The sequence below is a fragment of the Aquila chrysaetos genome (genome assembly GCF_900496995.4).
Source record: "Aquila chrysaetos chrysaetos chromosome W unlocalized genomic scaffold, bAquChr1.4 W_unloc_2, whole genome shotgun sequence".
Lineage (NCBI taxonomy): Eukaryota > Metazoa > Chordata > Aves > Accipitriformes > Accipitridae > Aquila > Aquila chrysaetos.
The window spans coordinates 144,450-216,538 of record NW_024470322.1 but is presented as its reverse complement, the minus strand read 5'-3'; the positions used below and the strand labels follow the sequence as shown (position 1 = coordinate 216,538).

General features: G+C 45.4%; 2 protein-coding genes across 2 annotated transcripts; both read right to left on the bottom strand.

Annotated features, from left to right (window-relative positions):
* Positions 1 to 3,846: 3,846 nt before the first annotated feature.
* Positions 3,847 to 5,361, bottom strand: LOC121232919. Its single transcript, XM_041121416.1, has one exon. It carries the CDS (start codon positions 5,359 to 5,361, stop codon positions 3,847 to 3,849), a length of 1,515 nt encoding a protein of 504 aa, XP_040977350.1.
* Positions 5,362 to 41,099: 35,738 nt separating this feature from the next.
* LOC121232409 (macrophage immunometabolism regulator-like) lies at positions 41,100 to 65,655 on the bottom strand. Its single transcript, XM_041121444.1, has 2 exons — positions 64,642 to 65,655; positions 41,100 to 44,114 (listed from the first exon to the last, which is right to left on the bottom strand). Exons 1-2 carry the CDS (start codon positions 64,669 to 64,671, stop codon positions 43,476 to 43,478), a joined length of 669 nt encoding a protein of 222 aa, XP_040977378.1. The 5' UTR covers positions 64,672 to 65,655; the 3' UTR covers positions 41,100 to 43,475.
* Positions 65,656 to 72,089: the final 6,434 nt, after the last annotated feature.

Here is a 72,089-nt window from a genome sequence, read left to right as displayed (position 1 = left end):
ATTGAAAAAGAGCCCCTTAGGCTGTATTTTGGATCACTGGAAGGAGATAGGGGGACCGCCAGGTGGAAGTGTGGATAAGAAAACTTTAATAAAATATTGCAATCAGTGGTGGCCTTTATATAAGTTAGACGGTGATGAAAAATGGCCCTTTAATGGGACATTGAATTATAACACTTTGTTACAATTTTTGTTGGTTTTGAGACGAGAAGGAAAATGGGATGAGGTGATGTACGCAGATATGTTTTTCACTTTAAGAAATCATTCAGAATGGCAGAAAGAATGTGGCATTAATTTGGCCCCACAAGATCCTCTTGTGTTAGCAATGGAAAAGGAGCAGAAAAGGACTACAGGGAAGATGAAGAGATGTTGTTCGGCATGTAGTATAGGACAAAGATGTGTAAAATTAAAGGAAACTGAGGAAAGAATATAAGATTTTATTTTTTCACCACCCTTACTACCTCCAACACCCATAGAAGGTAATTTTACTGACGATACGGGTGCGAAAGAACCTGATGAAGGTACGAGCACAAGAGATTTAGGTTTTACTCCTATTACAGCTCACACCCGGAGTAAGGTCGGTCCAATAATCCAGGCTCCCTTAAGACAGGCAGTAGGAGCTACCGGTCCTACGAGGATTAAAGTGCCATTTACGATGAATGATTTAGATTCATGGAGGGAAATGGTAAAAGGATATCGGGATGATCCTGAGGGAGTTGCTAAAAGATTTGAGTTAATCGTTAAAAATCAAGATCCAGATTGGAGAGATATTGATTTGATGTTAGATGCCTTAACCGAAACTGAAAAGCAATTAATAATAAAGACTGCTTGGACTCAGGTCCAAATTCAAATAACTGCTGGGGTTTTACCCGGTAACGGTAGATAATCACGTACCGAGAACAGACCCCAATTGGGACCTTAATGATGACAGTGATTACTGATTGTTGAAAAAATATCAAGAATGGATAAAGATTGGTATTGAAAACGCGATACCGAAAGCTGTCGTGGTCGAGACGGACAAACGACAAGTACGCATTCTTATAGTACAAGCAAAGAAGGGTTTTTTATTACTACAAGCCAGTAAATTTATACCTATTATACTTGTTACCTTGTACATATGTCTGTCTCTTATTGGTCAGAAAGTTGTCAGAAGTTGTTTTTCTCACCCCTCATTGGGTGGCTTTTTTCAGGTTCCTTATCACAACTGCAAACGGTCAACACATTCCTTAAACTTAGTTTCCCAGGCATTCTTCTCCTCCTTTCTTGTTCTCTCACGGGAACACTGCAATCTTGTCAAGGTCAATATCCTCCCCAGGCCCCGAGGTCCAGCCGAGGTCCTCCACAATTCCCCTTTTTTGTTTTTGCGCCAAATATGCCATGTGAATTGTCCATTGCAGGGCCCTTTGCAGCAAGGACAGCACACATGGGAGGATGTTCAATGCAATGATAATAATTGCCAATATTAATAATCCTGTTTTCAATACTCTTTTTAGCCTCCCTCCAATCCCCCATTGAGAGAACAAGGCATCCAACCCCCCAAAAAAACCCCAACATCTTCTGTCAGCTTCTGCACCTCCTTTCACAGTTGTTGGATACTTTGGGACACCGACACCGAATGACCTGATAGGTTCATACAACACATACCATTAAGGTTTTCACAACTGTGGCCATAGGCCAACAATAGAAAATCAATAGCTGCTCTGTTTTATAGCGTAGCATGGCATATAGAATCTATATCTAGCAATAATCCAGAAAGAGCTTGTGATGTAGCATCGCTTTGCGTGCTTAGCCAGCATCCCTCTTGGCCCGTAGCATTTGCAAGCGTTACCCATACGTTCATCTTGGGCTGCGATGGTACCCATATTGCAACCACTACTCTGAGGAGACTGCAGCAGGCAATGACATTTCTAAGTAGGATTTTACCAGTCGTGCCGGCACCCATCGCGGTCCAGTATCTGTGGAGACACAAGCATAACCTCGACCCCAGGTGTCCCGATCCAATGTCGGGGAAGGTTTCGATATGATCCCAAAAGCGAGATTAAGACACAAACGAGGTCAAATGCCGTATAGTCAAAAGAGTTTTTATTATCAAAAGTATCAAAAGTGGAAAAATGGTAGCGATAGGATAGAATGGAAGAAAAGGTAGAAATTAAGCAAGCAGTCGGGATAGAGTTGCAAGGATAGTCACCACCATGGATCCAGCGGCGTCCCGTCGGTCCTCAGGCAAGCAGTCGGTGGTGCGAGTTGCAAGGATGGTCACCAGCACGGATCCAGCGGCGTCCCGTTGGTCCTCAATCTTCAATTCTTTGGTGAGGAAGAAAAGGCCCCCCTTCACCACTTGTTTCTAGGGGTTCTTTATAGGGCATATTTCGATGATGTCATGCGCTGCAGGTTTCATTCATCACACACGACCTTCGCGTGATCGATACCAGAAACCAATATCTTATCAGCTCCAGCCCAGTTTCCTCCCCTGGATGCCTCAATGGCCTGGTAATCGTCCTTATGGACAGAGGAGTGTCCCGCTTAAACCGGCCATCTTGGAGACAAAGGGCTCTGGATGAGCAGTTCACAGTTCCTTGATGACAGCCCAGTCCCTCATACCTCACAATCTTTGAGGCAAATGGTTCGAGATAACAATTCAGCCTCTTACACCACCCCGTGGCTCAAAGATTGTTTCAGGACCCATGGTGGTTTTGAGAAAAGATAGCTATATAGAAAAGCCAGAAAAGAGCATTTTATACAATCTGTATTACCGACAGTGTGGTTCGGTGCACAGCGCGAATTTGTTTAACACCGTCAGGCAAAATAGTAGTTACAAATTGCATATTAGTTACAACACGTTGAATCAATTGTATAAAGCATGGAATGACACATGGTAAAAAGAATAACATGGCAAAACTACACAACAAGTAAAATAGGATTCGTTTAACCCATGGACCTCTAGGGAGCCAGGAAAACATATCTATGTCCCAGCTTTTCCATGTCTGGACAGGAACATGGGCCAGCTTTTGTATTCCCGCAGTAATTTGTTTAACAATTTTCCCGCTGTCATCAATTTTTAAACAACAGTTAGAATCATTTAGTTTACCACAAACACCTCCTTCCTCGGCTAGCAGGTAATCGAGAACCATGCGATGTTGTAATATTGCTGTTCGCATTTGTGTAGCTTGATCCGCCAATAGATCAAGGGCACGGGCTGTCTCGTTAGTAATGATCTCTAGGACAGCTTGTAACCGGATGATGCGATTTAGGTTATAGATAGGTTCTCGAGCACCGCTAACCCACTCATTGGGGTTCCAGGTGGCAGGTCCATAATGTTGTATGATACGTTGAGGCGTCCACTTGTCTTTGCCCCAGGTTTGACCACTCCCACCTGCTATAGAGGTATCAATGGATCGTCGATATCGATTGAGATCATCATATACTTTAACACCCAGTCCATCCCCTTCATCGTCTGGGAGCAGGAAAAACAAAGGGTGAATTACACCCTCCAAACAGCGGCTTTTTGTGGCAGATGCATTCGGCATTGTTCAGCCACAGGCACCAGCAATGGTCAGCCTGCGTTTGCCAGGAGAAGACAGCGCCACCACAGCGACAATGGCCGTGGGGGAGCTTCCACCCAACCCTTTAGGACTCGATGTTTTAAAAGGAAAAACCTGGATTGATAACCAGCAGCATCTTTAGTTTTAATAGCTGAAATCTGAGCTCCGGTATCTACCAAAAAGGTGACTGGGACTTGTCTTGGTCCCACAATGCCTGTAATTAGTAAATCACCCTGGCCGTTTTCAGTGAGCTGTCTAATATACATCCAACCTTCGCCCCCCCGCTCACCACTGGAAGGCGAAGGATCTAGTTTCCCGCCGGCTCTTGGGTGGCATTTGTTTCTGATAAATCAATCAGGGAAGGTGTGCTCAGGGTAGTATTCTCAAAATCCACTTTTCTGTTTACTGGTTTATCAGGCCACGCTGTTACCAATTTTTCCAATTTGTCTGTTGACATCCCGTCCATTAAGCTACGCGGGATCCCCTTCTGGTATCCCCGCGCCCACAGTATATTACGTTTGTTCGGGATATCTCTCCCCCCCGGCGGTTTAGCAAGGGGTGTTCTCTTATCACTCCCAGGGCACGGAACTATTTTTACTTTAGTCCGCCTCAAGCCCCTGGAGTCTGTTTTGGTGGCTGGAGGGTTAACAGGACCATATTTGCGCCCGTAATTAATTAATTCCTGGGCCACTTCTCCCCAAGTCCAAATTTTCTTATCTGGGGGGCGGCGGTGCTGATCAGGCGTGAATCCTCCTGAAGCAGCCCCAACACTCTCGCCCTGGGGCATCGCCTGTATCTTTCCTTGTAATTGTATACCAATTGGTTTCAGGGAATCAGGGAGTCCCCGTATAAGGGGAGTCATTCGCTCAGGATCCACCAACATCATCATTGGGGACTCCTGCCTAGGCTCCAATTTTCGATCATACATCATCTGCAGACAAGCTGCCTTTTGCACACTCTCCACTAATTGATCAACAGTCCCCGTAATCGCGAGGGGATCTCCCCTCTCCAAGGGGTTCAAACCTCCCGCCCAATAGGCTGCCCGTTGGGTTAAAGACCAGGGGGCACGGTGATTCCCAGTAGTTAAAAACACTCCCGGTCCCCAATACCCTTCCGCCTCCTTTTCACTTAACAGAATCTGGTCCCCCCCCGACAATGATACTCTCCACATATACTCCGTTTCTGACTCCTTAGGGGTTCGGCCAAATTCCTTTTTTAGTTTTGCCAACTCAGTGGTAGTATAGGGGACTTCTTTAGTTGTAACTTGGGGGAACTGGTCTTGCTCATCATCATAAGTATATTCAGTTTTGACTAAAGGTCGCAATGAAGGCAGCTCTAACTTCTCCACTCTCTCTTTTGCTGCCTGCAGGTCCTTAAAGGGGTAGCCAATTTCTGATCTTGGAGGAATTTCCTCACGGACAGTACCTGCAAGGAGCTGCTCCTTAAGAGCAATTTGTAAACGTTTCACTTGGTTTTTTTCTGCTTCAAGTTGTGCTTTTAATCCCGCCACTTGTCCCATAAGGGACTGAACAAGATTTTGGAGGGATTCAATAATTTGAGATTCTGCAGTGAGGTGGCAATCCCTTTCCTCCACTGCTGCGGTCAGACTGGCTCCGAGAACGGCACAGACAATTGCTTTTCCTTTCCCTGACCGCACTCTAGCATCTTTCTGTAAAGCGACCATCCGATCAACAACGCTCTGCAGATTATACCAATTTCCCTGAGCCCAGTCTATCCCAAGCACAGAGGGTCGCGCTTTATGTTTTTCTAAAAAATCAAACAAAGCTTCTTTCCCCAAACGGGCAATTTTGCTATCACCCATCTTATACAAAGCGGGGAAGCAGTTGTCTCAGGAAGGTAGCACGTAAAGTTTCAAACACCACAAGCCTGCCCCCCTTACGTTCCTGAGAGGTCTCACGTATTAAAGTGGGGAAGCAGTCGTCTCAGGAAGGTAGCACGTAAAGTTTCAAACACCTTATAAAAAGCGGGGAAGCAGTCGTCTCAGGAAGGCAGCACGTAAAGTTTCAAACACCACAAGCCTGCCCCCCTTACGTTCCTGAGAGGTCTCACGTATTAAAGCAGGGAAACAGTACGGCACTCTCGTCTCAAGGGATCCTGTCCGTGACGCCAATTTAAATGTCCCGATCCAATGTCGGGGAAGGTTTCGATATGATCCCAAAAGCGAGATTAAGACACAAACGAGGTCAAATGCCGTATAGTCAAAAGAGTTTTTATTATCAAAAGTATCAAAAGTGGAAAAATGGTAGCGATAGGATAGAATGGAAGAAAAGGTAGAAATTAAGCAAGCAGTCGGGATAGAGTTGCAAGGATAGTCACCACCATGGATCCAGCGGCGTCCCGTTGGTCCTCAGGCAAGCAGTCGGTGGTGCGAGTTGCAAGGATGGTCACCAGCACGGATCCAGCGGCGTCCCGTTGGTCCTCAATCTTCAATTCTTTGGTGAGGAAGAAAAGGCCCCCCTTCACCACTTGTTTCTAGGGGTTCTTTATAGGGCATATTTCGATGATGTCATGCGCTGCAGGTTTCATTCATCACACACGACCTTCGCGTGATCGATACCAGAAACCAATATCTTATCAGCTCCAGCCCAGTTTCCTCCCCTGGATGCCTCAATGGCCTCGTAATCGTCCTTATGGACAGAGGAGTGTCCCGCTTAAACCGGCCATCTTGGAGACAAAGGGCTCTGGATGAGCAGTTCACAGTTCCTTGATGACAGCCCAGTCCCTCATACCTCACAATCTTTGAGGCAAATGGTTCGAGATAACAATTCAGCCTCTTACACCAGGTTAATAAGTCACAAGGTGCAGACCATTGACCCGTCTGCAGGTCCCGTATCTGAACCTTAACCCCGGGGGTCACACCAGATATACTTGTCAATGACCCAAAATGACGCATAATTGGTGGTTGTTGAACAACATCAGTGACCTGCAAAAAATTTAATACATACGTGGCCTTGTTAAGTCGAGCCTCCGGGCCCTCACCCATCATTCCTCCTTTTTGTTTTTGAAGCATATGCTTTAGAGTTTCATGGGTGCGCTCTACAATGCCTTGTCCTTAGGCTCTGCCAGCTCCGTCGTTCGAAGCAAAGCTTCTACACTAATAGTCTTTACTTGCTCCAATACAAGTGGATGCCATTGAGCCTGATGTTGAGGATTATTAAATTGACCAGTCCCAGTCAGAACATCAGCTCCGTTACCATAACGTGGATCAGTTTGTGAAAGCTGCAAATTGTGTAGTGCTTGCGCCTCGGCTCTCTGAGTCCATATACTACGAAAAACGGCGCATTGCACAGGTTGGAAAATAATTTGAGCAATTTGAGCAATATCATAAGGTGTCATTTCTTCCATAGTTAATAGGTGTATTAATTGCATAACTGCGGGGGAGTTGGGACCATATTGCGCAGTTGCCTTTTGTAAGTCCTGTATAACTTTCCACGAATATGGTCTATGTTCATCCATAATTCCTTGTCCTGGATCACCCCGTACTACAGGGAAAGCCATCGCCTCAGTCCCCCTTAAATTCGTTTCACCAGATTTGTCTGCTGTTACAGGAACGTTAATTTGTTCGGACAGGTCCCAATTTCCTTCTTGCAGAGCTCGAGCTTTCACCTGCTGCCAGAATTTCAGGGGGTTGTGGGGACTGACAGTAATTCGAGCCGGTGGAAGGACCCAGGGCTGTCCTCGGCAACGTGAGCCTCCCTGTAATTCTCCCTCCTTCGGTGTTGTAAGAGACTGAATTGTTATCTTGAACCATTTGCCTCAAAGATTGTTAGGTGTGAGGGACTGGGCTGTCATCAAGGAACTGTGAACTGCTCATCTTGAGCCCTTTGTCTCCAAGATGGCCAGTTTAAGCGGGACACTCCTCTGTCCATAAGGACTATTACCAGGCCATTGAGGCATCCAGGGGAGGAAACTGGGCTGGAGCTGATAAGATACTGGTTTCTGGTGTCGATCACGCGAAGGTCCTGTGATAAATGAAACCTGCAGCGCATGACATCATCGAAATATACCCTATAAAGAACCCCATAGAGACAAGCTGTGGGAGGGCTTTTCTTCCTCACCAAAGAATTGAAGATTGAGGACCGACGGGACGCCGCTGGATCCGTGGTGGTGACTATCCTTGCAACTCTATCCCGACTGCTTGCTTAATTTCTACCTCTTCTTCCATTCTATCCTATCACCACCATTTTCCACTATTGATACTTTTGATAATAAAAACTCTTTTGACTATGTAATGAACGGGTTAACTTTGTTCATGAAATCGCATGTGGGGGTAGGGACATTCTTCGCTTATCTAAAACCTGTGGAGGTAGGAATATTCTTCACTTATCTAAGACCATGAGTATCCCTTGAGTAGACAATTGCATACCGATGATTAGCATATGTAGAGAGACGTTTACAGAGCATGAATGGGACTTGAGTTACCTAAAGAACAGCTGAGGAAGACTTCGGCCTTCATCCCAACAACCACCAGAAGGCAAATTACGACCACCTAACACCTGATGGCACAAGATACCGAAGATACCAGCCAGCCCTCACGTATCAGGGACTAAAAAGACTGTATAAATAAAGAGGCTCTTCCCCTGTTTGGGTGCGAGCTTGTGGCGGAGCACTGTCTCCCCGGCCGCCCAGCGCTGTTTTGCTCTTTTATCGCTTGCTAATAAATTCGATCTTTTATTTAATACAAATTGGCTCCTCCAATTTGTCACGAGCGTCTATAACACCGCGTGACTTAATGGACGGGATGCCAACAGACAAATTGGAAAAATTGGTAACAGCGTGGCCTGATAAATCAGCAAACAGAAAAGTGGATTTTGAGAATACTACCCTTAGCGCGAGCCGGCAGGAAACTAGATCCTTCGCCTTTCAGTGGTGAGCGGGGGGGGGGGGGGGGGGCGAATGTTGGATGTATATTAGGCAGCTCACTGAAAACGGCCAGGGTGATTTACTAATTACAGGCATTGTGGGACCAAGACAAGTCCCAGTCACCTTTTTAATAGATACAGGAGCTCAGATTTCAGCTATTAAAAGCAAAGACGCTGCTAATTGCGGAATTACACCCTCCAAACAGCAGTTTTTTGTGGCAGATGCATTCGGCATTGTTCAGCCACAGGCATTAGCAATGGTCAGCCTGCGTTTGCCAGGAGAAGATAGTGCCACTACAGTGACAATGGTTGTGGGGGAGTTTCCACTTAACCTTTTAGGACTCGATGTTTTAAAAGGAAAGACCTGGATTGATAACAAAAGGAGACAGTGGTCGTTTGGCTCTCCCACAATAGATATTCGGCTGTTAAAAGCCGCGCCGCTGCTTCCCCCTTCAAAGCTTACAAATGTTAAGCCCTACCCGATACCCTTGGGGGCCAGAGAGGGAATAGCGCCTGTGTTAGAGGACTTAAAGGGACAGGGTATTGTGATTCCAACCCATTCTCCTTTTAACTCCCCGGTGTGGCCAGTGCCAAAACCTAATGGCAAGTGGAGATTAACTGTAGATTATCGCAGACTTAATGCAAATACCGGTCCATTGACAGCTGCGGTACCAAATATTGCTGAGCTTATAGCTACAATCCAGGAACGAGCCCACCCGATTATGGCAACAGTGGACGTTAAAGATATGTTTTTTATGGTCCCCCTGCAAACAGAGGATCAAGACCGCTTTGCATTTACTTGGGAGGGTCAGCAATTTACTTTTACCTGACTCCCCCAAGGATACAAGCATTCCCCCACTCTAGCTCATCATGCGTTAGCGCAGGAGCTAGAACTAATTCAGACAGAGGAGGGGGTCAGTGTTTATCAGTACATTGATGACATTCTTGTAGGTGGGGATGAAACAGAAAAGGTTCAGAAAACTCAGGATAATATAATTTCTCACTTGGAAAGCTTGGGGCTGAAAATTCCACCAGAGAAAATACAAACACCCTCAAGCGAAGTAAAGTTTTTAGGAATTTGGTGGAAGGGAGGGATGACATGTATCCCCCCTGACACCCTTTCCTCATTGGATCAGATTAAAATGCCAGAGTCAAAAAAGGATTTACAGCATTATTGGATTACTTGTGTTTTGGAGGAAACATATCCCTGATTTTTCAATTATTGCAAGACCCCTGTATGACTTGTTGCGAAAAGGGGCTCGGTGGGAATGGACCAAGCCCCACGAAGAGGCATTGCAATTGCTAATTTTTGAAGCAACTGCCCATCAAGCCCTTGGTCCTATTCATCCCACAGACCCTGTCCATATTGAATGGGGATTTGCCAAAAATGGGTTATCAATACATTTATGGCAAATGGGCCCCAAAGGACCCACTCGACCTATTGGGTTCTATTCTCGCAGTTTTAAGGATGCAGAAAAAAGATATACTGCTTGGGAGAAAGGTTTGTTTGTAGTCAGTTTAGCCTTGAGAGAGGCTGAACGGACTATTCGACAGCAGTCTATAGTGCTTAGAGGCCCGTTTAAAGTAACCAAGACCGTTTTAGCAGGAACTCCGCCCCCTGACGGGGTGGCTCATTTCCTCTGTACGGAAATGGTATGCCCAGATAGAGCATTATTGTGACATTTTTACTGTGTCTGAGGGGGCAGCAAAGATGTTAACCATTCAAGAGGAAATACGTGAAGCTGTTAATTGTGTAGTTTTGTCAGTGATTGCTTTGTTAATATTTACAGGATGTTTGTTATACCACCGCAGATGTTGTTTTGGTAAACTATTGTTACCGCCTTTAATATCTGGGGAAACTCCTGTGCCCCTCTTTTCGGCTTGGAGTGGCCAAATGAATTTGTGGCTCTAGGCCAGCAAGTGGCCAACACTTTTAATCTGACTAATTGTCGGGTATGTGGTGGGCCCTTAGGTTTGGAAAGCTGGCCATGGACTGCTGTCCCTATTTCCCCAAAATGGTTAGTGAGTAATTACAGTGAGGTCAAAAATGATTCTTACTGGAGTGAAGACATGCAGCCCTGGACAATACAATACCCAGTCCAAGGTGAATATTGTCTGAACCGAACACAGAAAGATGGTATTCCCGTGGGAAATAGCAAGTGCAACTGGACCTATACTTATGACAACCGTTGCCTCACTGACGGTTGTAGACCAATTGATTGTTCAAACCATAGGGCAGCTATATCACTGCCAGAGGGGGGCGACCAGGCATATTGTCGCCTTTTGAGTTCTAGTTCTCCAAATTTTGTGCCTCGCTGGTCCGGATGGGCCTGGGTGAATCAAACAGGACACAGGAAACAGTTTTCCCATTTTTGGTCTTCCACTAATCAGTCTAATAACCTTCTTAATGTTACCTGCTTTTGGCACCGTGGTTCTGGTGCCTGGAAATGCAGACTCACTGATAAAACATATTCTCGTCTCTCTGATGGGACTCAAATTTGGTGGTCAAGTGATAATAAAGACCACTGTAAAGGACATTTGTGTATAGGTCTGGATGGGCTTCCTATCTGTTGGGACACCACAGAGGAGGTGGGAAAAACTGTGGACAGGTTGTTGATGAACGGTCCGTCAGATCATCTTCTGGGAGTAGGTAATTCAACATATTTCCAATCACCACGGACACCTACTGTTTTGTTTGAAAATGGTGCACGAGCCTTAAAGGGTCACTATTGGGTGTGTGGCCAACGGGCCTACAAACTGCTACCAGCAAATTGGACTGGAGTGTGTTATGTGGGGGTAATTCACCCTTTGTTTTTCCTGCTCCCAGACGATGAAGGGGATGGACTGGGTGTTAAAGTATATGATGATCTCAATCGATATCGACGATCCATTGATACCTCTATAGCAGGTGGGAGTGGTCAAACCTGGGGCAAAGACAAGTGGACGCCTCAACGTATCATACAACATTATGGACCTGCCACCTGGAACCCCAATGAGTGGGTTAGCGGTGCTCGAGAACCTATCTATAACTTAAATCACATCATCCGGTTACAAGCTGTCCTAGAGATCATTACTAACGAGACAGCCCGTGCCCTTGATCTATTGGCGGATCAAGCTACACAAATGCGAACAGCAATATTACAACATCGCATGGTTCTCGACTACCTGCTAGCCGAGGAAGGAGGTGTTTGTGGTAAACTAAATGATTCTAACTGTTGTTTAAAAATTGATGACAGCGGGAAAATTGTTAAACAAATTACTGCGGGAATACGAAAGCTGGCCCATGTTCCTGTCCAGACATGGAAAGGCTGGGACATTGATATGTTTTCCTGGCTCCCTGGAGGTCCATGGGTTAAGCGAATCCTATTTTACTTGTTGTGTGGTTTTGCCATGTTATTCTTTTTACCATGTATCATTCCATGCTTTATACAATTGATTCAACGTGTTGTAACTAATATGCAATTTGTAACTACTATTTTGCCTGACGGTGTTAAACAAATTCGCGCTGTGCACCGAACCACACTGTCGGTAATACAGATTGTATAAAATGCTCTTTTCTGGCTTTTCTATATAGCTATCTTTTCTCAAAACCACCATGGGTCCTGAAACAATCTTTGAGCCACGGGGTGGTGTAAGAGACTGAATTGTTATCTTGAACCATTTGCCTCAAAGATTGTTAGGTGTGAGGGACTGGGCTGTCATCAAGGAACTGTGAACTGCTCATCTTGAGCCCTTTGTCTCCAAGATGGCCAGTTTAAGCAGGACACTCCTCTGTCCATAAGGACTATTACCAGGCCATTGAGGCATCCAGCGGAGGAAACTGGGCTGGAGCTGATAAGATACTGGTTTCTGGTGTCGATCACGCGAAGGTCCTGTGATAAATGAAACCTGCAGCGCATGACATCATTGAAATATACCCTATAAAGAACCCCATAGAGACAAGCTGTGGGAGGGCTTTTCTTCCTCACCAAAGAATTGAAGATTGAGGACCAACGGGACGCCGCTGGATCCGTGGTGGTGACCATCCTTGCAACTCCCACCACCGACTGCTTGCCTGAGGACCAACGGGACGCCGCTGGATCCATGGTGGTGACTATCCTTGCAACTCTATCCCGACTGCTTGCTTAATTTCTACCTCTTCTTCCATTCTATCCTATCGCCACCATTTTCCACTATTGATACTTTTGATAATAAAACCTCTTTTGACTATATGGCATTTGACCTCGTTTGTGTCTTAATCTTGCTCTTGGGATCATATCGAAACCTTCCCCGACATTGGATCGGGACAGGTGTTCCCGCAGACCCCCCAGATTTAGGATCCCCCATATCATTGTCCATGGGATCATCCCAATCCTCTGATGTTTCGGCTGGCAGAGTGGGGTATAGGCATGAGGTCCCCTGTTCCCCTCCCCGTGCCCGGGGGGGGGCTATTCACCCCTTCTCGTTCCTCTGAATCAGGCGGCAAGGGGGGGGGCAGACGGGTTAACTAGCGCCTCTGCCGTTTCAGCAGGGCATACGTCACTACCAGGAAGCAAGTCCTGGGGCCGCTTATAAGTTCTATCTTTAATAGTCTGAGGATGTCCTGAGGGCTGCTCATCATCAGAGTCATCAACGAAAGGGTTCTTTTGTCGGCCCCGTGGCTTTGGCTGCCCTGCACGCTTGCCAGAGGACTGGGCAACAGACCCCACGTCCTCTGTGGGAGAGGACTGTCCTCCCCCCGCGATGGGGACGTCTGGCTCCTTCATCCTATCCCTTTGTTCTTTAATGTCTTTGATGGTTTCAAGGAGCAGGTACCACGTCATCAGGAGGCTGGCTGCCTCCTTAGACCCTCGGGACGCACTGTCAAACAGCTTGTCCCCGAGTCCTTGCCACACAGGCACACTAAATGTAGTCACTGTGTCTGCTTTATATCCGTGTTGCTTGCCCCATAAGAGCATTTTCCGCAACATCAACTCTTCTACTTTAAGTCCTCTCTTTTGCAAAATTACTTTCCACATATTTACAATTCCAGCGTCCTCTTTACTGAGGGTCTCGCCCATGTTCCCGGCAGCTCACCTGTTTATCTGCAGGTGTCAAGTATCGGTCCGGACTAGCAGCTCTTCCCGCTGCTCTCAAGCTATGCTGGGCTCCGTCTCCACTGCTCTCCTCGCAGTCACAAGCATAATTTACAGCATCACGTCGGGGTCACCAATTGTCGTGGTCGAGACGGACAAACGACAAGTACGCATTCTTATAGTACAAGCAAAGAAGGGGTTTTTTTTATTACCACAAGCCAGTAAATTTATACCTATTATACTTGTTACCTTGTACATATATCTGTCCCTTATTGGTCAGAAAGTTGTCAGAAGTTGTTTTTCTCACCCCTCATTAGGTGGCTTTTTTCAGGTTCCTTATCACAACTGCAAACAGTCAACACATTCCTTAAACTTAGTTTCCCAGGCATTCTTCTCCTCCTTTCTTGTTCTCTCACGGGAACACTGCAATCTTGTTAAGGTCAATATCCTCCCCAGGCCCCTCGGTCCAGCCAAGGTCCTCCACAGAAAGCAGTTAATTGGTCAAGTCTGTATGCAGTAAAACAAGGTCAGACTGAAACTCCCACAGAGTTTCTTGATCGGTTAAGAGCAGCTATGCAGAAATTTACTACCTTAGATCCCTTATCTGAAGTAGGAAAACAACAGTTAGTCTCTTTGTTTCTAGGACAATCTTCAGAAGATATAAGGCGAAAGCTTCAGAAACTGAAAGAGCCTGATATAAGGGACTTAGAGAAGTTGATAGAGGAAGCTTGGAGAACATATCGGAACAGAGAGGGGGATGAGAGATGAAAATTGGGAAAAGCTATTGCTGCAGCTACTGTAGCTGCGCTGGGAAAGCAGGACAACTCCCTTTGTGGGAGGGGTCGGGGAATTGGAAGGAGGGGAGGCTCACGCCAGCCCCTAAGATCGGATCAATGTGCTTATTGTAAAGAAATAGGCCACTGGAAAGGACAATGTCCTAAGATAAGTGGAGCACGAGCTGTTGCAGCCGATGTTACCTCTGGTCAATGAGGGGGACCGGGGGAATCCACCCTAGTGGATCCACTGGTTAAAGTTAAGCTAGGGAAAACAGAACAAGAGGTGGATTTTCTTGTAGATACGGGGGCGTCTTATTCAGTGTTAAATCAAAGGTTGATACCGGAGGATGACGAGTTTGTGACTGTAGTGGGAGCTACTGGCCAGCAGAAAAAGGCTTATTTCCTAAAACCGCTTAAATATAAATTGGGTAAACAAATAGGAATACATAAATTTCTGTATTTGCCTGGATCTCCAAAATCCCTGTTAGGCCGTGATTTGCTAGAACAATTGGAAGCAGAAATTGTTTTTGAAAAAGGAGAAATGGAATTAAAAGTCAAGGAAGACCAGCTAATTAATATTTTAAGCTTGGCATTAATACAAGCTGAACCAAAATTTGAAGTACCTCCAGAAATTGTTGATCAAGTATATCCTGGAGTCTGGGCCTCTGAGGTTCCAGGAAAAGCTAAAAATGCAGCCCCTATAGTAATTAAGCTGAGACCAGGAGAAGAACCTGTCAAAGTTAAGCAATATCCCCTGAAACTAGATGATAGGAAGGGGATCAAGGAAATAATTGACAAGTTTCTACAATATGGAGTATTGATTGAGTGTGAATCAGAATATAATACACCTATACTACCAATTAAAAAGGCAGACGGGAAAAGCTATAGGTTGGTCCAAGATCTGAGAGCCATAAATAAGATTACTGAAGATATACATCCAGTAGTCGCAAATCCATATACTTTGTTAACAAAACTAAAAGATAACCAAGTTTGGTTTACCGTGCTGGATTTGAAGGATGCCTTCTTCTGCCTGACCTTAGCCGCAGAAAGTCAGAATTTGTTTGCTTTTGAATGGGAAAATCCTGAGTCCGGAAGAAGAACTCAGCTAACATGGACAGTATTACCTCAAGGCTTTAAGAATAGCCCCACTATCTTTGGAAATCAATTGGCGAAAGAGCTTGAAACTTGGGTACCTCCAGACAATGAAGGAATCTTGTTACAATATGTGGACAATCTCTTAATAGCTACTGAAACCAGTAAAAGTTGTATTCGATGGACTGTGAATCTTCTTAATTTTTTGGGTTTAAGTGGATATCGAGTCTCTCAACAGAAAGCCCAGCTGGTTCGACAGCGTGTGACCTACCTGGGACTTGAAATCTCGGGAGGACAATGGGAGCTTGGGACTGAGCAAAAAGAAGCCATTTGCCGAACCCCGGAGCCCCAAACGGTAAAAGAGCTGCGGACCTTTCTGGGAATGACAGGTTGGTGTCGCCTTTGGATATATAATTATGGATTATTGGTAAAGCCATTATATGAATTGATAAAGAAAGACCAGTCAAAAGTAACTTGGACTGGAGAAGCACGAAACGCATTTAAGCAACTCAAATGAGAACTAATGAGAGCTCCTGCTCTGGGACTGCCGGATGTTTCAAAACCATTTTGGCTGTTTTCTCATGAGAGACAAGGAATAGCTTTAGGAGTACTAGCACAAAGACTTGGTCCCTATAAACGAGCAGTAGCTTATTTCTCCAAACAACTGGACGGGGTGAGCAAAGGATGGCCTGGCTGCCTTCGAGCTGTTGCAGCAGTTGTTATCAATATTCAAGAGGACCGAAAGTTTACCATGGGACAGAAAATAACGGTGTTAGTCTCCCATACAGTTTCAGTGGTTTTGGAACAAAAAGGAAGCCATTGGCTCTCGCCCCAGAGATTCTTAAAGTACCAAGCAGTATTAGTAGAACAAGATGATGTAGAAATTGTAGTTACTAACATTGTCAATCCAGCCTCTTTTCTTAGTGGAACTTTGGATGAACCAGTGACACATCACTGCATAGAAACAGTAGAAGCTATATATTCCAGTCGACCAACCTCAAAGAAGAACCTCTGGAGGATGCTGAAAACTCCTGGTATACCGACGGGAGTAGTTTTATAAAACAGGGACAACGTAAAGCAGGATACGCAATCACAACCACCCAACAGGTAATCGAATCTAAGTCATTGCCTTCCGGAACTTCAGCCCAAAAGGCGGAGATAATTGCCCTTACCCGAGCATTGGAATTGGCAAAAGGGAAAAAGATAAACATTTGGACAGATTCTAAATATGCATTTGGAGTAGTTCACGCTCACGGTGCAATTTGGAAGGAACGAGGATTGCTAACTGCTCAAGGAAAGCAAATAAAACATGCAGAAGAAATCTTAAAACTATTAGAAGCCGTGAAGCAACCAGAAAAGGTAGCTATCATGCATTGTCGAGGACACCAGAAAGGAAACACAGATTCAGAAATTGGAAATCGACCAGCAGATTATGAGGCTAGGTGGGTGGCGGAAGAAGTGGAAGCAGAGACATTATCCTTAATACCAGATGGTAAAATCCAAACTGTAAGTACAAATCAGAAACCAAATTATTCAAAGGAAGACCTAAAATTAATTGAAGATCTGGATGGTGAAGTAGAGTCAGATGGATGGGTTCATTTAGCAGATAATCGTATAGTAATACCATCCAATTTAATATGGACAACAGTTTTAACTGAACATAATAAGATGCATTGGGGAGCGGATGCCCTATACAAAAACTTAAAACAGAAATTAATAGGACGCAATCTGTATACAATGGTGAAACAAATATCTCAACAGTGTGAAATTTGTTTACGTAATAACCCTAATGTGGTGAAAAAAGTAAAGTTGGGGATAATTGGCAAAGGAAATTATCCAGGACAACAGTGGCAAATTGATTTTTCGGAACTCCCAAGAAAAGGGGGGTACCGATACTTATTAGTCATGACTGACACATTTTCAGGCTGGCCAGAGGCTTTCCCCTGCCGAACAAACAAAGCAAGAGAAGTAACTAAGATATTGTTGAATGAAATCATTCCTCGTTTCGGAATTCCAGCAACAATATCTTCCGATCGAGGTTCTCATTTTTGTGCCAAAGTAGTACAGCAGGTGAGCCAAACTTTAAGGATAGACTGGCAGTTACATACCCCATATAGACCTCAAGCAAGTGGGCAAGTTGAAAAGATGAATCATTTAATTAAGCAACAGATAGCAAAAATTGGTCAAGAGACTAATCTAACTTGGCCCCAATCTCTTCCCCTGGCATTGCTCAGAATGAGAGTGAAACAAAAAACAAAGGAAAATTTAAGTCCCTTCAAAATATTGTATGGGAGACCATATCAATTTCAATTTACAGGAGAAGATTTAACCCAACTGGGTGCAGGGTATTTGTGTGACTACATGGTATCCCTCCAGAAACAGTTGGAAAATATAAATAAACAAGTTTTAGGAACCAGGGCTAGAGGGTTAGATCAACCAATCCATCCCTTTAAACCGGGTGATTATGTATATGTAAAGATTTTTTCAGGACAACCTCTGGAGGAGAAATGGGACGGACCCTATCAACTGTTGCTGACGACCTTCACTGCCATTAAGATCAAGGAACAGCCGGCCTGGATTCACTATTCAAGAGTAAAGAGAGCACCTGAGAGGCCATGGACAGTCATCCCTACAGGACCCACGGGTCTGCGATTCTCCAGATCATGATGGTAACAGAGTTATTACTCGGTTCAAATGAAGCTCGATGGAACTTGAACTCACATTTTTCCTTGACCCAAAATGTTTCCCAAATCCTGAACAGAACTGACTGTTGGATATGTACTCACATGCCAGAACATGGGGGAAAAGGAATCTCGCTAATTGGTATTCCGATACCAAGAAATCACTCCTGGACTGATCTTTGGGAAAACACCACATGGTATACTGACAATGACGAAGTCCAGAAGTTAGAAATAACTAGTCCTGAGGCCCAGGAGCCTTATTGTACGTGTGTACAGAGATGTAATCCACCTAGAGGACTTGGAAAAATTGACTGTGTTAATGGGACGTATGTAGGAAATCATACAGTTTGTAACAAAACTATAGATATTGGAACTTCAACTTCTGTTAATACTACAGCATGGCCAGTGCCGGAAGGAAAAGGATGGTACTGGCTATGCAATGACACTGCCCGGAAAGTTTTACCAAAGAATTGGATGGGAACATGTACTTTGGGAGCAGTGGTTCCGAATATGACTATACACAGTTCTCCACCAAAAGGATGGGTGCGAACACACTTTCGAAAGATTAGACGAGATGTTGAGAATCCTTTAGTAAGGAGGCCTACTGCCTTTCATAGATTTGTCTGATGGTTTCTTCCATGGTTGGGAGTGAGTGAGTTAGAAAAAGCCATAGTTAACATTTTGGCAGTAATAGAAGACCTTGAGAATAGAACAATTGATGCAATAAGAGCCCAACAATTAGAAATATCCAGTTTATCTCAAATTGTACAACAAAATAGAATGGCATTAGATCTATTATTGACCTCTCAGGGTGGAGTATGCACAGTTATAAATACGAGTTGTTGCATGTATATAGATCAAAGTGGAAGAATCTCCACCGACTTAGAAGAAATTTGGAAACAGACCAAAATACTACATGAGATAACAAAGGATGACCTCTCATGGGGATTTAAAGAATTGTGTGACAAACTAACATCCTGGCTGCCAAATTTCAGGTGGCTAAAGCAAATTTTTATTATGGTTATAATTTTAATGACTTTAGGAATGATGGTCTGCATTATGCTTAAGTGTTTTGTGTGGTGTTGTCAGAGCACGGTAGGAAATTATGAAAGTTGGAAACGAAATAAAATCAGACATCAAGTAGAAACCGGAAAATACTTTACACGGTCTCTCGGAAGTAGTGGAATCCTATAGTTGCAAAAGAATTTGCAAAGGTTTAAAGAAAAGGGGGGGGATTGATATAGAGAACGAACTGCTTATTGCTTAATGATTGTCTCTCTGTAACTTTACATACCAAGGACTGGTGTTTGTCAAGGATTAAGCCTGTCAGAGACTGGTACTTGGGAATGATGAGCAAGAAGGAACCATGAGTGATCACAAAACTTAATTAAATGTTTGATGAATTTACGATTGTAGGGAACACCGTTCGGAAGATCTCGCGATGTCACGGAAAGGTAGAAGGCTAGTCGTCGCCTCCCTATGACATATCAGTAATCCCACCTACTGTTGTTAGTATAAAAGGAATTAACTGCGCAATAAAGGACGGAGTTGGCACTCACACCATGTGTGTTATCTGTCTCTTCCCTGGTCCAGGCCGACCAGTGATCTAATCGCGGCACCTTGATATGTAGCACTGCTACATAGTGGTGACCCCGACGTGATCGGCCGCACAGGCGACGATGAGGCTTGCGCAAGCGATTAAGGTATTAAAGGTGTTAGCTTATGAGGTGGGTGCCCGCGGTTCGATTAGGAGGGGCCCCACGGGCGAATGCATCCAATGGATGCTGCGCCGGGGGGACAATGAGTTTCCTAGATAAGTTTTGAGCCCCCCAAATTGGGGAGAGATTCGGGAGTCCTTGCTCCGATCCGAGCGCGGAGCTGCTGAGCGATCGCAGAGTTGGGGGAAGGTGGAGCAGGTGGTCGCGGCGGGACGCAGAGTTGGGGGAAGGTGGAGCAGGTGGTCGCGGCGGGACGGGAGGCTGAGGCGTGCTGGTTGGCGGTGCGAGCTGCTGCGTCTGCGGGTGCAGCGCCGCCTCGGGAGCAGCGGGTCGGACTCAGACGGAGCGGGCGGCCGTGGAGCGGGGCTCGCAGAGTGGTCCGTCTTTGATTGCGGACATGGGCACGAAGGGTGCGGCGGAGACGGAGGTTTTTCCTGCAGAGGCGGCACCAGCGGGACCTGATGCGCCCCCCCCCCCCCCCCAGTATCCACGAGAGGAGTTGCGGCGGGTGCTTCGGCAGCTCATGGGGAGGGACGGTTTGCAACGCTTCAGGCACAGGCACAGGGCATACGCGGGCGTGACTTTACGGCAGTTGCAACAACTGCCTTGGCCGCACTTGGGCCACGGATAGAGCGGACCCCCCTTGCGTGAAAGTTCCGCAGGGGATTGCCGAGAGGTTTACTGCCTTTTTAGATCGGCTTCAGCTTGCTGTGTAGGCGGCAAACCTCCCAGAGGCGGCTAAAGAGGCGATTGTGCTTGAATGTGCTAGGGCTCAAGCTAACCCACAGAGCGCAGCGCTTGTCTCTCATTTGCCAGCGGGTTCGTCCCTAGGCAACATGATACGCCAGGTACTGGAGAGAGAGCAACACCGGGAAGCGCGTCCGGTAGTGGCGGCCTTGCAACAAGTTTTGCAGGCGGGTACAGCCTGATACTGCTTTTGAGGAGGCAGTCTGTAAGCAGGCCGCTAATGAGCAGGATTCTGATTCTGATAATAATTCTTTTGTATCAGGCAGGGTGGACTCTGAAAAAGAGCCAGATTTATATCCCTCATTACCTCCACCGCCACCTGCCACGGCCGTGCCGCCGCCGGCCCCCGCCCCCCCACCCCAATCGCCTGGTACTCCCTCTCCAGGGTCTGCAGAACTTACAACGGAACCTGGCTTTGCTGCACTGCCTATATCGCCTTCTCCTGCTAATCACTCTAACTCTGTGCCTCTGTCTAATCCATGACGATTCACTTAATAATTTGGGAAAAAATACACATAGTTTGATGCAACGCTGTCGAGAAAAAGCTCTACAGCAAGGAGATACCATGTTTACTTTTCCTGTTGTATGCACACCTGCCTCAAGAAATGCAAGAACCTCAAGAGTTAGAGTTCTTAGGATCAGTCATCATGAATCCCTGTGTGATGTTTAATTACATCCATAACACCACTCAAAAGGGTCAGAATGTAAATGCTATTTTGCCTGTATATAGAAATGCTACAGCTTGGTGTAACTATATCTATTCCAGAATATCACACTCTTTTTTCTATTCCAGCTGCTTTACCTACGCGGATGTTTTTAATTTGTGGGAATAGAGCGTGGGAGAGGAATTCCATCGAAACTTAACAGGAGGCCATGTAGCCTCGGACAACTTAAGTTACTAACACCCGATATTAATATGATTCACAGTAAAAGGCTCACGATAACTGACACAGGTTTAACTGGATGGCTAACAAGTTTGGGAATTACAGGATGATTAAAAGATTTGCTTATGCATGGCTTAGTTATTTTAATTGTAATATTAGCAGTTGTAATGATTGTACCACGTATCATAAAATAGTTGAACGTATGATTGCAAAAGCATTTCATGTAACTTGGCTTGCATAAAAATAATTTAAAAAAAAAAAAAGAGAGAGAGAGGAAGAGACAGGAAAAAAAAATTAAATTAATGAAAACAAACGGCTGGAGAGGGGGAAGAGAGATGCGGTTGCGGAACACACAGACATGGCAGCTGACGAGTGAGAACATCTAAGAGAAATAACCCTGCAGACACCAAGGTCAGTGCAGAAGGAGGGGGAGGAGATGCTCCAGGCGCCGGAGCAGAGATTCCCCTGCAGCCCGTGGTGAAGACCATGGTGAGACGGGTCGTTCCCCTGCGGTCTATGGAGGTCCACACTGGAGCAGTGTGCTCCTGAAGGACTGCACGCTGGGGAGGGGACCCATGCTGAAGATCTTCGTGGAGGACTGTCTCCCGTGGGAGAGATCCCACGCTGGAACAGGGGAAGAGTGCGATGAGTGCTGCCACTGAGGAGGATGAAGTGACAGAGATAATGTGTGAAGAACTAACAGCAAAACCTCATTTCCCGTTCCCCTGTCCAGCTGTGGAGGAGAGAGTGATAGGATAGCTATGGTAGGTGACTGGTGTCCAGCCAGGATCAACCCATCACATAGACAGAATGCATTATAACATAGAATGAAATTACATTGCAATTGGGAATTTCAAAATTAAAAAAAAAGGGCTCTGTGTAACTGCTTTACAAGGGAATGAAAGTGTATATATGAAATTAGCAGAATAAGGTGTTTTTCAAAGAATTGTCTAATACTGTTGAATGCTTAAATCCAAAAACATGATTTGAAGGTTTAAATTTGTGTATCTGAATTTATATTGCTATTGGAGAATTATTAATCATTTGTGTGTTTGCAGCAATCAGAATCACCTGAGGAGAAGTACGAGGATTGCATCAGTTCGAAGCTAGAGTCCTCGCTGCCTTCCTCGTGAATCTGATGTTCCTAAACAAAAAAGGGGGCAATGTGGGAGCAGCTCGGAACACCTGGCATTTGTTTTCAAGAGTGACCGTTAGAATTTGTTGTGCTGCATGTTTGCCAAGCCTTGAAGAACTAGTTTTACAAGGTCAGGTTGGAGGATGGCCTTGTGTAGGCCTGGGAAGATGTGGCTGAAGACAGTCACGAGTATGTCTATGGAATGTGTTTATCTTTAACTGTTCTGAGGACTGGCAAACATCCCAGCTGGGTCAGATATGCCCTCCTGTGTTAGTAGTATTGGCTGTGAGTCGTTAGTACTTTCTGGATCTTTGTTGAAACATATATAAGTTGGATTCTTTTGTGAAATAAAGGGAATCTTGCACGGGGGGAAAAAAAAAAAAAAAAAGGGAAATTGTGGGAGATTTCATGGAAAATGGGGGAACATTTCTTTGAGCCTGATTATTTAGAGTTAGCATAAGTAGCCCGCAGTCAACATGAGTGGACCGGAGTACGCTCCCTTTAAGCCACTACAGTATTTGCATGTTACCGTAGACACCTATAGTAAATATATTCTCACTACAGCGCACAGGAAGCAGAATAGCTTGGCGGTTGTACAACACTGGCGTGCTTGCATAGCCCAACTGGGGATTCCACGACAGATCAAGACGGATAATGGTACAGCTTATGCTGCGGAAAAGGTGAAACGATTTTGTGCAACCTGGGGTATAGCCCTTGTACATGGCATTCCTTATAACAGCACCGGCCAGGCCATTGTAGAACGAGCACATCGAACCTTAAAGACCCTGCTAGATCGGCTTAGGGAGGGGGACCAGGCGGAGCCCTCCTGCTTACGGGATAATTCACCTGTTCTCCGTGCACAGCGTCTCCTGTTAACTGCGTTAACTTCATTAAATCAGACAATTCAGGGGGACCTGGACCAGACGACGGCGCAACGACATTTTACGAGTACGGAAGAGAAAGGCCCCTACCCGTTGGTCCGTGTGCGTGATCCCCAGACACGCCAATGGGACGGACCGTTTGAGCTGCGTTGCCTCAGGCGGGGGTACGCCTGTGTACAGATACCTGAAGGGCTACTGAAATGGGTCCCTAGTCGCATGGTTCGTCCTGCCCTAACCTTGTAGTGTTTGAGTGTTTTTCTTTACAGATTGCTGTTATCCTTTCCTGGCTTGTGACGTCTTGGGTATCTGCTACGAATTTCTGACGCTGGAGCAATTAATAAACAAGATAACAGAACTGCAGAAGCAAGAAGGTGCTGCAAGACCTTTATAGCAATTAAGAAAAATGTCATTTTGGCTTGGAGCATTTAGCTGCGGGATGGGGACTTAGGAGTTGGTTTGTATCTTTGTTAAAAATCGGGGTTTCTTTTATTCTTGTGTATTTTATTAGGTATAATGTTGCTTTTACTGTGTTTAATTAATTGTGTTCATATATCTTGTAGGTCACCTTAGCCGACATAACAGGTCAAGATTCTCTGTGCACTGCAACCACATCACTAAGCCCGTGAACCAATAGACACGATGGCTATGACTCGTGCGGCACGTCTGGCCAGCGACCGCATGTACCATAGGCTCCCTATGTTTCAACTGAGGCGAATTTTGGCACCCGCTGGCCACGTGTGCTGAAATCTGTTCCTCTGCAAATGTACAAATACCGGGATTTTCCGAAGAGCATCGGGCTGGTGTACGGCAAGGCCATCGTTGCCTCTGTGGGGACGCCCACATAAAGCTGGCACCTACCGATTGCTGGCCTGAGTTCGCGGATGGTGGTGACTAGATCTGCTAATGCTCTTCTAATAGAAAAAGGGAGGGGGAATTGTTGTGGGAACATATTTAGCTAACAGTCACAAGAGCATTCCAGACGCCTTTAGAAGGCCTTGAACAGAATAAACAAGAAGACAAAAATAAGAAAGATACCAATTAGAAAAACACAGGTGCATATTCCACGATAAAGAGAACTTGGCACAAACAACCTCAATTCGGCAGTTTATCTTGACCAATTAGACTGAGATAAGTCTCGTATGTTTAGTTAGTATGACCAATTATATTTTATGTTTATGCGTGTGTGCAGTGTTGATGCAGCCAATCATTGAGTGCAACTGGACGCGTGGACAGTGCATGAATAGTGTGTGTAACCAATGGGAGCTAGTTGGACATGAGGAGGGGGAGATGTAGGGAACACCGTTCGGAAGATCTCGCGATGTCACGGAAAGGTAGAAGGCTAGTCGTCGCCTCCCTGTGACATATCAGTAATCCCACCTACCGTTGTTAGTATAAAAGGAATTAACTGCGCAATAAAGGACGGAGTTGGCACTCACACCATGTGTGTTATCTGTCTCTTCCCTGGTCCAGGCCGACCAGTGATCTAATCGCGGCACCTTGATATGTAGCACTGCTACATACGATCTTACTAAGAAGGCACAAGTAGAGGCCTTGCTTGAATAGATAGGGCCAGAAAAGATAAGAACTCCTGCCTTTGTTCCCGTCCTTGTAGATAATTTAGCTTAGCACTAACAAGCACTGATGTATCAAAACATGTAAAGGACCATACTGCGCAGAATCACCTGAGGAGGGTCAAATAGCGGACAAGTGAGGAAGACTATGGAAGACCACCAGAGGACTCCTGAAGACCACCAGAGACCTTCAATGCGCCTGCGTAAAGGACATTTGCATATGCTAATAGTTTCCCAGAAAACTAATGAATATGTATAACATTTCTCAGAAATCTAGTGAATATGTATGTAGAACCTGTACTTAACCTGCACAATTAGACCCGACGGTATGCACGATAGGTGGAACGATCCCCCGTGCATCCAGCGCTGCCAATAAAGAATACCTACTCAATAGTTAATCAAACTATTGTGTTAGTTTCTTTGAATCAATATCTCAGAAAATCCCCATGATGTGTCATCCATAGTGATAAGATGTAACTCCTTAGAAATTTCCCAAATCTTTCCAATATCTGTCTCTATTTGCTGTCTTTCATTTAAATAAGCACAACGGCTCTGATTTATAAGTACACACACACACCCTTCCTTTGCGGTTAACATATCTAATGCAAGGCGATTTTGTATCGTTATCTTTGCCAAGGAATCAATTTCAGCTTGTAATTTTCCTAGAGCGTCAGCAGTAGTATTGGCTAAAGTCTCGACCACCGCTGATACATTGACTATTGCTTTTTCCAATTCAGATGCTCCAAGCATTGGGAAAAGCCATCGTACCACACTGTGGAATGTGGTACCTCGTTCTATAAGAGGGTTAGAGGTTCTTTTAGTCCTCGTGTGGTGCCATGGGGATCGGAATATTCCCTGTAATTTTCGTAAGATAGGGAGTGTTTGTGGGATTATTATTCCCTCTGTGCATTCTCCCCACCAATCGATAGGTAAACTCTTATGTGCCTTCCCGTTTGCACAAAGGTACCAACGCCCATCAGGGAGATTACAATTGGACGGCTCCCGAGGAGGAGGAAGATAACAACTCCCTGTTAGATTTCCCCATCCTGTATTAGCTATCCCTGTAGAGTGTGATTCATTACATCGAAAGCAAGTTCCATTCAGTGTCCCAAGAAAACTAGAAGTGTTGGCATAATGGGGGCGCATCATTACGGGGTTTCCCCTTCTGCCTCTTTCCATGTCTTTTAATCTCCAAGACCAATTGTATCGATCATTATCATGTGGGTCTCTGCTATCCAGATCAAGTTTATACTTCACTATAGTTCTGGAACCATTTCCATATAAACAAGTATAGTTGCCAGTTCTATTCAATAGTGTTTTAGTGCTGTTTGTTCTGAGGGGGACACCAATAAACGGGAAGGTTTCTCCTTGTCTGGGTATTAAGGTACACATCCAACAGCTTGATACATTAATATCCTTTGCTAGCTCCTGGTTATATCTGACAAACAGGTTTTCATCCCACGCCTTACACAGAGTCCCTACAACTCACCATATTACCACGTAAAAACTAAATGTCCATCGGGTTTTGTGGTGACTTTCCATGGAGTTTTGGGTGTCTTTTTCACTCTGGTGTGATGAATCCAAGCGTCCTGTTCCTTGATTCTGATTGCAGTAAAGGAGGTGAGTAGTACTTGGAATGGTCCTTCCCACTGTGGCTCCAGGGTTTTTTCTGTAAGAGACTTTACATATACATAATCCCCAGGTTGTATATTATGTACAGGTCCATCTAAACCTCTCCCTCGAGTCCCAGCTACATGCTTCCTGATTTTATTGAGCTGCTTACTCAGTGCTACCATGTAAGAGGTCATGATTTCGTCCCCAGCTTGCACAGACACCCCTTTCTGTATTTCATAGGGTTGTCTATACAAAATTTCAAAGGGGCTCAGTCCTTCCCTCGCCCTAGGTCTTGTTCGTATACGCAGAAGGGCTAAAGGGAGAGACTGAGGCCATGTCAGATTTGCTTCTTGTCCCAATTTCACAATTTGCTGTTTGATTAAGTGGTTCATTTTTTCCACTTGACCACTTGACTGGGGGTGATATGGAGTATGAAGCTGCCAATCTATACCCAAATGGCGGCTAATTTGTTGTACTATTTTTGAGACAAAATGTGATCCTCTGTCAGAGGACATGGTTGCTGGAACCCCAAAATGTAGTATTATCTCTTGCACTAATATTTTAGTTACCTCCCGAGCTTTAGCCGTTCTTGTTGGGAATGCTTCTGGCCAACCTGAAAAGGTATCAGTTAATACCAATAAATATCGATACCCCTCTTTTCTTGGAAGTTCTGTAAAATCAATTTGCCATTGTTGTCCAGGCCCATTGCCTTTTCCAATCTGGCCCATTTCTGGCTTGGGGGTATTCTTAGGATTAGTCTGGAGGCAAAGATCACACTGTTGAGTCACCTGTCTCACCGTGGTATATAAATTTCTAGCCACAATTTCTCTTATCAAATGTTTATACAGAGCGTCTGTCCCCCAATGTCTTTTCCTATGCTCCTCCTGTATCAAATGCCACAATAAGCAAGAGGGAATGATTAGTTTTCCCTGTGGGGTATGAGCTCACCCCTCTTCATTATATGACCCTTCTAAATCTGTAATGAGCTTCTGATCTTCCTTGGTGTATTCTGGCTTACCTTCTAGGGAGATCTGCCTATCCGGAATTAAGGCCCCTTCTATTTTTACCTTTGTTTTGGCCACTTGTTTTGCCTCTCTGTCCGCCAGCTCATTCCCTTTTTCCAAATCTGAGCTCACTTTCTGGTGTGCCTTAATATGCAGAATTGCCACTTTCTCAGGGAGCTGGACAGCTTCCAGTAACTTCAGAATTTCTTCTGCGTGTTTGATATTTTTCCCTTGGGAATTCAATAGTCCTCTCTCCTTCCAAATTGCTCCATGTGCGTGTACAACTCCAAAGGCATATCTTGAGTCTGTATAAATGTTCACAACTTTGCCCTGGGCCAATTCCAGGGCGTGGGTTAGAGCAATTATTTCTGCCTTCTGTGCGGAGGTGTTCATGGCAAAGCCCCTGATTCTATTACCTCTTGGCTGGTGGTGATGGCGTATCCCGCATGTCGATTACCATTTAGGACGTAACTGCTTCCGTCTGTGAACCAAGTTTCCCCGTTTTCCATGGGGCTGTCTTTCAGGTCTGGGCAGCTGGCGTAGGTTGCTTCGATGGTTTCCAAACAGTCACGATGTACCAGTTCTCCTGTGTTCTCGCTGAGAAAAGAAGCTGGGTTGACAATGTTAGTGACTACAATCTCCACATCATCCTGCTCTACCAATATAGCTTGATATCTCAGGAATCTTTGTGGAGAGAGCCAATGTCCACCCTTTGTTTCCAGTACTGCTGATACTGTGTGAGACACCAAAACAGTCATTTTCTGGCCCAGAGTAAACTTTCAGGCTTCCTGTATATTCAGTATCACAGCCGCAACCGCCCGCAGGCATCCAGGCCAACCTTTTGCAGTTGTGTCTAACTGCTTAGAGAGGTAGGCAACTGCCCATCGATATGGACCCAGGTTTTGTTCTAATATTCCCAGGGCAATGCCCTGCTTTTCGTGGGAGTAAAGAAGAAACGGCTTACTCACATCTGGGAGTCCTAAGGCCGGGGCCGACATCAAAGCCTTTTTCAGTAGCTCAAAGGCTCGTTCGGTCTCCTTGTTCCACTCAAGGTGTTTCTGCTCAGTGGCTGTCAGCGCATACAGTGGTTTAACAAGCAATCCATAATTATAGATCCACAATCGGCACCACCCCATCATTCCCAGAAAAGTCCGTAACTCTTTCACTGTCTGAGGTCTCTGAGTTTGGCATATTGCCTCTTTACGGGCATGTCCCAAAGTTCTTTGTCCTGCACTAATTGCATAGCCCAAATAATTCACTTTGCGTTGCATTACCTGTGCCACCTTCTTGGATAGCCGGTACCCCTGGAGTCCCAGGAAATTCACCAGACTCACCGTCCATATTATACAATCTTTCTCTGTCTTGGTGGCGATCAGGATATCATTCACATACTGCAGCAGCTTCCCCTCCTCAGACAGGGCTTCCCAGGATTCCAAGTCTTTCGCAAGCTGATTGCCGAAAATGGTAGGACTATTCTTAAATCCTTGTGGCAACACCGTCCAAGTGAGCTGGGTCTTTCGACCACTCTTGGGGTTTTCCCATTCAAATGCAAATAATTTTTGGCTGGCCTCGTGGAGAGGGAGGCAAAAGAAAGCATCCTTCAAATCTAAAACAGTAAACCAAGTCAATTCAGGTGTTAATACGGTCAACAGGGTATATGGGTTTGCCACTACTGGGTAAAGATCTTCAGTTATCTTATTCACTGCCCGTAAGTCTTGGACCACCCGATATGACCCATCGGGCTTCCGAACAGGTAATACAGGGGTATTGAATTCAGACTCACACTCTTTTAGTAATCCCAACTGCAAAAATTTTTCTATCACCGGCCGGAGTCCTTCTCTGTCTTCCTTCTTTAGGGGATATTGTTTAATTCTTACCAGCTTTTAGCCTTCCTTGATCCTGATTTCAACAGGTGGAGCACTTTTTGCTCTTCCAGGTGTATCGGTAGCCCATACCCCTGGGTACACTTGGTTTAAGATGTTCTCGTTAATGCTTCCTTCTAGGGGGACACTGGTTAAGGTTAGGCTCAGTATTTGAATATATTGCTGATCTTTTACCTCCAGAGTAATTTCTCCCTTTTCGAATACAATTTTTGCTCACAGTTATTCCAACAAGCCCCTTCCCAAAAGTGCCTTTGGGGAGTTGGGCATATATAAATATTTATGAATGCCCCACTGTTTTCCTAATTTATATTCTAAAGGTTTACAAAAATATGCCTTTTCACTTTGGCCAGTCGCTCCTTTCACCATGACATAATCACCTCCCAGGGGCATCAAAGCTTGGTTCAGAACCGAGTATGTTGCCCCCGTATCTACCAAAAATTCTACCTCTTGTTGAGTTTTCCCTAGCTTGATTATAACCAGTGGATCTGCTAGGGTAGATTCCCCAGGTTCCCGTCAATCTCCCTTCACATGGGCTACTGTTCTTCCTGTTTGAACCCTCTGATCCTCCTTCTTGTTCTTTGGGCATTCCTTTTTCCAATGACCGAATTTCTTACACAAAGCACATTGATCCTTGCCCAGTCGGGGCAAGTCTCGTCTAGACCCTCTTCCTCTTTCTTCCTGGATAACAGCCATTAATTTCCTTTGCCCCTGCCTATATCCTTCTTCTCTGTTACTAAATACTCTCCATGCTTCATCCAATAATATTTCTAAATTCCTACCCTCTGTAGGGCGTAATTTCTGAAGTTTGTGCCTTATATCCCCTGTAGATTGACCCAAAAACAGGGAGACCAATTGTTGTACTCCTACCTCTGACCCAGGATCCAGCGGTGTGCTGCGGCGCATTACATCCCTCAGTCGATCCAGGAATTCAGATGGAGACTCAGAAGGACTCTGTGTAACTGCATATAAAGCTGACCAATTTATAGTTTTGGGGATTGCCCTCTCCATTCCTTTTGTAATCCACTCCTGATACCCCTGCAATCTTTCCATATGTGCAGATCTCTTAACATCCCACTTTGGGTCTTGGAGAGGGAAATATTCCTTAATGTCCCCTCCTGTAATCTTATAATGATCTTCAGCTAGGTTCCCTGCTGTTTTTAAAATCAGCTCTTTCTCTGTCTCAGTTATATCCTTCCAGTCAGGGTTATGCTGTTTTATAATAAATTGGAAATGCTTAGTTACACTTACCGGATCACTCCTATAATCTTTTGCAACCTTTTTCCATTCCCCTAGGTCAGCAGTAAAAAAGGGTACTTTGCTCTCTGGGGGGGGGGTCGGAGTTCTGACCGAGTCTGCATCCTGTTCCTGTGTTTGAGGGGGAGGCTTAAACAAATCAAGTAGCTTTGTACATCTTTGTCCAATACTACATGCCGAACAGCACCGCCTCAGTTTACCTCTAAGCTCCTTGTTGTTTTCTTGCTCAAGTGCAAGCACCATGGGGTCCTGTGGGTGTACCATTCCACAGTCCCTTTGCCACTCTGGATGGTTTTGGAGGGTGAAAAACATGTCTGCATACGAAACCTCATCCCATTTTCCTTCTCTCCTTAAAAACAGCATTAGTTGTAATAGAGTATTATAATCTACTGACCCATTAAGTGGCCACTTAGCATCACCTTCTAACTTATACAACGGCCACCATTGATTGCAATATTTAATAAGGTTCTTTTTATTTTCCGTACCTCCGGTCCCAACAATATCTTTCCAGTGGGCAATTACACAACCCAGAGGACTCTTCCTCAATATTCCCCCTTGATTGTTTCCCATTTTATAACTTCTCCTTTTAATAAGCTTCCATGCAAATCGTTTCTTACACCTCTTTATATAGTCTTCTCCCAGTTTTCCTCCCACTCGTCGCGAATTTCCAGGATTAAATTTTCCTTTCCACACACCAATTTCACTATTTTGGCTACCTTTCCAACCACAAATAATCTCAACTGTATACGTAGCCCGTCCCCTCTTATCCCAGGGAGTCCAAACCCGACACTCAGGGCATTCAATATCCCCTCCACAATCTATTTGCAACCTCTGTTTACACCACACACATTCCAGGACATATGAGGGCATACACTCATTTCCTGGATGTAAAAGACACCATTCAAATACCCACATTTATGCGATGCACCATACAGGGACTTTCTTATACCAACACCACAAAATGATTAAGATAATCAAACTCAAACTTACAATTACAACGCTAACATATAAATTCAAGTTCCAAATCATTAGGGAGTCACACTTTGTTCGTCTCCGGCCGTACCCCTTGTGGAGTTACGAAACTGCGGATCAGAACTCCACACACGCTCCGCAGCTGAGCTGCGTCTCTTTTACTCAAACATTCAATTCACAGTTTTAGACATTTACACATTAACAAGCATATATACACATATAAATCTCAACATAACATTTTCACATACTCACACAAAATCTTTAACATTAAATTTCCAAACATTCACATCATACAATCATTGCTCCAGTTGACAACCTTTCAGCAGCTGCAAAAATGTACCAAGCGCAATTGCGAGGGGGTGCGCTTACCATTCTCCTGCCTCTTATATACCAGTCATCGACAGGTCCGTCCTGGCTCCCGATACCGGGAAACAGCGGTCACCCCGGATTTGCTCGATCTACCTCCAAGATCGCTAGCGGCTGCTCTGTCAGTCAGCAAATCCCCCCTTGTTACCATACAGGGTACCCTCCTCCCATACGGGGACTACGCTGCACGCCAGACGTCTCTGCGCGATTTACCAGCTGCCCCGGCCCGTACTTTTACAGGCTCCCCTTTGTGACACATACCGTTTGGTCCGCGGCTTCAGGAGGTCATTGTCTGCTCCCGCAGTGAGCGGCTGGCAGAGGAGGCTCCTCCGAGGAAAGTGCTCGGGGCGCGCCAAGGGGCGTCTGCTCCGCAGTCGGTCCTGCAGCCGAGCAGAGAGTCTCCCGGCTGGCTCGCCAAACTGACGTGTGGAAACAAACTCCACAATCAGTGAGATTGTAAAGTAGGTATGTTCATTCAGCACTGGGCAGCACGGGGGGTAGTCCCACCAAAGTCGTGCATGCCTGACTCGGCAGTTCGCTTCAAATTTATACAGTCAAGTGTTACATATACATGGCGTTTCGCAATACGCCTATACATAGGCATGACCTGTCCCCACTTCACATTAAAATTAGTTCCAAAAGTCACAAGGCCGGTCTTGGCTGGTTTTTGGGGTCGACTGCTGCTTCTTATCAGGGACTATCTCCTGCCCCAGCCAGCCTCAACAATGCAAACGTTAAGCATCACTTCTCATCCTCTTGGGCCATGTCTACCTCTACTGAAATTTCTTTAACTTCATTATAAGCTAGATAATTATTAAACAGTTCTTATCTACATCCATATATCTACTATATCTACTAAGGTTCCTTTGGCTCCCCGTTTCACAACTAGGGAAGGCGCCACCCTGGACCTGTTGTTTACAAACAGATACGGACTTGCGGGTGATGTGATGGTTGGAGATCATCTTGGGCACAGCAATCATGAAATCGCTATATTTTCAATTCTTGGAGAAGTAAGGAGGGGGATTAGCAGAACTGCTATCTTGGAATTCCAGAGGGCAGACTGTGGCCTATTTAGGAGCCTGGTTGACAGATTCCCTTGGGATCAGTCCTGAAGGGCAAAGGAGTCCAGGAAGGCTGGACATTTGTCCCGATCCAATGTTGGGGAAGGTTTCGATATGATCCCAAGAGCAAGATTAAGACACAAATGAGGTCAAATGCCGTATACCCAAAAGAGGTTTTATTATCAAAAGTATCAAAAGTAGAAAATAGTAGCGATAGGATAGAATGGAAGAAAAGGCAGAAATCAAGCAAGCAGTCGGGATAGAGTTGTAAGGATAGTCACCACCATGGATCCAGCGATGTCCTGTTGGTCCTCAGTCTTCAATTCTTCGGTGGTGGGTGCACACCATGGCTTGTCTCCATGGTTTTTTTATAGGGCATAGTTCGATGATGCATGCACATACGTATTGTTCACGTGCTGCAGGTTTTGTCTATCACAGGACCTTTGTGTGATCAACACCAGAAACCAGTATCTTATCTCAAAGACTACAGTTTCCATGAGAACAGTAGTCTCTACATTCCTGCATGCTTGTCGGCTTCAGCCTGTTTCCTCCTGGATGCCTCAGTGGCCTAGTAATCGTCCTTATGGACAGAGGAATGTCCTGCTTAGACAGGCCATCTCCGAGACAAAGGGCTCGAGATAAACAGTTCACAGTTCCTTGAGATGAATGGCTTGAGATGACAGTCCAGTCTCTCACACCTAACAATCTTTGAGACAAACAGCTCGAGATAACAATTCGGTCTCTCTCAACATTCTTCAAGAAGGAAATCTTAAAGGTGCAGGAGCAGGCCATCCCTATGTGCCTAAAGACAAGCCGGCAGGGAAGAAGACCAGACTGGCTGAACAGAGAGCTTTGGCTGCAAGTCAGGAAAAAAAAGAGTTTATGATCTTTGGAAGAAGGGGCAGGCAACTCAGGAGGACTTCAAAGATGTCGTGAGGTTATGCAGGGAGAAAATTAGAAGGGCCAAAGCCCAACTAGAACTTAATCTGGCTACTGCCATAAAAAACAATAAAAAACGTTTCTATAAATACATTCACAACAAAAGGAGGGCTAAGAAGAATCTCCATCCTTAATTGGATGCGGGGGGAAGCATAATGACAAAGGCTGAGGTACTTAATGCCTTCTTTGCCTCAGTCTTTAATAGTAAGACCAGTTGTTCTTGATGTACCCAGCCCCCTGAGCTGGAAGACATGGACAGGAAACAGAATGAAGCCCCCATATTCCAAGGGGAAATGGTTAGTGACCTGCTACACCACTTAGACACACACAAGTCTATGGGGCCGGATGGGATCCAGCCAAGGGAGCTGGTGGAAGTGCTCACCAAGCCACTTTCCATCATTTATCAGCAGTTATGGCTATCCTCCAGTTGACTAGAGGTTAGCAAATGTGATGCCCATCTATAAGAAGGGCCGGAAGGAGGCTATGGGGAACTACAGGCCTGTCATCTTGACCTCGGTACCAGGGAAGATCATGGAACAGTTCATCTTGAGTGCGCTCACATAGCACGTAGAGGATAACAAGGTGATCAGGCCCAGTCAGCATGGGTTTGTGAAAGGCATGTCTTGCTTGACCAACCTGATCTCCTTCTATGACAAGGTGATCCACTTAGTGGATGAGGGAAAGGCTCTGGATGTGGTTTACCTGGACTTTACTAAAGCCTTTGACACCGTTTCCCCCAGCATTCTCCTGGAGAAACTGGCTGCTCATGGCTTAGACAGGTGTCCTGTTCGCTGGGTAAAAAATTGGCTGGATGACCAGGCCCAAAGAGTCATGGTGAATGGAGTTAAATCCAGTTGGCGGCCGGTTGCAAGTGGTGTTCCCCAGGGATCAGTTTTGGGGCCAGTTCCCTTTAATATCTTTATCAATGATCTGGACGAGGGGATCAAGTGCACCCTCAGTAAGTCTGCAGATGACACCAAGTTCAGAGGGAGGGTTGATCTGCTCGAGGGTAGGAAGGCTCTACAGAGGGATCTGGACAGGCTGGATCGATGGGCTGAGGCCAATTGTATGAGGTTCAACAAGGCCAAGTGCCGGGTCCTGCACTTGGGTCACAACAACCCCATGCGGCACTATAGACTTGGGGAAGAGTGGCTGGAAAGCTGCTTGGCAGAAAAGGACCTGGGCCTAGGTATGTTGGTCGACAGCCGGCTGAATATAAGCTGGCAGTGTGCCCAGGTGGCCAAGAAGGCCAACGGCATCCTGGCCTGTATCAGAAATAGTTTGGCCAGCAGGAGCAGGGAAGTGATCGTCCCCCTGTACTCGGCACTGGTGAGGCTGCACCTCAAACACTGTGTTCAGTTTTGGGCCCCTCACTACAAGAAAGACATTGAGGTGCTGGAGCACGTCCAAAGAAGAGCAACAAAGCTGGTGAAGGGTCTAGAGCACAAGTCTTATGAGGAGCAGCTGAGGGAACTGGGGTTGTTTAGTCTGGAGAAGAGGAGGCTGAGGAGAGACCTTATCGCTCTCTACAACTACCTGAAAGGAGGTTGTAGCGAGGTGGGTGTCGGTCTCTTTTCCCGAGTGATAGGACAAGAGGAAATGGCCTCAAGTTGTGCCAGGGGAGCTTTAGATTGGATATTAGTAAAAATGTCTTCACTGAAAGGGTTGTCAAGCATTGGAACAGGTTGCCCAGGGAAGCAGTAGAGTTACCAGGTATTTTGAAAGCCATGTAGATGTGGTGCTTAGGGACATGGTTTAGTGGTGGATTGGCAATGCTAGGTTTATGGTTGGACTTGATGATCTTAAAGGTCTTTTCCAACCTAAAGATTCTATGATTAGTGTTACTACCTTTTATTACTTCTACCACCTTCACTCTTCTTATCATCTGGAAGATATCTGTAGGCCACAGGGAAACATTGTTTTCTCAATGCAATTTTTTCTTTTAATTTAGTAGAAGAATGCTGAGAACTCTGTATTCATAAAATCATAGAATGGTTTTGGTTGGAAGGGACCTTCAAATATCTAGTTCCCAACCCCCTGCAGGGGGCAGGGACATCTTCCACTAGATTAGGTTGCTGACCTTGAACACTTCCAGGGATGGGGCATCCTTAACTTCTTTGTACAACCTGTTCCAGTGTCTCACCACCCTCAGCATAAAGAATTTCTTCCTTATATCTAATTTAAATCTACCCTCTTTTAGTTTAAAACTATTACCTATTGTCCTGTCACTACAGGCCCTGGTAAAAAGTCTCTCTCCGGCTTTCCCCTTTATGTATTGTGTAGGGTACGGCATTCGGAAGATCTCACGATGTCACGGAAAGGTAGAAGGCTAGTCGTCGCCTCCCTATGACATATCAGTAATCCCACCTACCATTGTTAGTATAAAAGGAATTAACTGCGCAATAAAAGACGGAGTTGACGCTCACACCATGTGTGTTATCTGTCTCTTCCCTGGTCCGGGCCGACCAGTGATCTAATCGCGGCACCTTGATATGTAGCAACGCTACATAGTGGTGACCCCGACGTGATTGGTCGCACAGGCGACGATGGAGCTTGCGCAAGCGATTAAGGTATTAAAGGTGTTAGCTGATGAGGTGGGTGCCCGCGGTTCGATTAGGAGGGGCCCCATGGGCGAATGCATCCAATGGATGCTGCGCCGGGGAGACATTGGGTCTCCTAGATAAGTTTTGACCCCCCAAATTGGGGAGAGATTCGGGAGTCCTTGCTCCGATCCGAGCGCGGAGCTGCTGAACGATTGCAGAGTTGGGGGAAGGTAGAGAAGGTGGTCACGGAGGTACGGGAGGCTAAGGCGTGCTGGTTGGCGGCGCGAGCTGCTTGTGTCTGCGGATGCAGCGCCGCCTCGGGAACAGCGGGAGACAGCGCCCTCGGGGACAGTGGGTCAGACTCAGACGGAGCGGGCGGCCGTGGAGCGGGGCTCGCAGAGTGGTCCGTCTTTGATTGCGGACATGGGCACGGAGGGTGCGACGGAGACGGAGGTTTTTCCTGCAGAGGCGGCACCAGCGGGACCTGATGCGCCCCCCCCCCCCCCAGTATCCATGAGAGGAGATGCGGCGGGTGGTTCGGCAGCTCATGGGGAGGGACGGTTTGCAACGCCTCAGGCACAGGCACAGGGCATGTGCGGGCGTGACTTTACGGCAGTTGCAACAACTGCCTTGGCCACACTTAGGCGTGTCGCGGCCATGGATAGAGCGGACCCCCCCTTGCGTGAAAGTTCCGCAGGGGATTGCCGAGAGGTTTACTGCCTTTTTAGATCGGCTTCAGCTTGCTGTGCAGGCGGCAAACCTTCCGGAGGCGGCTAAAGAGGCGATTGTGCTTGAATGTGCTAGGGCTCAAGCTAACCCACAGAGCGCAGCGCTTCTCTCTCATTTGCCAGCGGGTTCGTCGCTAGGTAACATGATACGCCAGGTACTGCAGAGAGAGCAACACCAGGAAGCACGTCCGATAGTGGCGGCCTTGCAACAAGTTTTGCAGGCGGGTACAGCCTGATACTGCTTTTGAGGAGGCAGTCTGTAAGCAGGCCGCTAATGAGCAGGATTCTGATTCTGATAATAATTCTTTTGTATCAGGTGTAATGAACGGGTTAACTTTGTTCATGAAATCGAGAAGGGGGAAGAGACATATTGAGAGTTAACATATGCCTTGTGTAAATAACAAAGCTTGCTTAAGTGATGCGTAAAGGTCACGGGAAGAGGGCAATGGCTATAACTTACTAGATAAGGAGGGAAAAGAACAACAGCTATAACTTACTAGATTAGGAGAGGAAGGACAACAGCTGCAATTTACCAAGACTGTATTTCTCCACATCAAAAGACATTCTACATCTAAGGATACTCATCCTTGAAAAAATTTACCGAATCTGCATATTAACAGACCTGCACGAGTGAAGAAAGAAGAAGCAGGACAAGGCGGAGACTTACAAGAAAGGGGTACATGAAATGTATATAAGGAATGTAACGGTAACATAAAGTTGCGAGCCTGTGGCGGAGCATTGCCTCCCCGGCCGCCCAGCGCTGTTTTGCTCTCTTATCGCTTGCTAATAAATTCGATTTTTTTATCCAATACAAATTGGCTCCTCCAATTTGTCACGAGCGTTTATAACATCAGGCAGGGTGGACTCTGAAAAAGAGCCGGATTTATATCCCTCATTATCTCCACCGCTGCCTGCCGCGGCCGTCCCGCCACTGCCTCCCATGGCCTCTGCGCGGCCCACCCCCCCACCCCAATCGCCTGGTACTCCCTCTCCAGGGTCTGCAGAAATTAAAAACGGAACCTGGCTTTGCTGCACTGCCTGTATCTCCTTCTCCTGCTAATCACTCTAACTCTATGCCTCTGTCTAATCCATGACGATTCACTTAATAATTTGGGAAAAAATACACATAGTTTGATGCAACGCTGTCGAGAAAAAGCTCTACAGCAAGGAGATACCATGTTTACTTTTCCTGCTGTATGCACACCTGCCTCAAGAAATGCAAGAACCTCAAGAGTTAGAGTTCTTAGGATCAGTCATCATGAATCCCTGTGTGATGTTTAATTACATCCATAACACCACTCAAAAGGGTCAGAATGTAAATGCTATTTTGCCTGTATATAGAAATGCTACAGCTTGGTGTAACTATATCTATTCCAGAATATCACACTCTTTTTTCTATTCCAGCTGCTTTACCTACGGGGATGTTCTTAATTTGTGGGAATAGAGCGTGGGAGAGGAATTTCATCGAAACTTAACGGGAGGCCATGTAGCCTCGGACAACTTACATTACTAACACCCGATATCAATACGATTCACAGTAAAAGGCTCACGATAACTGACACAGGTTTAAGTGGATGGCTAACAAGTTTGAGAATTACGGGATGGTTGAAAGATTTGCTTATGCATGGCTTAGTTATTTTAATTGTAATATTAGCAGTTGTAATGATTGTACCACGTATCATAAAATAGTTGAACGTATAATTACAAAAGCATTTCATGTAACTTGGCTTGCACAAAAGACAAAAGGGAAATTGTGGGAGATTTCATAGAAAATGGGGAACATTTCTTTGAGCCTGATTATTTAGAGTTAGCATAAGTAGCCCACAGTCAACATGAGTGGACCGGAGTACGCTCCCTTTAAGCCACTGCAGTATTTGCATGTTACCGTAGACACCTATAGTAAATATATTCTCGCTACAGCGCACAGGAAGCAGAATAGCTTGGCGGTTGTACAACACTGGCGTGCTTGCATAGCCCAACTGGGGATTCCACGACAGATCAAGACGGATAATGGTACAGCTTATACTGCGGAAAAGGTGAAACGATTTTGTGCAACCTGGGGTATAGCCCTTGTACATGGCATTCCTTATAACAGCACTGGCCAGGCCATTGTAGAACGAGCACATCGAACCTTAAAGACCCTGCTAGATCGGCTTAGGGAGGGGGACCAGGCGGAGCCCTCCTGCTTACGGGATAATTCACCTGTTCCCCGTACACAGCGTCTCCTGTTAACTGCGTTAACTTCATTAAATCAGACAATTCGGGGGGACCTGGACCAGACGACGGCGCAACGACATTTTACGAGTACGGAAGAGAAAGGCCCCTACCCGTTGGTCCGTGTGCGTGATCCCCAGACACGCCAATGGGACGGACCGTTTGAGCTGCGTTGCCTCGGGCGGGGGTACGCCTGTGTACAGACGCCTGAAGGGCTACTGAAATGGGTCCCTAGTCGCATGGTTCGTCCTGCCCTAACCTCATAGTGTTTGAGTGTTTTTCTTTGCAGATTACTGTTATCCTTTCCTGGCTTGTGACGTCTTGGGTATCTGCTACGAATTTCTGACGCTGGAGCAATTAATAAACAAGACAACAGAACTGCAGAGGCAAGAAGGAGCTGCAAGAGTTTTTATCGCAATTAAGAAAGCTGTCATTTCGGCTTAGAGCATTTAACTGCGGGATGGGGACTTAGGAGTTGGTTTGTATCTTTGTTAAAAATCAGGGTTTCTTTTATTCTTCTATATTTTTTTAGGTATAATGTTGCTTTTACTGTGTTTAATTAATTGTGTTCATATATCTTGTAGGTCACCTTAACCAACATAACAGGTCAAGATTCTCTGTGCACTGCAACCACATCACTAAGCCCGTGAACCAATAGACACGATGGCTATGACTCGTGCGGCACGACTGGCCAGCGACCGCATGCGCCATAGGCTCTCTATGTTTCAACCGAGGCGAATTTTAGCACCTGCTGGCCACGTGTGCTGAAATCTGTTCCTCTGCAAATGTACAAATACCGGGATTTTCCGAAGAGCATCGGGCTGGTGTACGGCAAGGCCATCGTTGCCTCTGTGGGGACGCCCACATAAAGCTGGCACCTACTGATTGCTGGGCTGAGTTCGCGGATGGTGGTGACTAAATCTGTTAATGCTCTTCTAATAGAAAAAGGGAGGGGGAATTGTTGTGGGAACATATTTAGCTAACAGTCACAAGAGCATTCCAGACGCCTTTAGAAGGCCTTGAACAGAATAAACAAGAAGACAAAAATAAGAAAGATACCAATTAGAAAAACACAGGTGCACATTCCACGATAAAGAGAACTTGGCACAAACAACCTCAATTCAGCAGTTTATCTTGACCAATTAGACTGAGATAAGTCTCGTATGTTTTAGTTAGTATAACCAATTATATTTTATGTTTATGCGCGTGTACAGTGTTGATACAACCAATCATTAAGTGCAACTGGACGCGTGGACAGTGCATGAATAATGTGTGAATAGTGTGTGTAACCAATAGGAGCTAGTTGGACATGAGGAGGGGGAGATGTAGGGTACGGCGTTCAGAAGATCTCGCGATGTCACGGAAAGGTAGAAGGCTAGTCGTCGCCTCCCTATGACATATCAGTAATCCCACCTACCGTTGTTAGTATAAAAGGAATTAACTGCGCAATAAAAGACGGAGTTGATGCTCACACCATGTGTGTTATCTGTCTCTTCCCTGGTCCGGGCCGACCAGTGATCTAATCGCGGCACCTTGATATGTAGCAACGCTACAGTATTGAAAGGCCGCAATAATGTCCAGAGCCTGATATTTAGTAAAGATCTCAGTTTGAGAAGTCAGTATTGTTCACATTCAATTTCATTTTAGTAGTCTAAAGAACCATCTTGCCTTTAATTTTAATAGATTAATGTAAGACATAATTATAAAAAATGAGAAGATTAAAAGCTTTCTTATGTCTGAGATTTTGCTTCTTTTAGAAGTAAAAACAGGAAATCACTATATGAATTTAAGAGCTGTAATTAAGAACATTACCAATCCAACTTAAAAAAATATGGCTCTTGAATGATTATGTACTATGCAAGTGTAACTGCAAGTGTAAAACAGTTAAGCAATGTTATCAGGTGCAATCACTTTCACAAGCAAGCCACGAGACAGAAAAAGTACTAACAAATTTTTCATGTTTGAACTTGGCAAGACAGCCACCAGCCTCTCTATAGATGTAACTATACAATTACTGCACAGGACCAAAGTAACAATATGCAAAAAATGTACTAACAATTGTATGTCTGATTTCCTGAAACAACAGAAGAATCCTAACTGTCTAAATATTTCACAGAAGTATAAGATTCCTGCTTTCAAGATTTAATGATTCCTGGTCTGATGTTGTATTTTTAAATGTCCTCATTATTCTACACAGCAAAAGACTCCACAAAAATAGGTATTTATATTACTTTTTTTTATTTTTCAGCCAGAAATACATTTTCATAGGGCATTTCAATAAATAGTGGTGTTTATTCATTAGACAAAACTTCCATCTCTTTGGCATCTGACCATATTCTGTTTTTCAGACTACATAGGAAAAGTTTACTTTAGAGATCATTGTTCAATACATTAAATTTACAGAGGTGCAGTTAACTCTTTAAAATACACATCAGTTTTAAATATTCTAATAAGCCAGAAAACATTAACCAAACCAGTAAAACATAGTCTACTGGGCTCCTCTTCACTGCCTTCAGTTACAATTGTGGAGTAAGTGGCAGAATGAAAAGAACTCTTAATTCTCCACAACACATGCACTGACTAGTGCTTGCTATTCATTCTGAAGGAGAAACAAAAAAACCCTGAATTGTACCAGAAACAACTGATCAAATAAGTTATAAACAACGTGATCTTAATTTTAACTTCTAAATAAGTAAACCAAAACCAAGTTGCACACTACTTCAGTAATAGATTGCACCTAAAAATGTCTAAAAACTTTTTTAAATTTTTAAGCATAAGTTACTAACATGTTTTAAATATATCTAAGAATACAGCTGTCAAAACTGCATTTGATGTCATATTTGGACAAAAAATTCTTAAGCAACAAATTAAGCCAGTGTATTCAATCTACTCTGTTGAATAATCCAGAATCAGCTCTTCAGGGCTGATATAGAAACACTTCACTTGCACTCCATCTAAAAATCTGTCTTCCGGATCTTAATAAAAGTGTTCAGTGCTTCAAATAGACTAAATTTCCAAAGCAATGCTAGAGATATTTGACATCTTCCATTACTATACTATATAGAAATCATGAATTAAAATTAAAAACTTTATTGATATACTGATGCAGACATTCTAGTGCATTTACCGGAATCTGAAGTGAATCCTTGTTTACATGTCAAGACAACATAAAAAATAAGTCATATTAACAAAAAAAACCCAAACCCTTCACTCTCAGAAATATTTTTTAATATTCCAAATACTTATTCCAAACTAGTTTTATAAAACAGAGGAGGCAAAACAATTACTTCCATGCAGAAACTAAAAAATAATTTAATAGGTTTAAAGTAGCAAATGAACAAAGGTTTATTTTATGAGTGAATTTCTTCCTCGCCACCACTGCAAACCCAGTTTCAAAATGTTTGCATGGGATGGTTTAAAATAACAAGTGATCCAATTTAGCCAAGCTCACATTCCTTCCCATAAAGTAAAAAATCATACATACATTTTATTGTAGAATACAGTAAGAAACAAAAAGATAACTTAAGTACTTATCCAAGAGCAATTTCTAACGTCAAGTCAAAATTATCAACAACCAAGCAGACCATCAATTTTTCAGTATTAAATGACCATAAATACTAGATAACTACAAAATAAACCAAACCCAAATCCAAAAACCAAAAGCCTTTTCTTTGTTAAAAGGTGTCCAAAGAAATATCCATCAGCTGCAGTCAAATTTGCATTAGAAGCTGCTTGCTCTGGAAAGATTTTTTTCCCTCCAAGTGTTTGTAACACAATGCACTGTCAAAATTCTATTCAAATAAATTACTTTTTGATAACATTTAGCTGATAACCCCTACAATGTGGACAGTCATGTGCACAATATGACAGTGGATTTTTGCAGCAACAGAGAAATAACCAGAAACTGGTTCTAAATTCTAGATTATAGTTCATAGTTCATGTGTTATTTCTTGCAAACATATGGTCCCCTCTAAGGGTAAGGTGTTGGAGCTGGTATTGTAGCATGTCTGTGTCAGCAGGTTCCTCGTTGCTCATTTTGTCTAAATTGAGGTAGTCCAGGGATTTAGAGTGAGCCCTTTTACTTTTTAAAAGGCAAAGAGGCAGGGGACCATGAAGTGCCTTGTAAGGTTCATATGGTAAAGCCTTAGTGCATTTATCCCCTGAGCTGGGCATCCGTCTCCTCCTCCTCCCATTTACTGCTGGGATCTCATATGGCTGATAGTACCTACTTTTAGTTTTGTACAAACGGGAGGAACATGCAAGTCCTGAATCAAGCTGTTTAGAGTGCAAGTTAGGCCTGGATTCCCCTTTATTATCTTCATTTCCTGTATACTTTTGGGCTAATTTTAGCAGCTCCTCTCCAGTTGTGAAGCCAACCAGGTAGTTAGAATCCATACGAAGGATCTGATAGCCTGAAACTGTCCGTCGCATTGGTGAGCAGGGGGTACTGGAACATCGTGGTTTCTCTGCTTCTGCTTTGCCTGCAGAACTGACCTCTGCAAGAGGTACAGGGAGGGTAGATATGGTAGTTCTGGACTCTCCATTTATATCCATTTTAAGCAATGTACTATTCTCCTAGAAATAAAACAGAGATTGATCACAAATAGAGCCTTTAGCCAATAAAGGAGCTGAGAGAGGATCTCAGAAATCAGAAACCATAACCAGTACTTCTTTATTCAGTTTTGTCTTACACTCTACAGAGTGTCTCATAACAAAACTATCACTGACATCTGCCTTTTAAAATTATTTTGGCCCCCTTTTTAATAACAAATACTATAAATATACTCTTGATATTCCTAAACATGTTAAAAACAAATTCTTGAGTAGTACTGTACAAAAAACTGAAGTATCTTTCCACTCTATTTTTTAATCCTTTTAGTCTATTTGATCCCTTATAACCCTTTTCCTTTGAGGCCATCTATATCCATTAGCACATCCACAGTAACTTCTCCTGTACTCAGTTGCATATTTTTTCCATTCACAATAATATCAGTAAACATACCTTAAAAAAAAAAAAAAAGCATCTAATAGTTACTACCTCAGGCATAACCATGGACTAGACCTGACCTACTGGGTACTGCAATGTTTCCCTTTGGTGGGTTGACCTTGCCTGGCCACCAGGTGCCCACTGAACCGCTCTATCACTCCCCCTCCTCAACAAGGACGGGGGAGAAAAATATGATGAAAAAGCTCGTGGGTCAAGATAAGGACAGGGAGATCACTCAGCAATTACTGTCACAGGCAAAACAGACTTGACTTGGGGAAATTAATTTAATATATTGCAAATCAAAATCAGAGTAGGATGATGAGAAATAAGAACAAAACTAAAAACTCCTTCCTCCTACCCTTCCCTTCTTCTCAGGTTCAACTTCACTCCCGAATTATCTACCTCATCCCCCCCAAGTAGTGCAGGGGGATGGGGAATGGAAGTTGCAGTCAGTTCATAACATGTTATCTCTGCTGCTCCTTCCTCCTCACACTCTTCCCCTGCTCCAGTGTGGGGACCCTCCCACAGGAGACAGTCCTTCATGACATTCGCCAATGTGGGTCCTTCCTATGGGCTGCAGTTCTTCACGAACTGCTCCAGCATGGGTCCTTTCAATGGGGTGCAGACCTTCAGGAACAGACTTCTCCAGCATGGATCCCCCACGGGGCCACAGGTCCTGCCAGAAAACCTGCTCCTGCGTGGGCTCCTCTGCCAGGAGCCTGTTCTGTCATGGGTTCTCCATGGGCTGCAGATTTCTTTAGGGCACATCCACCTGCTCCAGCATGGGATCCTCCACGGGCTGCAGAAGGATATCTGTTCCACCATGGACCTCCATGGGCTGCAGGGGAATCTCTGCTCTGGTGGCTGGAGCACCTCCTCCCCCTCCAGCTTCACTGACCTTGGTGTCTGCTGGACTGTTTCACATTTTTCTCACTCCTCTCCCAGCTGCTGTTGTGCAGCATTTTTTACCCTTTCTTCAATATGGTATCACAGAGGCAGCACCAACGTCACTGATTGGCTCAGCTTTGGCCAGCGGTGGCTCTGTCTTGGAGCCGGCTGGAACTGGCTCTGTCCAACATGGGGGCAGCTTCTGGTGTCTTCTCACAGAAGCCACCCCTGCAGCCCTTTCTGCTACCAAAACACTGTGGGATTTTTTGTTAATGTATTTATAACAAAGTAATCAGTATACTAGTGTTCAATAAATATACGATAAGATTCTTTTGGTTTCTCATGCCCAGCCAGCAAGAAAGCTGGAGGGGCACAAGAAGTTGGGAGGGGACACAGCCAGGGCAGCTGACCCAAAGTGGCCAAAGGGATATTCCATACCATGTGATGTCATGTCTAGTATATAAACTGGGGGGGAGTGGGGCTGGGAGGGATTGCTGCTCAGGGACTAACTGGGCATTGGTCAGTGGGTAGTGAGCAATTGCATTGTGCATCACTTGTTTTGTATATTCCAATTCTTTTATTATTACTATTGTCATTTTATTAGTGTTACCATTATCATTATTAGTTTCTTCTTTTCTGTTCTATTAAACTGTTCTTATCTCAACCCACGAGTTTTACTTTTTTTTTCTGATTCTCTCCCCCATCCCACTGGGTGGGGGGGAAGTGAGTGAGTGGCTGTGTGGTGCTTAGTTGCTGGCTGGGGTTAAACTATGACAAAATCTCACTTGCAAAAAAGAATAATCTGTCCTAATGCAAAATTTAAGTCTAGTTTGTTTCTGTTCAGGGATTGTGAAGGAGCAGCTTAAGTAATGCTCCTGCCTCTACTACCCTGCTTAGTCTCAAATCAACCTGCTGCTTCACTCCCATTCTAATTAAATAGGAGTAAACAAGATTCTCATAGTTTTGCTAAACAGGATTTTATTTGCCAGTCATTGACAAAAAACTTCTATTATGGAGACATTATTACTGAAGTTTCTTTAGTCTTAAATGTCCTTTTCCAGTTCTCCTTATAATTGTGGTCTACTTAGGATTCTTCATTATGAGTTTTGTACAGCATTGCTTTTACAGATAAGTAGATACACTTCATCCACCACGTTTTAAAACATTTTGTATTAAAAAATACAGATAATGGAGCAAAAATGAAACAAAAAATGAAAACACTATATTAAACGTAACACTCATTTTTCACTGAAGAAAAAACTACATAAAAACCTCAATAATGTTGCTTGTTATATTTAACTGGCTTTCTGAAATATATTTATGGAGTCAATACAAACTTTCAAAATAGCAGAAACAAATGTTATTTCCTACTTTAGCATCGTATCTGGACAACAAGAGAAAAAATACAATAAGGTTTCAGCACACAGAGTTAAAGATACTAATGACAATTCCTTATGTAGAAATTATAGTTCCTGCACCATCAAGAATCAAGCTTACTGGAAATGTAGCACAGAAAAAAATTTGCAGTAAAAATTTGGCTACCATAGACTTTTAGCCCAGAAACAAATATTTTGCTGTTCCTGCTCTTTTAATTCCTAGCTTTTATTCTCCAGTTCAGAAATATTTCCAGTAATCTTCTAGAAGGATTCAACTTTTTTTTGTTAAAAAGCAGAAACAACAGTAGAAGTATAAATAAAATAGAGTTTTACAGCAAGGTTAGAAATCACTCTCGTTACCTAGACACATTGTGAGAGACTGAAAGAGTTAATGTCTCAAACATCGTGGTGGGGCAAGTTCTGCTTAATGACAAACTCTGCATAACAACAAACCCTGCATAGCAAGGAACCGCAGGTGAAAAGAAACCGATCAGCACAGGACATCAGTAACAGGATGGGGAGGGCATGCGGGAGGGTGCACAGCTCCATGTTCTGATACTCTGAGCAGGGCAGCTCACCATGTATGGCCAAAGATCAAACAATGGTCATGTCTGCAGGGAAGGAGAAGTTACTCCCCAAATGACCCCCAAGCCCAACACAAACTGAAGCCCCATGTGTGCATGCCCTCCGGGACTGGACCTCTAGACTGGCTGGACCAACGCTGGACCCAGGACTGGTGAAATCTTTCTCTTTCCTCTTTTCTTTCTCTCTCTCCTCCTCTCTTTCTCTTTTTCCATAACCCCCACACCTCATCCCTTTAGATATAAACCATTGACCAAGTCTGGGACTAGGAGTGGATCTAGCCACCCCTAGGCTGTTCTCTGAGGAGTCTAGAAAGCAAGGGGGTCCGCTCTGAACCTCGTGACTCAATGGGAGGGCACTCCTTATTGTCTTACATATGGTTACCACGGTTCACTGACATAGTTTCATGCCCATTCTCATTGTCAGAAACCCCACCACCTACTGTTAACGCCTTCCATGTTCAGTTTGCTTCTGCTGTAAATAAAACATTTAACCGATCATTTGGTGGTGTTTCACATTAATTTAGCCTGAGGGAATTCCGAATTCACCACGACCCCTCCCTGGTCTGTCCAGCCCGGGTCATGAAACCACCAAAGCTGCTCTATCACTCCCCCACTCAGCTGGACAAGGGAGAGAAAATATAACGAAAGGCTCATGAGTTGAGATAAGGACAGGGAGAGATCATTCACTAATTACCATCACAGGCAAAACAGACTCAACTTGGGGAAAATTAACTTAATTTATTACCAATCGACCAGAGTAGGGTAATGAGAAATAAAACCAAATCTTAAAACACCTTCCCCACACCCCTCCCTTCTTCCTGGGCACAACTTCACTCCTGAATTCTCTACCTCCCGCCCCAGTGGCGCAGGGGGACGGGGAATGGGGGTTACAGTCAGTTCATCACACATTGTCTCTGCAGCTCCTTCCTCCTCAAGGGGAGGACTCCTCACTCTTCCCCTGCTCCAGCATGGGGTCCCTATGGAATGATTGCTGGAAGTGACTTATCGATATGTTTCCCCCCACCACTCTTAAGCCGTTCGTGAAGAACTGCAGCCTGTGGGATGGATCCACGTTGTAGAAGGTCATGAAGAACTGCCTCCCGTGGGAGGGACACCATGCTGGAGCAGGGGAAGAGTGTGAGGAGGAAGGAGTGGCAGAGAGGAAGTGTCAGTCCATAGACTGACCACAAGCCCCATTTCCTGCCTCCCTGTGCCCCTCAGTGGGAGGAAGTAGAAAAGTTGGGAGTGAACTTGAGCCCGGGAAGAAGGAAGGGGTGGGGGGAAGGTGGATTTTTTTAGATTTCTTCTGTCCTGCTCTGTTTAATTGGCAATAAATTAATTTTCCCCAAGTCGAGTTTGTTTTGCCTGTGATAGTAATTGGTAAGTAATCTCCCTGTCCTTATCTCGACCCATGAGCTTTTTCATCTTATTTTCTCACCCTGTCTTGCTGAGGAAAGGGAGTGAGAGAGCAGCTTGGTGGGTACCTGGCAGCCAGCCAAGGTTAACCCACCACACCCCCTTTTTCTTTTAAAGCGCTGGTGCAGGCTTTTCCTCTGGGGTCGTGATACAACTGTCCTTCTTTTAAGGCTTTTTCTTTCAATATAAGTGTCCTAGTTTCAGCTGGGATAGAGTTAACTGTCTTCCTAGTAGCTGGTACCGTGCTATGTTTTGAGTTCAGTATGTGAAGAATGTTGATAACACTGATGTTTTCAGTTGCTGCTAGTAGTGTTTAGACTAATGTCAAGGATTTTTCAGCTTCTCATGCCCAGCCAGCGAGAAAGCTGGAGGGGCACAAGAAGTTGGCACAGGACACAGCCAGGGCACCTGACCCAAACTGGCCAACAGGGTGTTCCATACCATGTGACGTCCCATCTAGTATAGGAACTGGGAAGTGGGGGTGGGGAATCGCCGCTCAGGGGACTAGCTGGGTGTCAGGGGACTAGCTGGGTGTCGATCGGCGGGTGGTGAGCAATTGCACTGCGCATCATTTGTACATTCCAATCCTTTCATTATTGCTGTTGTCATTTTATTAGTGTTATCATTATCATTATTAGTTTCTTCTTTTCTGTTCTATTAAACTGTTCTTATCTCAACCCGTGGGTTTTGCTTCTTTTTCCCGATTTTCTCCCCCATCCCACTGGGTGGGGGGGGAGTGAGTGAGCAGCTGCGTGGTGCTTAGTTGCTGGCTGGGGTTAAACCACGACAATAAGCAAGTCCTGAGCCTTCTTGATTTGCCTGTGTTTTCAACTTATCCGTGACAACCTTGGAAACATTACTAAACACATTTTTTTGCAATATCTTGAGCAGCACTTTTAATGTGTGGCTTAACAATTTCCAAGCCCCTTTTCACAAGCAGAATGGCTTTTCTAAACAGGCTACAGAATATACCTCCAGCACCCACATCATACATCACACCGATGCTTTGAAAAACAGGGAGACTATTGCCAGCCTGGGCTCCATAGTAATTACCGTACAAGGATGGATCCCTGTAATTTTTTACCACTACCATTTTGGTGTGGTTTCTTAAAATATCACAGGCTTCCAGGTCTGAAGATGTAGCTTCATAATCACCTTCCCAAAGCAAAATGAGACATGTTTGCTCTGGTCAGTCTTTATTACAATGCTGATCATGTCGATGTGGTGGCAGCTTACTGGCACATAGTGTGGCTTATCATATGTCACTGTGACAATCTCGTTATTATCATCAGTCAGTACACAGCACAATAATGGAACCGCAAAGTCTCCAAATCCATGTAGGGACTGAGCAAGTCAAACCCTCTGGTGATGTCTGCCTGTGGTGGGTTAACCTTGGCTAAGGGCCAAACTCCCACCCAGCTGTCCTCAACAGGACAGGGGGAGGAAATACGATGAAAAATCTTGTGGGTCAAGATAAAAACAGGGAGATCACTTACTAGTTACTGTCACGGGCAAAACAGACTCGATTTGGGGAAAATTAATTTAATTTACTGTCAATTAAAATAGAACTGCATAGTGAGAAACAAAGCTCCCCCAAAATAAAACACCTTCCTCCCCACCACCCCTCTTTCCCAGGCTCAACTTCACCCTTTCATTCCTGATTCCTCTACCCCTCCCCCCAAGTGGCACAGGGGAGATTGGGGGGGTTACAGTCAATACATAGTAGTTCCTCTCTGCTGCTCCTTCCTCACACTTTTCCCCCTGCTCCAGCGTGGGTCCTTCCATGGCCTACAGTCTCATCAGGAATGACCTGCTCCAGCATGGGCTCTCCATGGGCCACAATTCTTTCAGGAAACATCCAACTGCTCTGACGTGGTGTAGTGCGAGAAGCAGATGCGAATCCCTCAGGGACGAGGAACAACACTCAGCAAGTAGAAATTTTGGCTTTATTGAAAGTGTAGCATTTCTGCAGTGGGAGCCCTAGGTGCTGACGCTAATAGAAAAAGGGGAAAACCCAATACAGCAGAGCTCCGCTCGTGGTGAGGCTCAAGGGAAAGCACTGCAGGGACAGATAATAAATATAAGCTGATATTAAACATACATGTGCAATGTCTTGTTTCTTTCATTAATGAACTTGCTGATGTAGCACATATCCTGTTGTCTGAGTTCTAGGATCTGCATCTGGCCACCTCACTGGTGCCCCATGCAAGGGTGCGGGTTGTTCCATGAAGATAAGATGTACTTGGACTCTTCATGTTTGGCTGAAGGAGGTGAACTATTCTGGGTTACCGTGACAAAGTCTTCTCACGCCCTACATGTGGGGTCCTCCATGGGCTGCAATGGGGATATCTGCTCCAGCATGGTGTCTTCCATAGGCTGCAGGGGAAATAACTGCTCCAGTGCCTGGAACACCTCCTCTCCCTACTTCTGTGACCCTGGTGCTCACACTGCTGTTTCTCCATCTTCCCGCCTGCTCCCCCACCCCCCGCCTGTCCAGCATTCTTACCTTTTTTTCCTTATGTTTTCAAAGAAGCGCCACCAACTTCACTGGCTGGCTCAGCTTTGGCCTGTGGTGGGTCTGTTTTGGAGCTGGCTGAAACCGGCTGTGTCTGGCACAAGAAAGCCCCTGATCTCTCCTCACAGAGGCCACCCCTGCAGGCTCCCCCACCACCAAAACCTTGCTACGTACACCCAATACACGGCCACAAAGAGAACTTTCTTAGCAGCAACACCTGGAAAAAACCCCAAAATATGTGCCGGATCCCCAGTTGTAGAAAAAGCATAAGGCTTTTCATCCCTTTTGAGCTTTGTTTTCCTTATGACAAGGTCATAGACCAGGCCCACTGCTGGGGAGTTGATGGCTGAAGCTTTACTGTGTGGGTTAATAAGAGGGTTCATACATTGGCTGATTGCAATGGACACCAGAACAGTGCAAGGAGCACCAGCAGTGGCAACAGCGAGCAGTGGCAACAGCAAGCAGTGGCAACAGCGAGCAGTGGCAGGACACACGAGGGATACACGTGGACAAGTAGAGGCTTGTCTGAACAGGGGCCTTACCCCAGACCTGCTGATTGGATGAGACAGCAAGGGGCGGAGCCTGCACCCAGCAGCTCAGGAGATTTAAGCAGGCAAAAACAAGCTGCCCAGCTGATTGCAACAGATGAGCATATATATTTCCCAGTGGGCAGGTATGTGGTAGTGGGCAGGTTGTGTGTAGCAGTGTGGTGACCACCTGGCAAAAAGCAGTGTCCTCTGCTTCTCCTGAGCTTCTAGCACCTGGTACAATCAATGCAGCCACACAGACAGAGCTCCTGTTCAAGCATGTGACCACTCAGGTTTCTGGCTGTAGGATGTGCGAAGGGATATTCCTAGAGATGGAAAGTGATTGCAAGCAAGCCTGTGGGAGGTGTGACCAGATTGATGAACTGCTCTGCTTGGTGGCTGAGCTGCAGGAGGAGGTGGGCAGACTGAGGAGTATTCAAGAGTCAGAGAGGGAGATTGATCAATGGAGCCATACTCTGCCATCTATGATGCACAGAAGCCAACTCAGCGTGGCCACTATGGAGGCAGGTCCAGGATCTGCTTTGTGCCAGGAGGAAGGCAACGTCACAAGGGATAAGGAGGGGTGGAAGAAGGTTATAGCACGGAGCAGTAAGAGATAACCCTCCTTACCCTCTAAGATACCCTTACAGAACAAGTACGAGGCCCTGGGTATGGTAGATGAAGCACATAATGAGAAAGAGGAGGAACCTGCACAAGCAGTCTTGCCAAGACCAGAGAGACCGACCCCTCACAACAAAACCTGCATTAAGACCAGCACCGAGAAAAAACAATGACGAGTTATGATCATTGGTGACTCCCTCCTGTGCAAATGGAAGCACCCGTTTGCAGACCGGACCCTCTTTTCAGGGGAAGTTTGCTGCCTCCCTGGGGCCTGAATTAGGGATGTCACCACAAGACTGAAGAGCCTAGTTCAACCTTCAGACTACTACCCATTCCTGCTCTTTCGCTTGGGTACTAATGATGTCGCAACAAAAAGTCTGAGGTCGATCAAAAGAGACTTCAGGGCCCTGGGAAGAATGCTAAAAAATTCAGGAGCACAGGTAGTGTTTTCCTCAATCCTCCCAGTAATGGTGGGAGAATTTGGAAGAAACGGGCAAGCCCAGGATATCAATACCTGGCTCCAGGACTGGTGCCTGCGCCAAAACTTTGGGTTTTTAAACCATGGAAGAGCCTTCGAGAGACAAAGTATGCTGGGGTCTGATGGGATCTACCTGTCCCAATGGGAGAAAATGTGTCTTTGGGTGTAAGCTGGCAGGGCTGATCGAGAGAGCTTTAAACTAGAATCGATGGGGGAAGGGGATACCAACAGGATTGTAGTAGGTAAGCCAAGGATTGGCATGGCATCACCTGAGGGTGACAATGCTAGTGAAACATTTACGCTGCTCCTGGGAGCACAGAGGGTTCAGTAGCATATCTGAAATGCTTGTACAGTGTATTGGGTCTGGCTGAGATGGAGTTAATTCTCCCCATAGCAGCCCTCGTAGTGCTGTGCTCTGTATTGGTAGCTAGAAAGGTGTTGATAACACACTAGTGTTTTGGCTACTGCTGAGCAGTGCTCGCACAGCATCAAGGCTGTCTGTCCAACATTTCCCACCCCCTCACTGGCAGGCTGGGGCTGGGCAAGATCTTGGGAGGGGACATAGCCAGGACAGCTGACCCAAACTGACCAAATGGATATTCCATACCATATGACGTCAGCTCAGCTATAAAAGCTAAGCAAAGGGAGATGGAAGGGGGGACATTCATTATTTATGTTTGTCTTCCGGAGCAGCCACTACGTGTACTGAAGCCCTGCTTCCCAAGAAGTGGCCAGACATCGCCTGCTGATGGGAAGTAAGAGAATAAAATCTTTTGTTTTCTTTTGCTTTATTAAACTGTCCTTTTCTCTCCCCTGTCCAGTTGAGGAGGGGGAGTGATAGAGCAGCTTTGGTGGGCATCTGGCATCCAGCCAGGGTCAACCCACCACATACACCAATGCACGCAGTATGAGAAAGAAACAGGATGAACCAGAAGCATTGGTCAGCTCCCAGAGCTACAATATCATTGGTATTAGTGAGACTTGGTGGAATGAATGAGTCCCACGACTGGAGTGCTGGGATGGAGGGCTACAGGCTGTTCAGGAGGGATAGGCAGGACAGGCGAGGTGGAGGTGTCGCACTGTATGTAAGGGAGAGCTTTGATTATATAGCCCTTACAGTTAGGGATGATGTGGTTGAGAGCCTCTGGGTGAGGATTAGGGGGATGGATAACAAAGCAGATGTTGCAGTAGGTGTCTACTACCGATCGCCCAGCCAGGATGATAACACCAATGAGTTATTCTATAGGCAATTAGGAGAAATCTCTGGATCAGTAGCCCTTGTCCTTATGGGAGATTTCAACTTCCCAGACATCAACTGGGAATAACATACTGCTGTGACAAGCAGGTCTTGAAAATTCTTGAATTTTGTAGGACATAATTTCTTCTAACAGGTACTCAGGGAGCCAACTAGGAAAGATGCCCTCCTAGACTTGTTGCTTGTGAATAGAGAAGGACTCATGTGAGATGTGATGGTAGGTGACTGTCTTGGCCACAGTGATCATGAAATGGTTGAGTTTAAAATTTTCAGTGTAATGAGAAAAAAGGACAGCAGAGTTGCTGCCCTGGACTTCAGGGGAGCAAACCTTAAGCTATTCAGGGAGCTAGTTAGCAGTGTCCTCTGGGAATCTGCTTTTGAGGGCTTAGGAGTCCATGAGTGCTGGTCAGTCTTTAAGAACCACCTTTTAGAAGCACAGGAGCAGGCAATCCTTTGTGTTGAAAGTCAAGCAAGCGGAGCAGAAGACCAGCTTGGCTAAACAGGGAACTCCTCATGGAGCTCAAGAGGAAAAAGAAATGGTATGATCTCTGCAAGCAAGGTCAGGCTTCACAGGAAGATTAGAGAGCTGTGATTTGTATATGCAGGGAAAAGACACAAAAGGCCAAAGCTCAACTAGAGTTGAAAGTGGCCAGTGTTTTGTCAGATAACAAGAAGGGCTTTTTTAAAGTATGTTAATAGCAAGAGGAAGTCTAAAGAAAACATTGGACCAATACTTGTTGAAGAGTCACCTGACTAATAGGGTTGAAGAAAAAGCAGAGGTGTTCAATGCATTTTTTTCCCTCAGTCTAATAATACTGATAGACCTTGGGCTGCCCAGTCCTCTGAGTTGGAGGACCACGAGTGTGGGAACAGTAACTTTCCATTTGTGGACACTGAAATTGTAAGGAACCAGCTGTATCAGCTGAATGTTCACAAGTCCATGGGGCTTGATGGGATTCATCCCAGAGTACTGAAGGAGCTAGCAGATGTTACGGCAGGACCCCTCTCGACCATCTACCAAAGGTCTTGGGAGTCTGGGGAGGTCCCTCCTGACTGGAAGCTAGCCAACATTATTTCAATTTACAAGAAGGGCGTGAAGAACTACAGACCTGTTAGTCTAACCTCAATACCTGGAAAAATTATGGAGAAGATTATACTGGGTACTACTGAAAGGCATTTAAAGAATAATGCAATCCTTAGGCACAGTCAACACAGGTTCACAAAGGGAAAGTCTTGTTTAACTAATTTGATATCCTTCTATGATAAGGTCACCTGCCTAGTGGATGAAGGGAAGGCGGTGGATGTAGTTTTTCTGGATTTTAGTGAGGCTTTTGATAGTGTCCCTCACAGCATCCTTCTGGGCAAGGTGTCCAACTGTGGGATGAGTGGGTTCACAGTATGCTGGGTGAAGGACTGGCTGAAGGGCAGGGCTCAAAGGCTTGTAGAGAATGGGGCTACATCTGGCTGGTGACCAGTCACCAGTGGTGTTCTTTAGGGTTCAATTCTAGAGCCAGTTCTGTTCAATATTTTTATCAGTAATCTGGATGCAGGAGTTGAATGCACCATTAGCAAGTTTGCTGATGATACCAAACTGGGAAGTACTGTTGACTCTCTCAAGGACAAGAGGCCTTGCAGAGGGATCTAGATAGATTGGAGCATTGGGCAATCATCAATGGGATGAAACTTAACAAGTCCAAATGCCAGATTCTGCACCTGGGATGGAGTAATACCAGGCACAAGTATAGACTGGGTGAAGAGCGGCTGGAGAGCAGCCCTGCAGAAAGGGATCTGGGGGTGCTGGTTGACAATAGACTCAATATGAGTCAGCAGTGTGCCCTGGCAGCCAAGAGGGCAAACTGCATCCTGGGGTGCATCAAACACAGTATAACCAGCCAGTCAAAAGAGGTGATTATCCCGCTGTATTCAGTGTTGGTACGGCCTCACCTTGAATACTGTGTTCAGTTCTGGGCCCCACAATTTAAGAAGGATGTGAAGGTCCTTGAATGCGTCCAGAGGAGGGCAACGAACCTGCTGAAAGGGCTGGAAGGCATGTCCTATGAGGAGCGGCTAAGGACTCTGGGTTTGTCTAGTTTGGAGAAAAGGAGGCTGAGGGGCGACCTCATTGCTCTCTACAGCTTCCTGAGGAGGGGAAGTGGAGAGGGAGATGCTGGTCTCTTCTCCCTGGTATCCAGTGACAGGACTTGTAGGAATGGTTCAAAGTTGCATCAGGGGAGGTTTAGACTGGACATTAGGAAGCATTTCTTTACCGAGAGGGTGGTCAAACACTGGAACAGGCTTCCTAGAGAGGTGGTTGATGCCCCAAGCCTGTCAGTGTTTAAGAGGTATTGGGACAATGCCCTTAACATGCTTTAACTTTTGGTCAGCCCTGAGGAGGTCAGGCAGTTAGACTAGACGATCATTGTAGATCCCTTCCAACTGAAATAGTCTATTCTATTCTATTCCATCAACATGGAGAGGGATGGATAATAACTTTTCTGCAAAGTATACTGCCACGTCTTACCCTGCAGTGCTATTTCAAAGATGGCATCTTAATTGATATTATTCCAGCTATGCAGGTACTCTGTTTCCACCAGCCCCACCTCCCACTTCCCCGAGAGCTCCAGGGGCCTCTCCAGCTGCACAATGAAGTTTGAGCTGGTGTTTTGCAGGAAGATCATAGCACTGGCATTGCAGGGTAGGGTAATATAGAACCCCCCATTCACCATCCTTTTTCCCCCCACTCCAACCCAAGTTACTAGGTGTCCTGGACTTGGGAGGCTTCTATCCAACTGAAATTTCTGGGGTCAGCCATGCCACTTCATCATCAACTGTTTCTTTCTTCCTTTCCCTTTGGCAGCAATGATCTTCTCAATTTTGTAGATTCTGTCCTCATCAGGATTCACTTTTTTGAAGTTTTTCAGGGTGAAATGCCCCCTTGATTGCTTTGTGATCATAGTCTATTAAGCGGTACACACATATCTGTCCCTTTCTCACAATTTCAGCTACTACAAAAGTTTCATCTATGAACATCTGCTCATAACCCTTCTCAAATCTCTCTTTTGTTCTAGACACTCTGAAGTGGTCTCCCTTTTTCAGCAGAGGAGCAGATTCTTTCATTTTAAACACCCCTCCACATACAGTTTTCCAAACCCTTGCAGATTGTAATGGGTTCATGTCCACAGGCCTGGCTCTGAGAATTCTGTGGAAGCTATGGTTATAGCTCTTTATAAACTCTGACAACACATCAATGTAGCAGAACATGTTGCACAGTGTAAAATATCTCCACGCCTTGGTTTTGAGCATCCTGTTAAACCACTCTATGACAGAGGCTTTTAATTCATCATTAGTAACAAAATGGTGAACATCACACTGCTTTAACAGCTTGTTTAAAGGCTGGTTTAAAAATTCTTTTCCCCCACTTGGTCTGTAATTTCTGAGGTTTGCATCCCCTGCTAAAAATGTTTTTTAAAGCCTCAGCTATCTCAGAACCTGTTTTGCCTTTTAGGCCAATGGCCCAGGCATGCTTGGATTAAACATCTATCACCACTAAGATGTACTTAACACCATCATTGTGTTTGGAAAACTGTTGCATAGCCACCAAGTCTGCTTGCCATTGTGCTTCCACCTCTGCCACAATCATCTTGCTTCTTTTTAAGTGCTTTCTTGCCTCTTGGTATAAGCTGCAAGTGTCCTGGTTTGCAAGCCAGGTTGACACTTGGCTTCTGTTCAGATCGGCCATTTGCCTTTTAGCAGTTTCAAAAAGGGGATTTACACCCCCAAAGCTTCCCACCTCCCCAGGAGCACAGTAAATATCTTTTAACAGAAGTGGCATTGTAGACATATCTACTGACATGCTGCTACTACACACATGTACAAAAGGAAACACTGGACAATCAATTTAACTCAAGTACAAACTTTGTTAACAAGGTATGAGGGGAGTTGGTTGCCATTCAAGACTTCTCCAGGTTTTTTCCTTCCCCCCCCCCCCCCCCCCCCTTGAACATCGCTGTCACTTCTACACCCTTTCTCCTTTCTTCAGCTGCTATAGGCCGAGACAAAACCACAAACAGATAATAGTAAAATTTGACTTCTCCTTCCTCAGTCAGCTGGAGCTGTTTGATATGTTCTATAAGGTTATCATTAACCTAAGGACAAGGAAACACATATAGCACCAGCCTGCACCCCATAATGGTCTTGCAGGTACCTGCAAGATCTCCCCAACCATGGGCAAAGGGAGCTCCCCCAACACCATTACCCACCCTCTATGTGATACTTGCCTCAAAATCTAGTTTGCGATTTGCAGGCCCATTGGCCAGTTCTTCTGGTTCACATGGTCTTTTTAATGAATCCCTTAGGGTCTTTTCCTTATTGTCCCCATGCATGTCTTCTTCTAAAGTTCACATTTTGTTCTGGCTATCCATTTTCATGAACAGCGTTGCCTGTGTCTTGCAGGACCACACAAAGCCCAAAGTTTGCTCCAGTAACACTGCATGGTCATCCTGCTGGGCTGGGCCCAGATGCAGAGGCCTCTCAATCCAACTCAAATGATTGGTCTCTTCTTTGCACATGACAGGGTTCTCCCAGGGGGGTCCCTTGATGGGCCTCCTAGGAGGGGTTTGTAGCCCTTGGGCACATCCAGACTTGTCCATGCCCCCTCCACCCTCATGAAGTCCCCACCCCAGACATGTTAGGGCTTGATCTGTAGCCTTTTAAAGTGGGGGACTCCAAACCTGCCTTGTACTTTTGTTTAATTACTTTCTATTCACATTTAAACTTTAATTACTCATGTCATTAGCTCTTATTAAAGAATGTTTTAGTCATTTTATACCTATGCTTTTACAGATATATAATTTCTATATCTTTATAATCATGTAAATAGATACATATAAGTATATTAAAAATAGTGCATCTATATATAAACATCTATTTTAAAATATACAGAAATATATAAGGAATGTGCAAATATGTTTATATTCCATCTATTGTATATATTTTTACATACAGCCAATCAGAGGGAGATCTGAGAATATGTGGGTATGACATTGTCAAAAATAGCCATCACCCAGTCACAAAGCAGTGTGAAAACACATGGGGAATGACCTTGTCAAAAATAGGGGCTTCTTTTTCTGTCATGCTTCTGGGTACACTGGTAGGGGCAGCTAGCTCTACTAGCCAATCACAAGGCTGTCTGAGAACACATGGGTATGACAGTGTCAGGAAATGGCCATCAGCAAATCACAGAGCAGTATGAAAAACACATGGGTTATGATGTTTAACAAAATGGCAGTCCCCTGCATATTGAGGGGAAGGGTTTTCCTGGCCTGATGTATTTCTGGATAAACTGGTAGGGGTGGCTGGTCCGGCAAGCCAATCGCAACAGATGACATGACCAGAAGAGGGGAGTGACTTTTGGTGGGCCAGAACCATCATATATGAAAACTTTCCCCCATATACTACATTACTAAGTTGATGCTCCTAACCAACATCAAGATAGCCACTTGCTATTACTCATCACTAAACTAGGACACATGTAAAAAGTTGATACATAGTGTAAAAGCAAAACATTTTGTTTCTCTAGTTAGTAACAATTCAAAAAAGTAAGTTAAAAAGAGTTTTTCATTATTATTGCATTTTATTTTTTCACATCCTTTACTTTCATCTTCTCATCAACTGAAAATTAAGTTTAACTTTCAAAGTCATCTCTCCAGTTTCAAGATAGTTGACTGTCCTGGTTTTGGCTGGGATAGAGTTAATTTTCTTTCTAGTAGCTGGTAAAGTGGTATGTCTTGGATTCAGTATGAGAAGAATGTTGATAACACACTGATGTTTTCAGTTGTTGCTAAAGTAATGTTTAGTCTAAAGTCAAGCATTTTTCAGCTTCTCACACCCAGCCAACAAGAAGGCTGGAGGGGCACAAGAAGTTGGGAGGGGACACAGCCAGGGCAGCTGACCCAAAGCGGCCAACGGGGTACTCCATACTACATGATGTCATGCCTGGTATATAAACTGGGGGGAGTTGGCCTGGGGGGGATGGCTGCTTGGGAACTAACTGGGCATCAGTCGGCAAGTGGTGAGCAATTGCATTGTGCATCACTTGTTTTGTATATTCAAATTCTTTTATTATTGTCATTTTATTATTGTTATTGTTGTCATTGTTAGTTTCTTCCTTTCTGTTCTATTAAACTGTTCTTATCTCAAACCACAAGTTTTACCTTTTTCCTTCCGATTCTCTCCCCCATCCCACTGGGTAAGGGGGAGCGAGTGAGCAGCTGCATGGTGCTTAGTTGCTGGCTGGGGTTAAACCACAACATTGACCTGGAAAAAATATAAATCTGACTTGTCAGAAAATATTCAATTAACTTTATTAAGTAAAGAGAGAAGGAGAACATTAGAGTTTTAATGTATTATAGTTTTCATTGAATAAATACTACTTTTTTTCTTTAAAAACTAAATGCTAATAGCAAGAAAGGTCTTCACTGCTTTTATGTTGTACAAGAAACATGTTCGGTAGTAAGTTATGTTGTCATGCCTGAAAATACAGATCTGCATTGATTATTTTGAAACTATCAACCTAAACAAAAACTATATTACACTCATCCTTTTTCTAGGGACAGCTATTCAGACAGACGCTATTTTTAAATAAGACCTACTCTTGAAGTTATTAGGAAAAAAAATATCATGTTTAATCAACACAGTTTACTTTGGGGGTTTTTTTTGGGGAGGGTTTTTTTTTGTGTGTGTGTGTGTCCCAAATGAAGCACTTGAAATAACTAGTTCTTTGTCTTAATGTGACTGTGGTGGGTTAACCTTGGCTAGACGCCAGGTACCCACCAAGCTGCTCTATCACTCCCCCTCCTCAACTGGACAGGGGAGAGAAAATATAACAAAAGGCTCATGGGTCAAAATAAGGGAGATTACTCAGCAAGTACCATCATGGGCAAAACAGACTCGACTTGGGGAAATTAATTTAATTTATTGCCAAACATCAGAGTAGGATAATGAGAAATAAAAACAAATCTTAAAACCCCATCCCCCCACCCCTCCCTTCTTCCCGGGCTCAACTTCACTCCCAGCTTCTCTACTTCCTCCCCCTGAGCGGCACAGGGGGATGGGGAATGGGGGTTGCAGTTCAGTTCATCACACGTTGTCTTTGCCGCTCCTTTCTCCTCACACTCTTCCCCTGCTCCAGCAGGGGGTCCCACCCACAGGAGACAGTCCCCCACGAACTGCTTCAGCACGGGTCCTTTCCACAGGCTGCAGTCCTTCACTAACTGCTCCAGCATGGGTCCTTTCCACAGCGTCACAAGTCCTGCCAGCAAACCTGCTCCAGTGTGGGCTTCTCTCCATGGGGTCACAGGTCCTGCCAGGAGCCTGCTCCAGCACATGCTCTCCATTGGGTCACATCCTCCTGCTCCGGCGTGGGGTCCTCCACAGGCTACAGGGTAGATATCTGCTCCACTGTGGACCTCCATGGGCTGCAGGGGGACAACCTGCATCACTATGCTCTTCACCACAGGCTGAAGGGGAATCTCTGCTCTGGCACCTGGAACACCTCTTCCTCCTCCTTCTTCAGTGACCTTAGTGCCTGCAGAGTTCTTGCTCTCATATTCTCACTCCTCTCTTCCGGCTGCTGTTGCGCAGCAGTTTTCCCCCTTCTTAAATATGTTATCACAGAGGCGCTACCGCCATCGCTGATTGGCTCAGCTTTGGCCAGCAGCAGCTCTGTCTTGGAGCCAGCTGGCATTGGCTCTATCAGACATGGGGGAATCTTCTAGCATCTTCTCACAGAAGCCACCCCTGTAGCCCCCCCCACTACCAAAACCTTGCCACGCAAACCCAGTGATATAATCTGCAGCAGGTACTGTTTCTTGGAAAGGTGTGTCTCATTTCACTTACACCATCCACACATCAGAAGGTCATTTCTTCAAGCTTACTAAAACTATGTGACCTTTCAAGTTTTACTCTCTGCCGCCTTCTCAAATGTCCCTCCCCATACTTAAATGCTACCTAAAAAATTAGTGTTTATTTACATGCAATGCCACTACGGGACAAACATTAATAGAAGTCCAACAGCTCAGTCAAATATAATAAATATGATTTACACTTATAAGTAGTGCCAAGAGAAAACAGAGTCAGAGTCATTTGGGTTGGAAGGGACCTTCAAAGATCATCTAGTCCAACCCCCCTGCAGGGGCAGGAACAGCTTTCACTAGATCAGGTTGCTCAAAGCCCAATCCAATCTGACCTTGAATGCTTCCAATGACTGGCCAAACATTGACCAGAGATACTCAATTCATCTGACTTTACCATAATATATTGCATTTGCATCTGATTATGCAAGCCTGGTGGCAAGACAGGCAGGATATGGCTGGTCAAAGATGAAGAGATTATAAAGAAAGCCATGCTACAATGCCAGTACAGTCATACAAGAATTAAATTTCAGTGATCACACAGCCATTGTCCACTTCCCTCAATTTCAGAGTCATTGCAAGTACCACCTCTTCCTCCATCCTCATAACCACTCTCAAAAACAACAAAACCAAGAAAAACCCAAAACACCAACATGCCACATAAGACAGAATATGTTTCAAAATACACCAACAGCAGCAACATTAAGTTGCATGGTGGGAAGAGAAGCTTTCAATAAGGGAAACAAGGGAAAGGGAGGAGGGAAAAAAAAAAAAAAATCAGTGCTGCACATCTCTACCCCTTGTGCCTCTTTATGGGAATGTTCCAAGGAATTCTACTTTAATCAGAGCAATGTCAGAAGGCAGCCAACTGCTGGTAGAAGCAGCAAATCATTCTCCCCTCACAGACCTTCTCCATCATTCCTACCAAGATCTGCTTAACTGTAGTCTTCTGACATTAATTCATTTCTGCATGCAGGTTTTGAAGCATGTATGTACAGTGATGTACAACACCACCCTAGACAGACACTGTAACAAGCCAAGACACATTCACAGAAAACATCTACTAATATATATTATTTGCTATTTTCTGTGCAATAGATACACATGCACTTTCACTTATGTCAGCTAAAACCATACATAAAATTGCATATAAATAATAACTAGAGAAGAAAAATTAAGTCCTGAGACCATTTTCCCACATAGCTGTAGGACACTTGAAACACCAGTACTTTAACTGTTCAGAGACACCCCCTCCCCAATATCTTAATAGGCAAAACAAACCTGCCAATAAACCAAAACCACTTAGCAAGCTTCATATTCTGTAAAGTAACATTTTAATGTACATTATAGTGCACAAATGCAATCTGTGACTATCATGGATGATATAACTGACATTTAAAAGGAGCTTTGACCCTCCATTTACCTTTCACTAAAAAAAAAAAACAACAAAACCAAACAAAACCAAAAACCAAAACCACCACCAAAACAAACAAACAAAAAAACCAACACCCACAAGAAAACCCAAACCAAAAAACTACCACCTTTTACTACAGTGCAATATAAAGTTACCCATAGAAAGGTGGGCACTAGTACACCTTGTTACTATTAGACTGAATAGTAAGGTTATAGTCAGGTTTAGCACTTGTATAAGAGTATTAAGAATAGTATAATTGGGACTGCTGTTGGTTGTAAGCTGCAACTTAAAAGAATTAAGCAGTTATGAACAGATACAGGTGCTAACATATGTTAATTGTGGCTTTCCCACCAGTTTAGACTGCTAACAATAGCTAGTGAAAAAATACACTTGATGAATCTAACTACAAGCTTAAGGATTTACATTAAAATTCCTAAGGTTTCCGCACAAAGATATCAGAATTAATACCTTCATTTTTCCTCCTAGATTTGCCAGAACAGCTTCACTGCTCTGCTCTTCACTGCCTAATTCTTATTTCTATTATATTTTAAAGCATTTATAGGAGGAGAAGAAAAACACACCCCATCCCCACCGCTGCCGCACGCGGAAGCGTAACGCCTAAGCAGTGCGCCAACTCCCTGGGCTGAGCACCCTGACGCGACAGGAAACCGCAGTTAACGCCGCGCCCGCGACCCAGCCAGTACACGCGCACCCGCCTGCCCGCGGCCCGACAGCCAGGAAGCACACACGCACACACTCCGAGACGCACATATGGGTGATTTAATCGCACCGCCCCGGCGGGCCCCACGGGGGACGCAGCCCTCACACAACCTTCGCGAACAATGCTGAGCGTCCCGCTGCCGCCACTCCGCAACGCCACCCACTGGCGCTTCGCAGCACCCGCCCGCCACCCTTCGGTCCCACCGCACGGTACCTTTCCCGCCAGCCCCTCACCGGTCCCCGCAGCGCCTTGGTCAGCCGCACGGTGCGCTAAAGTCTGCCCGGCTTCCCACGGCCCCTCCCCAGGTACCACCCGTCGCCCGCACCCCAGCAGGCACAGGCAGGGCCCGCCGCGGAGCTCGAAATGCAACCCCAGCAGCTCAGCGAAACGACACCACCCCCACCTCTTACCTGCAGTCCAGGGCGGCGGAACTCCGACATGCAGCAAGAAGAGAAAACAAAAGCTCAGAGTACGGTACCGTCCACTACACTCGCTAGGGCTAAGGGTGAAAATAAACCCCCCTCCCCTGCGCTCGCGGCCCGTGTGGTAATGGATGCTTCCAGCCAATCACAACAAACCATGTGACCGAAAGAGGGGCGTGACATCCGGAGCAAATGTTACAACTGGCTGTCTGCAGGGGCAGGTATTTCATCAGAAGTTGGGGGTGGGGTATTTGTTACATCTTGGCTAAAAGTTGTCCCTGTACTACTCACATATATTATGAATACTTGGAAATTCCATTTTCTTTTGCTGTCACCAAAACATGCTGTTGGAATCATGTACTTATAGAGCAAAGGGTTTGGGAAATAATGATTTCCAATGTGCAATAAAAAAAGTAAAATATTTAGTTGAAAGGGAAAAGTCAGGTTAAAACTGAGCTATGTAAGAGTATCTACAAAGGTGCCACATTGCACTATCTAGAGCAGGGGCAGCTAGCCTATAGACCTTGACCTGTATGCGGCTTAAAGGCTCTTCCAGTGTGAGCTGGTGATCCTGCTATATGCACTGCCAGCCCCAGATTACAAACACAGTGGTGGGGAGTTGTCTCCCACCAACTTGTGCCGAGAGTCACCCTCTCAATTTTCTACATGGTTGTTCTTAACCATATGACAATTTTGTATTCAGCTGAAAGGGCTTAAAAACATGTCACTTCACTATGCTCTTGAAGGTCCCCTAGAATAGTCACAGACGCAGACAGATACCATGTTTGTAGAGATGGAAAAGGGGGAAAAAAGTCACAGCAAGATTAAAACTAGAGCTAAAGCTCATGAAAGGTACCAATGAATTGTAGACATTCTTCACAAACTCCTGCTATTCCTTGAGATGGATACCAAACTATTCTAAGACACAAAAAAGCAATAGAGAAAATATTAAACTGTTGCATCACATGAGGTAGCATTCAGATGGACCAAGAACAAAATTTAACACAGATTTTTTTTCAAAATGAAACATAAGTGTCCTGGTTTCAGGTGGGATAGAGTTAATTGTCTTCCTAGTAGATGGTATAGTGCTATGTCTTTGAGGTTGGTATAAGAATGTTGATAACACACTGATGTTTTCAGTTGTTGCTAAGTAATGTTTAGTCTAAAGTCAAGGATTTTTCAGCTTCTCATGCCCAGCCAGCAAGAAAGCTGGAGGGGCACAAGAAGTTGGGAGGGGACACAGCCAGGGCAGCTGACCCAAAGTGGCCAAAGGGATATTCCATACCATGTGACGTCATGTCTAGTATATAAACTGGGGGGGAGTGGGGCTGGGAGGGATCGCCACTCGGGGACTAACTGGGCATCGGTCAGTGGGTGGTGAGCAATTGCATTGTGCATCATTTGTATATTCCAATCCTTTTATTATTACTGTTGTCATTTTATTAGTGTTATCATTATCATTATTAGTTTCTTCTTTTCTGTTCTATTAAACTGTTCTTATCTCAACCCACGAGTTTTACTTTTTTTTTCCGATTCTCTCCCCCATCCCGCTGGGTGGGGGGAAGTGAGTGAGCGGCTGCGTGGTGCTTAGTTGCTGGCTGGGGTTAAACCACGACAATAAGAAAATAAAATTATGCATAAGTTATATGTTATGATCCCGTAGGTGACAAGTATCATGGTCTAACCCCAGTAGGTAGCTAAACCCCACACAGCTGCTCGCTCACTCACTCTCCCCACAGTGGGATGGGGGAGAGAATTGGAAGGGTAAAAATGAGAAAACTCGTGAGTTGAGATAAGGACAGTTTAATAGGCAAAGCAAAAGCTGCATGCCCAAGCAAAGCAAAACAGGAATTCATTCACTACTTCCCATTAGCAGGCAGCTGTTTAGCCATCTCCAGGAAAACAGGGCTTCATCAAGTGTAACAGCTACTTGGGAAGACAAACACCATAACTCTGAATGTCCCCCCTTCCTCCTTCACCTAGCTTTTATAAAAGAAGGTGAATGGATATGTGTGGTGGGCTGACCTTGGCTGGCTGCTACGTGCCCACCAATCCACTCTATCACTCCCCTTCCACAACTAGACAGGGGGAGAAAATACGAAAAAAGATCAAGATAAGGACAGGGAGATCACTCAGGAATTACTGTCATGGACAAAACAGACTTGACTTGGGGAAATTAATTTAATTTATTGCAAATCAAATCAGAGCAGGATAATGAGAAATAAAACCAAATCTAAAACCACCTTCCCCTCACCCCTCCCTTCGTCCTGGGCTCAACTTCACTCCCTACTGTTCTAGCTCCTCCCCCTGAGGGGCACAGGAGAATGGGGAATGGGGGTTGTGGTTAGTCCACAATGCTTCGTCTCTGCCACTCCTTCCTCCTCACTCTCCAGCGTGGGGTCCCTCCCACAGGAGACAGTCCTTCATGAACTTCTCCAACGTGGGTCCTTCCCACAGGCTGCAGTTCTTCAGGAACAGACTGCTCCAGCGTGGGTCCTTTCCATGGGGCCACAGGTCTTGCCAGAAAACCTGCTCTGGCATGGGCTCCTCTCCATGGACTGCAGTTCCTGCCAGGAGCCTGCTCCACTGCAGGCTCTCCATGGGGTCACAAGTCCTCCTTTGGGCACATTCACATGCTTTGGTGTGGGGTCTTCCACAGGCTGCAAGGTGGATATCTGTTCCACTGTGGACCACCATGGGCTGCAGGGGGAGAACCTGTGACATCATGGTCTTTACCATGGGCTGCAGGCAAATCTCTGCTCCGGCACCTGGAGCACCTCTTCCCCCCTAGTCCCACACTTGGTCAATGGTTTTCTGTCTAAAGAGATGAGGTGTAGGGATTATGAAAAAGGAGAGAGAGCGAGACAGAGAGAGAAAGAAGAAAAGAAAAGAGAAAGATTTCACCGGTCCTGGGTCCAGCATTGGTCCATCCAGTCTAGAGGTCCAGTTCCGGAGGGCATGTGTGCAGGGCTCCTCGTGTTGGCATCTTTTATAGCCCAGTTCCCGCCTTTTCTCACGTCAATCATGCCCCTCTTGGTCTACTGCACACTGCCCGTAAGGACTTATGTAACTCTCGATCTTGTGCGCAGGCGCCATTGGGGGGTGGTGGTCGCGAAGGGTCCCTCGGACAGCCGTGAGCCCCTTCCTCAAATAAACTTTGTATGACCTCTGGCCATATATGGTGAGCTGCCCTGCTCAGCGTATCAGAACATGGAACTGCGCACCCTCCGGCATGCCCTCCGCTCCCTGTTGCTAACCGACTTCTCACCTGTGGTTTGTTGTGGTTCGTTCCTCATTATGCAGAACTTACCCCACCACAATGTTTGAGACATTAACTCTTTCAGTCTCTCACAGTTGTGACGGTTGATAGGAGGGGAAAACAGTGGTGAATGATTTCAGATGACAGATACTTGGGGTGATCATAATGTGTTCTATCTAAGTAACTCTTTAAAATAAGACATACTTGTGGTGGGTTGACCTTGGCTAGCCACCAGGTGCCCACCAAGCCACTCGATCACTCCCTCTTCTCAACAGTAGAGGGGAAAAAATAAGATGAAAAAGCTCATGGGTTGAGATAAGGAAAGGGAGTTCACGCAGCAGTTACTATCACGGGCAAAACAGCCTTGACTAGGGGAAATTAATTTAATTTATTGCCAATTAATATCAGTGTAGGATAATGAGAAATAAGAAAAAATCTAAAAAACACCTTCCCCCCACCCTCCCTTCTTCCCAGGCTCAACTTCACTCCCAACTCCTGTACCTCCTCCCACCAAGGGGCACAGAGGGATGGGGAATGGGGGTTGCAGTCAGTTCATAATTCTTCATCTCTGCCACTCCTTCCTCCTCAGACACTTCCCCTGCTCCAGCATGGGGTCCCTCCCACAGGACACAGTCCTTCATGAATTTCTCTAACATGGGTCATTCCCATGGGCTGTGGTTCTTCAAGAACTGCTCCTGCATGGGTCCTTTCCATGGGGTGAAGTCCTTCAGGAATGGACTGCTCCAGCATGGGTCCCCCACGGGGCCACGGGTCCTGCCACAAAACCTGCTCTGGCATGGGCTTCTCTCCATGGGCCACAGTTCCTGCTGGGAGCCTGCTTCTCTATGGGCTCTCACCACAGGCTGCAGCTTCCTTCAGGGCACATATCCACCTGCTCTGTCATGGGGTCCTCCACAGGCTGCAGGGTGGATATCTGCTCCACCATGGACCTCCATAGGCTGCAGGGAGACAACCTGCATCAGTGTCACCATGGTTTTCACCATGGGCTGCAGGGGAATCTGCTTCAGCGCCTGGAGCACCTCCTCCCCCTCCTTCTTCACTGACCTTGGCATCTGCATAGCTGTTTCTCTCACATATTCTCACTCCTCTCTCACAGGTGCTGTTCTGCAGCTTTTTTTACCCTTTCTTCAATATGTTATCATATAGGCGCTACCACCATCGCTGATTGGCTCAGCTTTGGCTAGCAGTGGGTCCGTTTTGGAGCTGGCTGGAACTGTCTCCGTCTGACACAGGGGCAGCTTCTAGCATCTTCTCACAGAAGCCTCCTCTGCAGCCCCCCTGCTACCAAAACATTTATCACATAAACCTGTATTGGCTTTGCATGGCAAGGTTTTGGTAGTGGGGGAGATACAGGAGTGGCTTCTGTGAGAAGCTGCTGGAAGCTTTCCCCTATGTCCGACAGAGCCAATTCCAGCCGGCTCCGCTGCTGGCCAAGCCAATCAGCAATGGTGGTAGCGCCTCTGTGATAACATATTTAAGAAGGAAAAAAAGTTGCTGCACAACAGAAACTGCAGACAGGGAGAGAAGTGAGAACATGTGAGAGAAAACAACCCTGCAGACACCAAGGACAGTGAAGAAGGATGAGGAGGTGCTCCAGCCACTAGAGCAGAGATTCCTCTGCAGCCCATGGTAAAGAGCATGGTGATGCACGTTGTCCCCCTGCAGCCCATGGGTTGCCACAGTGGAGCAGGTTCCTGGCAGGAACAATGGCCCTTGGAGAGGACCCCATGCCGGAGCAGGTTTTCTGGAATGTCCTGTGTCCCCATGCTGGAGCAGTCCATTCCTGGAGGACTGTACCCCATGGAAAGGATCCATGCTGGAGCAGTTCGTGAAGAACTGTAGCCTGTGGGAAGGACCCACGCTGGAGAGGTTCATGAAGGACTGTCTCCCACGGGAGGGACCCCACGCTGGAACAGGGGAAGAGTGTGAGGAGGAATAAGCATCAGAGAGGAACTGTTATGAACTGACTGCAATCCCCACTCCCCACCTGCCCTGCACCGCTCTGGGGGAGGAGGTAGAAGAGTCAGGAGTGAAGCTGAGCCTGGGAAGAAGGGAGGGATGGGGGTGTGATGGTCTGACAAATTATAGTCAATGTCTCAAACATTCATTAAAGAACTTTGGTGGAGAAAATGGCCTCTGTAAAAATGCTGGAGTTTTGTGAACAGGACAATGTGGCCGGAGGAGAGGGCCCCACGGAGGGTGGGACCGCGCTTCTCCAAAGCCGCAATTCCTTATCTTAAGTGACCAGGAGAAGGAGCACAGCATATGCGCCTGGAGGAGGAAGCCCCACGGGAATGGGACTGTGCTTCTATCTTAAGCGGTCATGCCAGCAGAAAAAGAGAGGCAACTCTGCGATGAACCCCCCCCAAAGCTCTCCGACCGATTCCAGAGAACCCCGGGAATGGGACTGCGCATGTTGAGACCATAGACTAACACGCTATAAAAGAAGGGAGAACGAGTTCTCAGCACGCGCCCTCTGGAACTGGATCTCTACACTGGCTGGACCAATGCCGGACCCAGGACTGGTGAAACCCTTTCCTTCTCTCTTTCTTTCTTTCTTTCTTTCTTTCTCTCTTTCTCTCTCCCTCTTTTCCTTCTCTCTTTTCCACAGTCCCTACACCTCATCCTTTTAAACATAAACCGTTGACCAAGTCTGAGACTAGGAGTGGATCTAGCCGCCCCTGGGCTCCTCTTTGAGAAGGAGTCCAGAAAGCAAGGGGGTCTGCTCTGAACCTCGTGACTCAACGGGAGGGCTCTCCTCCTGACACAGTTTCATGTTCCTTTTTCCATTTCATTTTTCTACACCTCCCTTCTCTTCTCAAACAGTGGCTTAACGACATGTTGCAAGGTTCATGTTGATAAGTTCACTTGTACTTGGGCAAGGTTATCTAGGTTGAATAAATGTTGATTGTTGTTTGAACTCCCCTGGTGTCGTTTCACCTTAATTCTGACAAAGGAAATCCACGAACCTGAGTCGCTCCAACTTTGGGACGCGACGGGGGGAAGGTGATTTTAGATCTGTTCTTTTTTCTCACTATCCTACTCTGTTATTAATCGGCAATAAATTAAGTTTAGTTGAGTCTATTTTGCCCATGATGGTAATTGTTTAGCCATCTATTCTATTCTATTCTATTCTATTCTATCTCCCTGTCCTTATCTTGGCCCATGAGCTTTTCCTGCTATTTTCTTCCCCTGTCCTGTGGAGGAGGGGGAGTGATAGAGCGGCTTGGTAGGTAGCTGGTGGTCAGCCAAGGTCAACCCACCACAGTGTCCCACAACATTCTTACCTCTAAATTGGAGAGAGATGGGTTTGATGGATGGATTGTTAGATGGATAAGGAATTGCCTGGATGGCCGTGTCCAAAGTGTTGCAGTCAATGGCTCAGTATCTAAAGGAAACCAGTAATGAGTGGTGTCCCTCAAGGGTCCATACTGGGACCAATACTATTTAATATCTTCATCAACGTCATAGACAGTGGGATTGCATGCACCCTCAGCAAGTTTGCAGATGACACCAAGCTGAGTGGTGCAGCTCATTCGCTTGAGGGAAGGGATGCCTTCCAGAGGGACCTTGACAGCCTTGAGGAGTGGGCCCATGGGAACCTCATGAAGTTCAACAAGGCCAAGTGCAAGGTCCTGCACCTGCGCTGGGGCAATCCCCAGTATCAGTACAGACTGGGGGATGAATGTATAGAGAGTAGACCTGTGGAGAAGGACTTGGGGATATTGGTGGATGAAAAATTGGATACGAGCCAGCAATGTACACTTGCAGCCCAGAAAGCCAATCGTATCCTGGGCTGCATCAAAAGAAGCGTGGCCAGCAGGTCGAGGGGGGTGATTCTCTCCCTCTATTCTGCTCTTGTGAGACCCCACCTGGAGTACAGCGTCCAGGTCTGGGGTCCCCATCACAAGACAGACATGGAGCTGTTGGAGCAAGTCCAGAGGAGGACCACAAAAAGGATTAGAGGGCTGGAGCACCTCTTCTATGAAAGAATTGGGGTTGTTCAGCCTGGAGAAGAGAAGGCTCTGGGGAGACCTTATTGTGGCCTTTCAATATATAAAGGGGGCTTTTAAGAAAGATGGAGAGAGACTTTTTACCAAGGCCTGTAGTGACAGGACAAGGGGCAGCGGTTTTAAACTGAAAGAGGGTAGATTTA

What these genes read in the sequence shown, in the direction of transcription:
- LOC121232919 (XM_041121416.1), bottom strand. Translation starts at nt 5,361, where the DNA reads ATGGGTGATAGCAAAATTGCCCGTTTGGGGAAAGAAGCTTTGTTTGAT.
- LOC121232409 (XM_041121444.1), bottom strand. Translation starts at nt 64,671, where the DNA reads ATGTCGGAGTTCCGCCGCCCTGGACTGCAG. An exon ending in TCCGCCGCCCTGGACTGCAG is followed by an intron (nt 44,115 to 64,641) that starts GTAAGAGGTGGG and finishes TTTTATTTCTAG; the next exon opens with GAGAATAGTACATTGCTTAA.